This window comes from Protopterus annectens, chromosome 11.part0 (assembly GCF_019279795.1).
Source record: "Protopterus annectens isolate FY-2018-M chromosome 11.part0, PAN1.0, whole genome shotgun sequence".
NCBI lineage: Eukaryota > Metazoa > Chordata > Ceratodontiformes > Protopteridae > Protopterus > Protopterus annectens.
The window spans coordinates 1322628116-1322700204 of NC_056745.1; positions in this window are offsets into that span (position 1 = coordinate 1322628116).

Below are 72089 nucleotides of genomic sequence, written 5' to 3' on the forward strand. Positions count from 1 at the left end.
GGCAACATAACAGAAGTGAAACACACAGAAAATACCTACTATCTAGAGGGGGGCTGGAATTTATTGGAAATCATACTTCTGAATGATTTTCTGAGCTATCACCCTGAATGAAACCATCACAGCCCATGCCATCTCATCAAAAAAGATCCCTATCATGTCCCATAACTGTCTGTGGAGCACATCGGTCATGACCTCTCAGATCTCCTCCCAAAAATCATCTTTAAAATGGTCATGGTGACATCACCTCTGAGGTGAAGGCAGGATGTCTGAGGCAGGGATAGATCCAGGCACCTTGGCATTGTTGTTGTCGTCATCATCACTATCTTCTTCAGGTGAATGTGGCAGTGGCCTTGCATGTGCACACCAAAGTCTTCAGATTGGTGAACATCCTCATGTACCATGCTCTGTAAAGATTATTCACAAAAGAAAAAAAAAAAACAGAAAAGAAAAGAAAATGTCTAGCATGCAGAACAGCCCCATGAAAATCATAACAAAACATAATATTGTTATGATAACAATTTACGCAGGGAATGAGACTCATCAATTATGGACAGAGTCATCTACGACCCTATATGTCATACTCCTAAATAAGGACAAAATTATTCTTTCCTAAACAAGTATCTGTAATTAACGCACACAAACACACACACACACACACACACACACACACACACACACACACACACACACACAAATACACACACACAAACACACACACATACAGGTCATTAGCTTTGTAAAAATGTTTGAGTATTCAAAAAGCATATTTTAATTTCTGCATTCAATAATTTATATAAGCAGTTACAACATGCCATTGTAAAAATGAGGATAAAGGTATCAGACATTATTGTGGACAATAGGTAAACCATATGACACCCTGCTGAGACACACATCGTGATATTTGACTGAACACACATAAATGTAATGAGTACAACACTAAGAAAATGTGATATGTTCAGTCAAAACAGCTTAGATTTATCAGAATGTAATATATCTGTTAATAACAGTATTGCATGTGTACAACTGTATGCATTATTTTCAAAACCAGTCAGGAATCAGAAGACTTACAAAATGAAATGCTTGCTGATCATGAGCTGCTGCTATCAAATGGGAACCAGCTCAAGTGTCTGTCAACCTAGGCTATAACAGCATTTAAAAAAAAACAACCAAGGAGCTGAAGACAGAAAAGAATGACAATGCTGCCATGCAGAGTGTGCTGATTATGAACTGCTGCTATCAAATTGCTATCTGCTCAAGTGTCAGTCAACCTCGGCTATGACAGTGATTTTACAAACACACCCACAGAGTGTGAGGCAGACAGAAGACCAATGTAGAATTGAAGGCCATACCGCACAGTAAACCCCCATTTACTTTGTAGATAGGCAGGCTACATAAAACAGGGATGCTTCATACAACAGAAACAAAATTGACAGCACTTACACTTTTATGAAAAACCTTCACTGCAAAACCTGTGTGACAGATACACACAACAAATTGTCATTAGGTTGTGGATGTATTGTTATAAAATGTGTGTTGAAAAAAATGGATCAAAAATACATAACATATCAACACTATAAGTTTTATACCCAGTTGTACTGGGGTCTATATCATAACATCGAAGTTCTCTAACATCGAATGTTATTATATCGAACCTAAACACCGAAGTGTGAAAACATTGAACAGTCAGAATAGCAAATTTTTTCTCAGGGAAAAAATTTGCTATTCCGAGAAACATACACACAGCACAAACACACGCAAAAAACAGCCATCCACACACATACACTTAAAATCCTACACCTAAACTAAACTTTACATACAGTACTAGCTATCCACTTACCTTAACCCAACCCTAACCCTAAGGTCCATCACTATCGCACACTCACCTCACCTGCGCCCTAACCCTAACTCACCTAACCCACCCCTAACCCTAACCTACATACAATCGCACACTTACCTGACCCGAGCCCTAACCCTAACTCACCTAACCCACCCCCTAACCCTAACCTACACACAATCTCACACTTACCTGAACCCGCGCCCTAACACTAACGTCCACACAACCGCACACTTACCTGACCCGCTCCTTAACCCTAACTCACCTAACCTGCCCCCTAACCCTAACCTACACACAATCGCACACTTACATGAACCCGACCCATAATGCTCCAACATATCGAACGCTGAAAACAGCGAAGCCACAGCAATGGCCCACCAAATTCTTTCCCTGGGAAAGAATTCAATGTCCTGCACCTTCGCTGTTTTCAGCATTCGACATTACGATTCGATATTATAACATTCGATGTTAGAGAACTTCGATGTTATAATATAGACCCGTTGTACTGACGGTTACTGTTTGATGATTTCACTTACCTTGCTGATGCATGTTGAGTATTCCTGCATTCTAATTAATAAACATGATAATTTGAAAATTACGGGCCTGAAACAATGGAATATGCATTTCATTTCGTACATAAAATATTCAACATACATCTCTCCCTCTCCTGATCTTCAAGACTGTGTATCCACTTGATGTACATTGCTCTGTTCTAACTGTGGTCCTCTTCATCTGAAATAAAAAAAAAAATTAAAAAATGTATTCTGAAAATAATGATATAGATCTTTCAACACACTCTGCACAATATTTTTCTGAAGAACATTAGACAAGCACAATACACAGGTTGATATATTTATATTCGGGTATTAACATCCTTGGGCACAGATTGTAGGACATGAGATTCAAACCTGCAACTGCACTCTACATCCAAACTCTAACCTTGAGATCTATCTACCTAACACATCTTAACTGTAAAAGGATGTTTTCCAGGCAGAGAAAAAGAGTAAATGTTATGATATCATATTGATGAGGGATGGATGACTAAGAATGATCTTGGCTTAGGACTGCAAAGTATGAATATATGCTGCTCATGTAGCTAAACGTTTTTTAAATTACATTCACGTCAGAGCTGTGTGTGTAAAAATTAACAGTAATGGAGAGCATCCATTCCTCAGACAGTGTGACAGTGTCATGTAACATCCAGCTTGTGTGAACAGAACCATACCTGTTGCTGTACATTATGGACACAGAAAGGTATGTTTGAGGACTATTATTCCTTGTTAAATTGCACATCACTAGTCAAAAATAGCCATCTTCCCTAATCTTCATTCCAATTGTTAGTGTGGCCATTGCCGACCCTTACAATTTGAGTTTGATTTTGTTCTTCTATTGCCTTCAGTATTTCATGGAAAAACGGGCCTTCATAACATTTTTAAAAAGAATACAATTTTAACCTAAAACTTTCTCAGACATGTAACAGGATTCATCAAGATGTACTGGCTTCGTTGTTAAGTAGCAGCTTTTAACAGAAAGTTATGGATTACAAAGATATGAATAGGAATTTGACAAACAATGCTCAAAATATACATTAATATCAATAAGTCTACTATGCTCAGTTAACTGAATGATATGAGTATATGAAATCTGCACAACAGTGTAAGATACATGTGTTCTCTCTCAAGAACCGAACATACAGCACATTGCCCTATGGTCTCACAAGTTGAACTAACGCACAGCACATGCTTCTTGTACACAACCAGGCATTAGTCTTCAAACAATTGTTGTTCAACAACTGATGTCATTAGGCCATTATGGATTACTGCATTATTTGTAGACAGACTAGATCAGTGAGTCATTACCATGCACAACATATACCTCAATGTAAAGTATTGCAATATGTTTTATAAAACAATGATATGGGTGAAGTTAACCAAGGCAACAGGTGGTTTAGAATCCACAACATGCCAAGATTTAGATGTGCCATACAGTTGACTTACAGGCCAAGCTACCATTCAACTAGGCGTTCATTGTCAAAAACAGGTACTGCAGGTGTTTATTAGAAATCCTGCGATAAACAGCACAATACGGAAAAGGCATACAATCTGAAGCTCTCATAGTGAAGACATAACAGCTCTCAGCACATAACTAAAAACCTATGTTTAAGCAATGATACAGGTATTGATGTTTAAATTAAATAAACGTGTTTGTGTACTTATCTACGAAGAATGATGTAGGTAAGTTATGCATGTGTTTGCCTTCCAACTTGTAATGGTCTAATAGTTAATACAGTGGTACTATAATGGAAAACTATGAAATACACAGTCATCCATGGCCTAGGAGCTATAGGCATCTGTGATTCAAGAGAACAGAAGCTATCTGAAAGTATATACCTAGATGTTGGAAAACATATGTACATCTACAAAGGACATAGTTATGGATATTATTCAATTATTAAATAAAACAAAAACATGGGTATTGAACCCATAGTTCAGAGGGCAGTATGTACAAAATCCACTGAAGTATCCCCATGAGCAAATTCTCACAGCAGCAAAAACATGGTTATAAAAACATATATATGATATATATGGTTCAAAGAAATATCTGTAAAATCCATAGGAATGTTAAGGTATACATAGAATATTGTTACTTACTTTAGGGATTTATGGGCTGCCTCTGCAACTCATCGACCCTCCTTCAAAGCTCAGCTGTGTCCCTCCGATGCAGGTCATCATAGCGGTGATGAACCTGTACTCCTGTGTGGTAGATCCCTATCATCCATCAGTGCTCCCTCACAATCCACCTCAACACATTAATCATAGCGAAGTTCTTGGGTCTGTCTCTCAGCAGTTGCTCCAATCAGGCATAAACCATCTACATCTGGGTCACCTCCATGTCAACCCAGTTGGGTGTATGGATATATTTCAGCCTCCTCGAAGAAGCCACCATGATCCTGAAGTAGCAGAAATCTGAAAAATACCAAAACACAGAAATGCTCACTGAGGTGCCACTCAGCTAGCAGTTAGCAGTGGTCTGATCAGTAAATGTATCAATATCATTATTTGAAAGTGGCGCTGATGTTCTAAGATTATTGGAAGATAACAGGCATATGCCACACATGGTACCATTTATCAATACCTTTTGGGTGTCTACACATTACACCTGGATGTTTTGGTGCATAATGGCAATTTACACAGATGTGAGTAGATGGGATTCCAAAAACTTGAATTTTAATTCACTTTGTTAATTATGTATTACACAAATAGTACTTAAAGCTGGGTGCATACAAGGTGCACTTTGATTCTGTGAGTCTGAGTGCAAGGCAAATTGGAAAGTTCTGTAGTGGTAATTAGTAAATCTGCTAAAGATTGTCATTTCAAAAGGTACATGTTTAAAGTCATATTAACTCAAAATATTACATTTAACAGAAGTTGTTAAAAGTTCATGGAGTCATGTAGTCTGGAAATGTATTTATATAGTTGTTCTTCTAAATATTTTGGTTCAGTCCCATATGTAGCTGCATAGACAGACATCCAGTCATCCCTAATTCTTACTGGTAATTCCTTTTATTCTGTGGTCTAACTACAGAAACCTACAGATTACAACAGTATCAATATTTAGTATGTGATGTTGATGTTACGGCTATTTCTTAAATCATGTTTCCTAAAACAGTGTTAAAACATGTGCTGTTGTTGTTACAGATATTTCTTCAATGATGCTTCTTAACAAAGGTGCTATCACTACTGTCTCAATTGACTAAGTATCTGTACTGCCTATGGAACCTTAGGCATTCCAATGCATTCTGTCAGGCATTTAATTGTTAATTAATGTAATATTTTAATTTAAAATGTAAACAGACTCTTGTGGTATGATGCTGTTGCCTTTGGATGTCCCTTCAACATATATGTAGTGTCAGGGGTTCTACTCTCAGTCACAAAATGCATAAATATTAAAGTTATGCTGATTTTACAGATGTTGTATGAAGGTATTGTTGATACTTTTCACATGCCATGAAAGTATTTATCGCAGACAGTGTTATACAGAGCTGTGCATTGCACAGAAATGCATAGTATTTATTTTAACATATGCTCTTCACAGAATCAAAAGCATGAATGTACTTAACCATGACTATTATCATGTGTGTCAATGTTTTCCAGATGGCCAACCACCCAAGGGGTGACAACTTTACCACCCAGGAAAATGACATCATAACTGATGCTCTCCGCCAACATGGAAGGAGACTCCTAAGCTGTTCAGGAGATATTGTTTGGAGAAATGAAATCTAAATGGACTTCAACAACATGATCAAGGCAGTTGGAAGCCACAGTCAATCTTGTGAGGCCAATACATGACACTGCTCAGACATGATTCTTCATGCAGCCAGCAGTGACACATTATGAGATATCAAGGGATGCCACCAGTGGTGGACCACCACTGACCCCCCGATGATGTCACCATTTTTTTTTGGCCTCACTGCATAGAGCAAGAGGGAGCTACTAATCCCTGTTTGATGGATTGAAGCTGGAGTTCCAGGACGGACATGTATGTATTTATGTTCATCAGTTCAGGGATGAGTATTGGAACACTCAAAGCATATTGCTTCAACATGAATATTCATGTTTTGCTGTGTCTGATTTACAACAGCAGAGTTGAACTGTGAACACACTTGTACACAGGTTGACAATAATGAACATAAGTATGATTAGACATACTGGTACATCTGAGTTACAGACAGAGCAGTGCAAACAATATCTGTAATGTTTATAGCATTAATATTCAAAGGTCAATCTGTTTCAGGCCTACACCAGGAAGCAGCAGGTGAATGTCTGCATACTGTTGTTATACACACTATTTTGTTATTGCCCCCACCTCATTTAATGGTATACTGTTATATTGTTGTTTCATTAACATTGACCACTACAGTCATATCCAGTGGAAGGCAAACCATGCATTTTCAAGTACAGAAAGACCAGGTACATTACAGTAACATTGTCATAGCTTTCATCAATGTGTAGCACATGTAATGCCTGACAATTTTGTCAATATTTGTCAATACAGGCCTTTCTTGTGTGCATTTGTAGTGTCCATCATGTGAGTATTTCCTCACATAAACATTACAAATATTGTTTGTACTGCTCTGTCTGTAACTCGGATGTACCAATATGTCTAATCATGCTTATGTTCATTATTGTCAACCTGTGTACAATTGAGTTCACAGCTCAACTCTGCTGTTGTAAATCAGACACAGCAAAACAATATTTCCAGCCCATATATCTGTGTTGCATATGTGATGGTGTCAGTATTCATTTTGCTAAATGCATGACTATGCTGTCTTTCTCTTTACTTTCCCACTGCAGGACACACAGTACAACCCACAACCTCTACATAGCAGAAGTCCTCAAGTGCACATACGAGTGGTATATGTATGTTTTAACTGTGTTCACCTGGTTAATGGTGTGAATGATGTAATCCATAATGTTTTTTTCCCCTATACTTGTTGAAGTTCACCCCGGTAGAACAGATACATCATTCTATGAGTGCTTGCCAGATGTGCTTTTATTTTTTTATGTATCACATATGTCATGTATGTTGGCTATGTTAATAGATTATACAATTATGGTATGTGTATTGTGAAACATACATAGAGTAGACTGCAAGTGAAGTCATTAGTATTTGTAACATTGCAGTGAAATACATATGCCAAGTGTCTTTGATATTCATCATGTGCTGTAAGCACATTGTCCTGATCTGTGTCTTTGTACCCTGTAGCACATCAACTGTCTTTATCATCCAGCAACCTATCCAGTGATCATGATGTTGTTCATGATGTGCCTCAGCATGGTAGTATGGCCCCTGGCACAGAGGAAGTTGGCACTGATATTGCACTGGATGTGTCCACAGATAAGTAGGTCCACTTGTCAGTGCATTCAGAGGATGATGGCACAGTAGATGTTGAACAGGGTGAGGCCATTAAACCACAGTTGGGAGTGCTGTTGCTGGCAGATCCACACAACAACCAGATGCAGAGTACTGCTGTAGAAATAGGTGAGCAGATGTTGTGTACATGGCTAGCTGTCAGAGAGTGTCTGCCTTCTGCTGCAGGCAAATAAACAGTCACAGCAATGGTATTGTTCAGATGTCCATACACTTGCCTGTACTACAGATCATGTGGCACACAAGCTACATGTCATGCATGAAAGACAAGAGCATAAACACGGTGATGTTATGGCTGCACTGGCCACTCAGAATGTGAGTCTGCTATCTGTGGCATAGTCAGTGGAAACCCTGGCCTCCACAGTACTGCAGCAATGTCATATTACAAGCAGGATTTTGCATTCCATGACTATGCACAGCAGATTGCAACCTATGAGAAACAGACCACCTCTCGGCAGAACCACATTGAGCATAAAGAATCCATGTCTGTGGTCCAACCTGCACAGATGTCAACTGCTGGCCCATCTGCTGAGGTTTTGCCAGTCACAAGGCCTTCAACTCACAGTCATGCTCCATCATCTCAACATGGTGTTGTACCCCATCCATTTCCTCTGTGGATCAACCAGGGCAGGATGTGCCTGTATGTGGTCATGGCAGGTTGTACCATGGTGTGAGATATCAGTGAGGCTGATCAAGCCAGTGTTAGAGAGTCTCCAGTAGCGTAGTACACATAGTTCACTCAAATTATTTCAATACCACTGTACTGTGATATGTGTTTTCTGAAATAGAAATGTCTGCATTATGTCATGCATGCTTTCTCTTTTTTCATGTTATACTGTTGTACAGATATCTAAGTGTAGCACTGATGTGTGTCCCTTATTATTTACCATACAGTGATACAACAGAGTGTGTATGCACAACTGTGTCAGTTGTGCCATGAGTCAATTTTTGACACATTTGCATGTGTTCCTGTTGGAATATGTTATGCTTATATTATGTGTGATACTCAGTGGATACATCTAGTGGGCACTTGTCATTAGATGCAATCTGTGTTGCTATGGTGGGACAACACCTGGACTTCATTGTTCAATCTGTGTACTCATGTACATATGTCATGTCATGACTCAAATGTCTGGGTCAGACACTGCCGTGTAGCTTGGGCCTGCAATTGTGGTCACACCTTATGTTGCCTACATCTGTGACTTCTGTCTCCTATGTCTTCCTGCTCCTCCTCTGATAACTGTAGAATGCCCCCTTTAGACATTTGTGGTTCTTAGGGTAGTTAACCCACACCTGCAGCTAGAAGGCTGCAATGTGCTTGGGTTAGCATGTTGTGGACCATGGCAGACACCATCATCATCTTTACTGCCTTATCAGATTTGTATTGCAATGCACCCTCAGATGTGTCCAGACATCTGAACCTAGCTTTCCATACACCAAACACATGTTCTGTGGTGTTTATGTTGTTGTGTGTACTCTATTGTATGCCTCCTGTGCAGGGCTGGATGGTTCATGGTACAGCATCATTAGCCACAGCTCAAGTGGATAACCACAGACACCTGTTGCTAGGAATAAAGAAACTTTTGGTCAGAATAGATATTGTTGAAAGGGGGATCCTTAGATTGCATCCCAGCTGTGTTTCTATACTTAGCCAGTAGCAATCCCTCTGAAATTTCACTTTACTTTATCAGTCCACTTTCTCTCCAAATGGTAGCATCATGAAAATGTCTTGGTTGTGTTGCCATGATGTTTATTAAGCTGCCATCTGCTGCACACACAACTTGCCAGTTGATGTTCTGTTTATGTAGTGGTCTGCTTTTGGAAGCACTGGTGTCTTGAAAGGTATGTGTGTGTGTGCAATCTATTACACCAAGTACATGGGGAAAGTTTGCTGTGTTGTAGACCTGGTGCATTACATTTCTTCTTTTCATGGGGGCGGATGGGGAGTGTATGTCGCTATCCACCTTGCTGCACATTGCTGCTAGGAATTTTGCCAGGATACGACCAGTGGCTGTCTGGGATACTCCCACAGCATCTCCCATGTGTCTCTGGAATGTCCCAGATGCAAGTACATCCATGCTGTGACACACTTTGGTTTCAAGGGGATGGGATTTCCTTGCAGGATATGCACAGACATTTGTGGGGCACACGTTACAGACAGCCTGCAACATTTATCTGTCTAGATGATATATGTCAAGTATTTCCCGGTCTGATAATTGGTTTAATTGCAACATTGCTCTGACTCTAGCTGTCTGCTTTCTAGGATGCACAGCCACAGCTTCATTTATGGTTTGCATTATTGCTGTCTTTTGCAGTATATTACCAGCAGATTGCATTTTATATATTTTTTTCATTTTGCTATGGATTTCACTGTAATCCTTAGCATTCACTTGAATTTGTTGGGGTCCATAATATATGCACTGAGGATTTCAGAAAGGGAGTCAGCGTGGCTGTTTGTCACATTTGAATTGTGTTGTGTGTGCACTATGGGTTTTGGAATCACACTGGCATGCGCAGAATATCTAATTATCCTATGCTGAATACTTTAGTACTCAGTCTGCCTTCAGTGTGTCTTCTGGAATAGTGTCCATAGCAGGTGCACTGCAGTCTTCCTTCGGCATGCTAATCTGTCAGCAAATAGCTTCTGCAAACTTTATAGTATCCAGCCTCCAATGTATTATGTAAAAATAATGTGATCACTATTAGGTATAGTGGATAGTATGGCAAAGCAAAGTTAATGGTATAGGCAGCATTAACTAGGGGATTGTCTTTATTGTGGTATCATATATGCCACATTAATATATAATAAGTGGTAAGTGCTAAGATTGTCACATAAGTAACAGTACAGATATGTATGTAAGATGCATATGCAGATACTTATACAAACATAGAAATATGAACGATAATGTTGATGTATGTATATGTCTACATATGTAGATGTTTTTACATCTAATTATGCACATATGTATATATATATATATATATATATATATATATATATATATACACATATATATATATATACATATATATATATATATATATATATATATATATATACATATATATATATATATATATATATATATATATATATATATATATATATATATATATATATATATATATACTGCCAGCCTAGCCAAATAGAATTTTGTAGATAATTCTGCCATTTGTAAATATTAATATAAGCCACAGGCTTGTTCTCTTAAATGTAAGAAAATTGTGTTAAATGTTGAACGTCAAAAATGTAACAACAGTGCACTCTGCTGGAAGAAAGCTGATAAGTCAAGCATTGTATAACTGTGTGATCTCAAACTCAGAGCTGTAATGTCTGACCCAGCAGATTATTTCTATTGTTTTAAGACCTAAGTTAATTGCTAGATTTTACATATATAATGTCTTTAATTGCTGTGTTTTTTTGACCAGGTGCAAGATCAAAGATATGTTAAACTCTGAGTTTATGTTAGCCTGGGAATCGGAGAAGAATGATGTAATCTAAAATGAGTCAGCAGTGATGTATTATCAATTTAGAAGACTGTCTCAGAAAGAGAGAGAGAGAGAGAGAAAAAGCATTTTGGATTTTGTCTAAAGCTGACAACAATTCACCAGTACTCTGCTTTTGCTTTATATGTAAGTTTATTTAGAACTGTAATTGCTCTTAGGAAAGGATAGAATTTAGTAAATTTAGTCTAGCAGTTTTCTATATTTATGTCACAGCTATTCTACAGTATTATTTTAAGCATTTTCCTGTGATGTCTGAACTCTTGACTAGCACTGTGTAGTAAGAAGTAAAGTTATCCCCGGAGTGAATTTTCTATTTCCCATCTACTCATCAAGATTTCTTTTAAAGAGGGTCAGCAAGTTGCTCTGCTTGACATGTATGGAAAGTCTTTTCCATAGCATTGGCAGTCTTTGAGTTATGAACCAGTCCCTCCAGTACGTTCTGTTGATTGTGGTAATGAGATCGAGGTCTCTGGAGCATGTGGTGTGGAGGGATTGGGATTTCTTTAGATGTAGCATTTCTAACAGAGCTGGGTCAGACATGGCTTCGTAAGTCAAGAAGAGATCGCCTCTAAGTAGGTGATATGAGACAGAGAATAGTTGGAGTTTTTTAAGTCTGTCCATATAGGACAAGTGTTTAAGGCCTAGGATCCTCTTTGTCAGGTACTTTTGTGGCCTCTCCAGTTGTTGCAGGTGTCTAGTGAGGTACATGCCAAATGGGGCATTGTACTCAATGGCTGGGCTAATGAGGGAAGAGTAGTTGGAGATAATGACCTCTTTCTTCCTGGATGGAAAATCCATAGTAATGAGATGTGCCATGTAGAAGGACTTTCTGACCATAGTGGCAATGTGGTGATAAAAAGAGAGGTTGCTGTCAACTTGTGTTCCCAGATCTCTTATAACACATTCTGCATTCAGTGGACTACCATCAGTGTGGTTATTCATGGGAACCAGGTTTTTTTCCAAAGGGAATAATGACACATGTTTGGCGTTGAGCTTAAGGCCACAGTTCTGACACCAGTCATTGGTCTCAGTGAGGCCATTCTGTAGGATGTCAACATCACTTGGGGAGTTAATAATAGGTCCCAACTTGCAATCATCTGTGATTTCTGTCAGCCAGAGTCCCTTTGTGTTGGCCTGGACTTCAGAGAAGTAGATACCATACAGGAGAGGACCCAGGACCGAACCCTGTGGGACTCCACTTGTGACTAGTCAGCAGTCTGACTTGGAGTCAGCTACTTTCACACTGTGGGTTCTATCTGTGAGCCAGTTTACAACCAGTCTAGTGATATAGGGGTTGATGCCTAGCTTAGTGAGTTTTTCCTATGATTCCTGAGTGGGGAATGGTATCAAAGGCCTTGGCCAGATCAAGGTAGGCTGTATGAACCACCTTTCCTTCATCCACAGCTCTGGTGACTGACTCAAAGAAGTCAACCAAGTTTAGCAGGCATGATCTACCCTTCACAAAACTGTGTGGGATCCAGAGTTTGGAGATTCCCTATATCCTTGTTTATTAGGTCCATGATGATGTGTTCCATAGCTTTGCATATCAGACTCAACAGGCTAATGGGCCGATAGTTCCCAGGGTCTGTAAGTCACTACTCCTTTGTGGAGAGGAAGGACTGTAGCAGTGCACCATTCAGTAGGGACAAAGCCTGAGGTGAGGCTGTGATTGAACAGGGCACACAGGTAAGGTGCCAGTTCACTCTGTAGTTCATGTAGAACACAGCCAGGGATATTGTCAGGTCCCATAGAAGCTGTATTCTTGGCCTTGGACAGTGCTGTTTTAACCTGTGCATCAGTAATACTGGGTGCCTGGCAATCTACTGGTATTGTGATTGGTCCTTTGGGGGGAGGGGTAAAGTTAGCACTGAATCTGTCAGCCAGTATATTGGCAATATCTGTTGTCTCGGTATAGGAGGTACCATTGTGCAGTAGCTCAGTGCAAATCTGGGTATTGCCGTGGAACTTCTTTACATAACTATAGAAGGCCTTGTGGTTGTCTTTACTGTCTGCTGCAATTCTGTTTTCATAGCTAGCTTAAGAGGATTTGATGAGGAATCTCAACTTTTTGTTAAGGCTGATAAGGGAGTTTTTCCAGTCTTGGGACTTCACCTTATTCCGCATCAGTTTCCTCCTTCTGTTTTAGAGTTTGTTTATGGCAGAGGACCACCAGATTGGCTTCCTTTTATTGGAGGAGAGCATCTTGGTTCTATTGGGTATGGCGAGATCCATGCATTTGTGTACATGTCCGTACAGTGTATTGGTGTATGATTCTGCAATCATGCAAAATTCTCCATTTGCACGGGTACCGTGAAGTTAGCCACCTCTGATTTTAGGAGCCCAAAGTTAGCTTTGGAGAAGTTTTTCATTGTGGTTACCTTTGCGAGGGGTGGGTGGTAGGGATGTGGATTTCCAAGGTGATTAGTTTTTGGTTGTATCTAACCAGGGAGGAGTTGACTACTGGTGTAGAGCAACGGTCGCCCATGTTAGCAAAGACCAGGTCCAGGATGTTGCTACCTCTAGTGTGGGTAAGAATGAGCTGGTCCAGGGCATTGGAATTAATGAACTGCAGGAAACATTGGGCAAGTGTATTGGTACATGAATAGTTTTCCCAGTTAATGGAGGGGTAGTTGAAGTCACCTAGTATGAGAGTGTTAGGTTGGACCCTAATATTCTCCAGGGTGCTTAGGAACATGGGGTGGGAGTCTTGGGACATGGTTAGGGACCCATAGCAGGCTATGACCTAAATTGCTGTCTTACCCAGTGTTAGTTGTACCTGAAGTATCTCTGATGCATTATGTTGGGCTACCAGTCTGGAGGTGTCCGCATCTTTTATGAATAAGGAAATGCTGCTGCCTTTGGAGCTCCGGTCCAAGTTCTGGGGCCGAAAGATGTGGAAGGAGTTATAGCCTGGTAGTGTATGGGGTTCTTTCTGCTGCCTTGAACCAGGTCTTTGTTACAGCACAAATGTCGATGTTCTCCATTTTAAGGAGTGCTGTGAGTGAGTGCATTTTGATATTTAGACTTCTAGCATTCAGCAGCATGACCCTCAGAATACATTTGTTTGTAGCTGTTATGGTGGTAATTTGGTCTTTGGAACACCACCTAAAACAAGTACTATAGGGGGTGCCAAGAGCCTTGGCCAGTATCTGAAAGCCCAGGGGTTACAGATGCAGGCCATCTTTGGCAAAGCATCGAGGTCTGTCAATCATGTCATCCCAGGCAGACAGATATTGGATCCCGTTAGAGTGACACCAGAAACTTAGCCAGTTGTTGAAATCAACCACTTCCTGCTTGTACTGTGGTATTCTGGGTGATGGTAGGATGCTGCTCAGGGCTAGGGTCATACCCACCTGGGCTACGTAATCTGAGAGCTCCTCCATGTCTCTTTTTATGTAGTCCATGGAGGTACGTCTCAGGTCATTCACACCCACATGTACAATGACTCAGTCATATTTGTACCTGTTGCTGAGGGACCTGAGTGCATGTGTTATGCAGCAAATCCTGGCACCTGACAGGAAGCTGACTGTTACTTTCTCCTTATTCAACCTAGTGAGTGGGACATCAGTATGCCCCACTATCGAATCACCTATGAGTACTGTGTTGGGCATGCTGTTTTGCCTTAGGGGCTTTAGTTGAGTGGCACACTGTTTAGGAGAGTTATGTGTCTCATGATTATTGTTGTGTTGGGGTGATCGAGTGTGTTTCTGCCTTGGAGGTCTTTGCTGTTTGGGTAGATTTTTATTGAGAGCCTCCATGAAAGTGGGTGTGTGGTTTGTGCTTTTATGTGAAGGCAGTGCTGGTGTGTGTTCTGGAGGGAGATGTGTTCCATGTGATGTGGTGCAAGTGTTGACCTTCTCCTCTTGACCAGCTATTCCGGTCTTGGCTGTAGAGTGTGTGACTTCTAATTTGGATATATAAGTGCATCTCTCACAAGTCTGAGTGTTAGGAGGTAAAAGGAGAGGGTTGTCAGTGTACATGAGACAGTTGCTGCATTGCCTCAGGATGCCCAAGTTCAAGAGATTAATAGGAGAAAGCACAGGGAACTGACCTTTAGACATGCCTGGAGGGGTAGGCATTAATAATAAGTACTGGAACTGTTTCCCTGTAGAACATTTAGTGCTGATAGCACTTTTGTGTGCTACAATAATTGCTACAAGAAGTCTGGTAAAGTGCTAGACTAATAAGCTAGTAAAAGTGCAGGAGAGGAGAGAACTAGCAGATCTAAGGGACAAATTGAAGAGCAGACTTTGGCACCACTCAGAAGCTTCCAAAAATTCCTGGACAGCAAATCTGTATCTAGACTAAACTAGTTACAGGAAAGGTGAGAAACAAGCGCAAATGCAGGCTTTTAAACCAGAAAGTTGAAAGAGATGGAAAGACTGCCCAAACGGCCAATATACTACAATTGCTGGGCCAGAATCCACTCCTCTTGTGGTAGATAGGCTACCTAATGCTTACATATATATGTATATATATATATATATATATATATATATATATATACACACACACACACACACACACACACACACACACACACACACATATATATATATAGAGAGAGAGAGAGGGAGAGAAAGAAAGAGAGAGTTGTGAGAATATGTGCATATACGACAATCCAAAATAAAGGTAAATAGCATATGATGACCTGTGCTCCAGAATTTGAGAACTTATGTGATATTGATGGATGCAATTCCAAAACATTCTATGCTAATAAAGCTCATTAATTATGTATGGTGCAAATAGTACTTAATAGGTATTTGTGCTGAGATACTCTCACTGTTAGGTATACCCGCCTCACACATACTCCCCATAAGGTAAGGTTTCATGGAGTCAGCTGTTTGTGCTGCTGTTGTGAACTATTGCACTCTGTATTGGTCTATGATGGTCAGAATGTCCTGTATGTACCTTGTAAATCATACTGGACAGTTTGCACTGTGAAATCATCTAAACATTAACATAACAGTTACATAAAGGGTGACCTTCCCCCATATGTATGCTTATGGGTATATGTACGTCATTGCCAATGAGGTTTCTTCCATGTGCAGGTGGGTTGCCTTCAGATCATCGAATGGCCATAATGTCAAACTGCATATGGCAAACACGAAAGCATTGTTTCTTCACAACATCAAATTGTTTGCATGGAGATCACAGTAGGGAAAATTCCCATTCACTTAAATGTAAGTGCGATCTCGGAATTGGTATATTTAAGTAGTAGGGGGTGTGGGGTGCAGGAGGCATATTCCCCTTGCTGTAGCAAAAAAAAAAAAAAAGATTTTTTTTTTTATTTCGAGTTCGATGTTGTGAAGAAACAATGTTTTTGTCTCAGCCATATGCATGTCAGTGTTATGGCTGTTTGACTATCTGAAGTAGACCCGTGCAGTTATATGGGTACATTTTCATCAGCCCCAGTGAATTGCGGATACTGATGGATTCTCACCATATCCACTGGGAATGCTTTGCAACCTGTTAGTCCATAGCAGTGTTTGAGGATAATGCTAGGTTACAACAGTTTCCACGAAATGGACATATTAAGTATGATGTTTGATATCTACTGATGCTGAATCTTACACTGTAAGCTCCATTACTATTCAATTGGTAAAGTAGCATGTCTGAATGGTTAAACTTGTTACTTTCTTTCTGTGTTCACATTGAGCCATCACAGCTCAGATATATATGTTCATACATTTTTAATGTTCTGAGGTGCTGTTTGACACAGATAGCTACATATGTTAGTCACTTTTGAGTACATTGCACAATTTTGCAGCTCTGTGTCAACTAATGTAGTGACATCTGTTCAATATTCCCAATATCTGTAGGTGATATGGGAGGGATATTTGGTTTGGCATATGGGTAGAGGTGAGAATAACATATAGATGCTTCTGCTGAAGTGGTGGTGTAGTGGTTATGTGAATAGTTCATGATTACCAACCTTCCCATGAAATAGTGTTCTAAGCCTGTCTCTGGCTGTATGCATGTCATATCCTGAAGTGAACTCGGGGATGTGTGTTACACTTTACATTTAATGACATAATTAGCAATTGCTACATGCCATGCATTTTTACTATGCTTATCTGTAAGTGATGGCAATACACATATTATTGGCATCTATACTTTCTCACAGCAGTAGAATGTATATGAGGGACAGTAAACTGCCCTATACCTTTACTGATGATCTAACAATAGGTGTATTACATGTACACCTCCTGATATGTGCACCTTTCATTTTTCCAGATGTCTTTATGAAACAGAAGTGATCATTTTTCCCATTGGAAAAATGAAATTATATGAGACCCTGTGACAACATGGCAGGAATTTACTAGGATGGATGAGCAATACATTCTGGAAGAAACAGGTTTGGAAGGACATCACCAACCCAGTTAATGCTATGGGTGGGTACAATCACTCACAGGATGACTATCATTGCTGCTGTTCTGACATGAGCTTCCATGTGGTAAACAGACTCCAATGATGTGAGACAGAGAGGCATGTCACCAGTAGGGGACTATCTCTACCTCCCCTGGATGAAAAAACACTATTCTTGGTCTCCCACCTTACCATCTGCCAGGAGTCTGGGGGATGGGGTAGAGGCTGATGTCCCTTGATGTACTGGTATGTCCACTGTTCACATAGGGAACAGCATTTTACACTTGAATTTCATGTATATTCATTCACACATTTCTTATCTGTTACGATGCATTTGACAGGGACACAACTGCATCATGTGGTATGACACAACAAAACTGACGGAAGACCTGGTAAGACTGATGCATGTTCTGTCAAATAAACTCTGCTTAGGAGACACTGTGATCACTGTGTGTAATGATGCTATATTCAACAGCACAAGGCCAACATATTCAGCACGTCATTGTTGGACATCATGTATGGGTCTCTGTACTCAGATAGGGTTGTTTGTATCCTTTGCATGCCATTACCTGATATTAAGAGTAATACATACTTATTTGTTGCTCGAGTTCTACTTTAACCTATAGGTTCAACACTCCAATGACAGAGGTTGGCCTCCTCTGAGGATGACAGACCTGTTAAGACAGTCTATTTAAGTGCTATTATAAGATATCCTTAAGTGTCAATTTGACCATACATGTAATGATATTCTGTTCACCAGCAAAGGTCCATCACATTCAGCACAGTGTTGCCAGACACCAGGTACATGTCTCTGTACTCAGATAGGGTCATGTGTATCTTTTACCTGTTACTGTTTGATGTTAAGAGTGATAAGGACTCATTTTGTTGCTCATATTCCATTTTAGCCTGCAGGTTTAACACACCATTGACAGACTCTAGCCTCACCCAAGGATGACAGTCCTGGTAAGACAGTCTGTGCAGGTGTTATACTGAGATATCCTTATGTGTCTATATGAACATGTGTAATGATGTTCCATCCACTTGCATAAGGTCCTTGCCATCCAGACTCTAACATCAGCCTTCAGGTATGTGGATTTCTGCTATGAGTGTGTTGCATACATTAGCGTACATCCACCATGATGATGTGTATGTGCTTCCTATTACATTGTGTAGGTGTCTGTTTGTACACTACAGTGGAATTTCAAATCTCATCACTGGAAGCAGAGTCAGAGGAGGACATTTTGGGAATGTCAGCATGTATGTGACATTTTACATTGACCTTCACATGTATTTGCTGATTGACTAATATGGCTTTTCATTTCTTTCTAGTGGCATGGCACCACCCATTGCCATGCTGACTGGGTAAGTCAATATCAGCATAATTAGTCAATGATAAAGGATAATTGCCAAAATCTTTTTTATTTCAAGTATGCGTCAAACTGTTTGACTCATATCCTGCCACATTTTCTCCCTGTTAATGTATGTGTGTATCATCTCTACATTATAGCACATCTGCCTCCTACCTCCTACACAATCACTTCCACTTTTCCTGAGATGGGATGTGATTTGCCTCATTCTGATAGGATGTCCAGTGGCACACAGGACACTGCATTGTGTTCAACACTGTTAAGCCTTGGAAGGAACAGTCCTGTGGTTCATGTTATAGCCTCTAATCAAGAGTATAGTGTGGCTAGCCAGTCTGATGATGTAGAGGCATTAGATAATGGTCATGATGATGACTGTAATCCACTGTCCCCTGTTGAGTCTGATACTGTTGGTGACTCTGCCCCACAATGGAGTAATACTGTCCCTAGAACTGCACATGGGAATGTAGCTAATATGCATGGACATGCGTCAGATGGTGTACATCAAGACTTACAAGTACATGAACATTCACAGCAAAAACATGGCAATGACTTGCGCACACTTGCACATGTTACTGATTATGTAGCACACCAGCTGCCTATGTTACATGAGGGTCAGGAGCACAGGCATGGGGATTTCAAGACAGTGTTAGCTGCAAAGCATGACAGTGTGGCATCTCTTACACTACACTCTCTGTTGAAAGCTTTATTACACTGGTACAGGCGGTACTGGGGCATTGTTGTAGTACAAAATGGGGTTACATGCTCTGACTCTCATGAGCAGATTACCTCTTGAGGGGAGAGGCAGACCTCTTCTCCGTAAATCCTCACATGGCCTTTGTGTGTCACTATCTGTGCTGCAGCATGCATGCACATCTGCTGTTAGTTGCCTTGTTCAGAACCCTGTAGTCATGTCCAGATATAAACATTGCAGTATTGTTCATACCCACACTGTGTGCCAACCTTCTAATCCCACCATATCCAGCTGCTGAGTACAACACCATGGACATAGTGTTTTCAGATGTGGTAGGGGCAGCCAACACCATGGTGTGAGTCATTAGCATGAGTGTCCTAGACTGCATTAGTGTAACACTGGCAGTTAATCCAATTTGTGTCCCGTTGTGTCATCCTAGCCCCGTGGGAATGTTGACCACTGTGGTGGCAAATGCCTATTCTTCCCTGTTAGTGGTTTATCATTTATCTGAGCTACAGGCTTTTTGTACTCATGTAGGTTACATAACAGACTGCTATCAGTTTGTGTAATTTTGTACAAATATTTCTTTGTGATACCTTTTGTAATATATTACCTACCTTAATGCTAGACATGTTATTCAGCTTGCTGCCATTTGACCTGTTGTTGCTACCTGGCATACATCAGCCATATCCCCAGAGCATCAGCACAGCAACCAAATGGCTATTGACTTAATTCTTACATTTAACATGCCATCATTGTCTGCCATTACTGTATGCTCAGTTATATTTAATTTTGCATACCGGTGATACTTGTGGCAATTTATTCTAGTACTGCCCATGCCTTCTCCTCAACAGAATGTGCACCTTTGATTTCATTTCTCACATTTGATGTTTGCTTGATGAAGTGTACTTTCCATGTGTGCATTTGCATTCATATCTGCTTGCACATACATGTCTATAATCATAGTGACTCATCCACAATATTACTGCATGTTCCATGGCTGCTATTTCATACCTGCCCTTGAGACACTGTTGTTTAACATGCATTTATACATCTGGATGATTCTTGCCATTGAACCCACCTTTCAATTATATCATTGCCTTATGTGTGATAGGACAGGATAGGTATGTAACATATGTGCATGTACATTGCCATGTGTGTGGCTTTCTTGCTATACCTTACCATGTTGTTAGTATTGCAGCTGCTGTCTTCTGTTTAGGCCCTTGTCCTATGGTGTTGCACATTATTATGATGTGTGTGTGTGTGTGTGTGTGTGTGTGTACTGCAACTCAGTTTTACTGTACAATCCCCACATGTAGATTTTGTTGTTTATGGTATCTTCTCTGATGCACATTTCTAGAGGTTTTAACATGCTGAGAGCAATGCTGCTATGTACAGACATTAATGATACATATGATTACAGCCTACCTTGCCATCAACATCTTCTGTTATGTGCACTTTAGGCATGCCACACACACCCACAGACACACACACACACACACACACACACACACACACACACACACACACACACACACACACACACACGGCACTATGGTCGCCTTTGGCAATGTACATTGCCTATAGTGGTCCAGTGCTTACCGTTAGTCTATAGCCATCTATATGTGTTTATTTCTGTAGCACATATATGTATATAATGTTTCGCTGATAGTACTGTGGTTATGGTATGCATGATGTTCCATCTGGACAACTACTGGCCTTTCTCCTGTAGTTCTGTGCTGTGCTGCTGTAATTGAGCAACACTGTTTGAACATCACTGCTTAATGTGTGTACTTCTATACATGTGGCTTGTTATGACTCCTAGTTGTGTGCCAGATGCTGCAGTGTCACCTTAGCTAGAATATATAGCTGATAGGCTGCAGTTTCTGCTAACTACACCAGGTTGTTCTTGTCCTCGTGTCCCCCTGATCATCCTGTGGCAGCCTGGACAGCCCAATGTCAGACATCTATAGTTCTTTTGAGCCAGGTTACCTACTCCTAGAGCTAGCAGGCTGCTATATATTGTTGTTAGCATGTAGTGCAGCATGGCACACATGGTGACTATCTGTGATGGCTTTTCTGGTGTGTATTGCAGTACACCCATGGATGTGTCCAGACATCTGAATTTTGCTTTCAGCATGCCAAACACATGCTCAGTGGTGTTCTGTGTCATGGTGTGCATTCTGTTGTATGCATCCTCAGCAGACATTGATGGGGCTCTGTATGGTGTAATAATCCAAAGCTCCAGTGGATCATTGCAGTTATCTGTTTGTAGAAGTGAAAACACAAATTTTGTCTCCTTGCTCACCCTTGAAAGGTCTAAATTCTGATTACATCATTGCAGTGATCCTGCATTTACCAAGTAGTAGCCCCTCTAGAAAGTGGCCCTCATACTGCTTTCCCTCCAAAATGCCACATCATGCACACTACCAGGTTGTGTCACTATGATATTGATAATGAGGCCATCTGCAAAGCACACAACCTGACAATTAAGCAATGGCCATCCCTTTCTATTGATGAAACATTCATCATTATCTGATGCTGGGTATTGATTGGTACATGGGTGCAGTCAATTGCATGGAAGACACAGGGAAAGTTGGCAGTGGCATCGAACTGTTCCATGACAGTCCTGCACTCCATGGCTGTTACTGGCAAGTGGATGAATTCATCCACTTCCCTGCATATTACTGCCAGGAATCATCGCAGGATGCAACTAACAGCTGTCTGGGACAGTCCTATAGAATGATCCCTATGCCACCGGAATGTCCCAGAGACCACTATATCTAGATTCAGACACACTTTTGTTTCTACTGGGACTGGCTTACCTCAAAGACTGCATGCAGACATGTGGTGTGCACACATCCTGTACCGGTTCTCTGTCTAACCTGTACTTATCTATGATTTCCTGGTCAGGGAGCTGGATTAACTATAGCTTGGCTCAACACCATTTTGGCTGCCTTCTGGGATGCATTTGTAGATTGCTCTCTAGTATGGATTGTAGTACCCAGCCTGCTGTAATGCATTAAATGCAGCTTGCATTTATTTGTTTTTTATAATATTATGCAGAATCCACAGGATTGCTCAGAATTTCATAAGGAAGTGTATGACAAAATAAGCACATACGGCCACAGTTAAGTGCCTTCATAAAATTTTTCGTACACTACTCAGTCACATTTCATTGTAGCTGGGTGCACCCATTGTGTTTTGGAATCTGGACAGCATGTATGGAGTCCACAGTTATTCTACACTACAAAATTTATTACTTGCGTGCATCATGCAGAGTCCACTCCTACTTCGTAAATGTCTTCCTTCGGTGCACTGCACTCAAGTCGCAACTTTGGTTTGGAATCTGGCCACTCGTGTAATATGCATGCAAATTGTAACACTGACAATACAGATGTGAGGATAATGCACCTTTGCAGTGCATGTTGGCTTTGTTTACATTATTGTTATATAGAGAAACATACACACACACACACACACACACACACACACACACACACACACACACACACACACACACACACACATCTCTCTCTCTCTCTATATATATATATATATATAGAGAGAGAGAGAGAGAGAGAGAAAGAGGTGTATGTTTATACACACAGAGATAATTACAATATGTACATTGAAAAAAACAGTGTTCTAAATGAAATTACAGTGATTCCTTTTTATACAGCCACCAGAAGTAGGGAGGGAGAAAGGGAGACTGGGATTTAGGGATAGTTGCTGTCTCCACCAAGTGATTTCTCTTCTGATAAACCACAATACTGGGATTTGAAAAGTTAAAAGAGACTTCAGTACCATTGTATCTTTCTTGTGTGGAGTCTTGCTAGGAGAATCATGAAAATCATAGATGCCATGAGACCCACAATCCTGAGTTATTCCCTCATAAGTAACCAAAAGTCTAAGTGGAAAACCTTACATATGGATCTGAATAAAGATCTATTTTTTCCCGTGGAAGAAAATCTCTTTGAGGTGTCTAACAGATACCCCAGGAATACAATCCTGTGTGAACAAGTCAAAAAAGACTTTTGAATGTTCTCTTGGGATCCCAGCTTGTGTTAAAGGTTTCTCACCTAAGTGAGAGATTCCTGACACGTAGACTCTGCAAAGATAAGCAAGTCATCTAAATATGGAAAAATCTGGATACCCTGTTGCCTGCAAGGAGCTACAGCTGGAAATCTGAGAACACTCTTGGTGCAGTGGATAGTCCAAAGGGTAAGGCAGACAACTGGTAATGTGATCCAGATACACAGAACCTTAAGAAACTCCTGAAGTCAGGATGAATAGTGATGTGATGATAAGTATCTTTTAAATCTAGTGTTACCAGGAAATTTAACTGGTTGTAAAGTGACAGCATTTTGAACTTGGACCCTATCACAAACTGATTTAGAAAAGGAAGATCCTGAACTGGTCTCCAAGCATTTTCTTTCTTTGGCACCAAAAACTTCCTTGAATAAAAACCTTTCCCAACCTTTGAAGGAAGAACAGGCTTAATCACTCCCTAAGACAACATTCATTGAAAGCCAGGAGGAAATACAGGACTCTGGTCTAGTGGATGAGGAATTACCCCATTCAAGGGAGGAATTTCCTTCCACTGCTATCTTTAACCTTGATGAATGATCTTCAGAACCCATTTGTTTGAAACTATCTGTTGCTAAAATGAAAAGTCAAGATTTGGACTTTCTGGAAGGGAAAAGGGACTGGCAGGGTGGGAGAGGGGAGACAATGTCCCTTAAATAGTCCTTCTGACTTGCTGGACTACCTGTGATTTTTTTTTTGGGGGGGGGGGCTGCATTCTTTTTGGAACCCCCTTGCCATTTCTTCTTAAACATCTGTATACCAGCATTTTGATGTGACTGTTTATTTTGATTCATGCCAAAATTAGATCAGGGTGGGTTAAAGAATCCCTAGAAAATTTGGAAAAGGAGGGCTGAAATATCTTAGAGATTCCCTGGATCATCTTACTCCTCTCATCACACTTTTTGATAATCTCTGCAGCAGAAGGACCAAAAACAAACTATTAAGAGGAGAATTTAAAATCATACTTTTCACATCATCTGGGAGGTTCTAAGACTACTGTGAGGCAAACCTCCTCAAAACAATACCAGTGGAAGAAACTGAACAATTTAAAGCAGATTTTCCTCACAATAAGAAACTATAGGCAAACATTCCTTATGCTTTCACAATTAGTCAGAATAAACTTTAACATGTGATCCTGACAATTCAAAATCCTGAAAATCAAAATCTCAGAAGTGTACATCTTTCTACATACTTATCAATTATTTTCCCATCCTTGTCAGAAAATGTAGGATTGGAATTAACTTAATGTTTAGTAGCAGTAGAATTAACTAAATCTGTAGCTGATGGATCAGGTTTGGGAAGAGTGTATAAAAACTTAAAAACTGAGGAACTTTATTGAATTTATCTGTCTTTTCTGTGGTAGCAGACTGACTGTGAGGTAAAATGCAAGCAATGATATACACATCCTCCAATACTCATAACAATGGAGGAATGGGTGAAGGTTCTGGAAATTCCAGTTGTAACAGCTCATGGTATTTTCTAAGGGACTAACAAACCTCAGTGTTCTCCCGCTGAAAACACTGGCACATTATGGAAATAGTCTCAAAGAAAGAAAAACCCTGACAGGAAAAATCAGATACTATTCTCTTCTCTGAGTCTGAATCAGACATTTGAGGAGAAAACCCTGCATCTGCCCCTTGTTTTTTCCTATTTGGATTCAAATTCTTGAATCTCTTCAGGAAAACAGACATTCCTCTCTTTTTTACCAGAAACTTCCTTATAAGAAAGATCAATAGTCAGAACTAAACCCTGAGCCAAATGTAGTAAACTAATCCTGTCTAGGGAAATTTGAAGAGTTAGATACATACTTAGTTTTGTTTCTTTTTATCAGGAAGAATCAGGCCATCAGTGTTGTTAAGGCACATTGCTGGTGTTGCGGAGAGCATTTTTGGCTAACATCAAACATTGAAACAGTACTAATGTCATGAACTTTAATCATACTTTGACTTAGGAATGGTGAGGTTCATTCCCATCATGGTATTAGAAACTCAAAGGTTTTGTAGAAATTAAAAAGTGAGCATCTCAGAATACTACAAACTTACACAACATATTGGCTGCTTTGTTTTGCTCTTCAGCACTATATATAATTAATGGACCTCATTAGCATGCAATGTTTCAAAATTTTAGGCAATAATAGCACATAGATACAATGTCTGCCAACCCTTGTGGAGTCCAGAATTATATGCCAAAATACAAACGTATTGCAGAGAAAATCAGGTCTGTTGGTGTAGACGGATTATTATGTCTTTACTGTGACCCAGACAGACCAGTTTCAATTATTGTCAAAAGCACCTGTAAGACCTGATGGAGAAGGGAGGATTGATGAGGCTATACTTCCTCACCTTTCTTCAGATGAGAAATGGGGATGTGAAGCAGGCCATTCTTGAAGCCTCAGTGAAACCCAGAGCCATGAACAGTGGTTAGAGTAGGTGAATGTGCAGTCACAACTTTAGGAGGTGTGTTGGCTCACTTATAGAGATACTCATGATGCCTAACAGCTGACAATACTCTTCTGAATGATGCCAGGCATAGACGTGGTTGGGCCTCCTAGCAGTGTCTCAAATCATACTCCATGAGCAGCAATGTTGGCTCCAATGTCAGATTCCCCTACATTGAGCCACTGGGGGGGGGGGGGGGTAAATATTTGAGTGATGTTGAATAACTGTTATATTAATGCAAACAGGGCTCAGGAAAGCCACACTTCCTTAATAAGTATCACATCCAGGAGAACCACCACATGTTGACATAAAAAAAAAAGTTATGTGTCTAACATTTGTATGATGCAAGGATAACCAGAGTGAAAGATGAGCAGAGTTACATAAATGTCTGAGATTTTCAGGTATGTGATGAATACTGCAGTATGGTTATACATGGTTATACAAATAGCTGATATCTGTTGATATGTGGTAATCTTATCAGTATGATTCTATGTGCGTACAATACTGACGCGTAAAGCAATATGTTACACAGGGTTGATACTGGCTCACACAAATTAGTAATGAAATTATTGTGCACATAAGACAGAGATTATGTTTAAAGGTTTTCTTAGCATTTCCTTTTTGCTCTAATTATGCTTTCATCGTGTAAAACAGAATTTGATAATACATAGTTTCTGCTTTAATTAGATCAGTTGAGCTACAGATTTAATACTCATGTTTGTTTCTACTGTATGTTGAGCAGCTGCCCAATTACTTCTTGATTCTGTGCTATCTGGTGACACCTTTGAATGATGTCATAAAGGGGGCAGACATATTGTAATTCAATACCTTGAAGTACAGAATTGAAGGGAGTCCCATTATGCCAGGATGACGCAAAGAAATCCCATAACATTCTATGTTAAAGAAGCTAATTACATGTTCTGAGTACAGCCTGATTTTACCTGACAACTCGGTGCAGCCACTCAATCTAAATAACATCTGACACAGCAGCTGTACCTGTTTATCAGATCTAGTATTGCCATCAGTGAACAGGGTCTGGCATATAGTTGTAGTTGCATGGCTAGATGCTGTCTGGTGAAACAGCTCTGTCTGCAGGACATCATAGCCATCATACCTAAATTCTCCCCATCCAAGACGAAGATGGGTTTGTGGGGCCCCTAACCGACCAGGGAATTAAATCTACTTTTGAAAACATAAAATTGTGAGCTGCCCTACATGAATTTGGGGAAAGGTTTTGTACTACACCAAACTGCATATGTGAATGATTCAAGGTTCTCTGCCTCAGACTGTTGAAGCCTGCAGTACAGCTCCACCTGTATGTGAAACTCAGTACTGTAGGTAGTTTGGCTTCCCATCAGATACAACCTGCAGTACCTAGGCCCACATACAAGAGTGTACGAGAGTGGACTGTTCTTCTTGGTTGCTGTTTTTTCATGAATTCACTTGGACCTTCCACCTTGCCAAGAAGACCATTAAGTTCAATGCATAGTTTCCATTCCAGAACTAATCCGGTTAATTTATGATATATGCAGATGTACTTCTGCATAGGTTATCAGAGAGGTGTGTCACATACATCTAGTTTTCTTCCTGAAGGTTATCATCCATGGTAGAGAGCTATGTATTACAGTGCTACAGCTATATTATTAACTGTATGTCAAGCACTACACATTCTACTAGGTTTCTTAGGTTCCATTTTGCTTTTGTTACTTTTATTTGAAAATAAATGCATTTGTTATTGATTGATTTGTTGTCTGCTTGCCTTATTGAGTGACTGATTGTGCTGTAGTCTGTCACTTTTTTTGAAATCAGCTGCATACCACAGAATATGTATGCCTACCCACTACAAGCTGTTTACCCTCTGCATTACATCATGAGAATTCAAGACTATATCAGGTGGAATCAGAAAGTATATGCACAGCTGCTGAGCATATTGGAAATGCAAACACAAGTGTATTAAACTTAACAAATATAGTATTTTTGAAGAAACAGTTTAATTTCTGCAAAAATTAAATTATACAAAAACATCTTTAAATGTTATTACAGTATAGTAATATATTACTCCTAATCAGTACTAGTAGCTGTACTAACCAGTATCTCACTCTGTTATAAAAGGCTGTGTCATTATGGTAAAATGTAAAGAACTCAGCAGTTATAATTAGCATGTTATTCAATCACCCATGAGTGCTAGTTGCATATCCTGCAGGATTACATAAAAGGAGATACGATACTCAGTGTATCCCTGTAGTGGCATAAAATGAAATATATTCAACATAAATTATTAACCGCAAAAAGTCACCAACTAGTTACTAATCCAAGAAAAAAAGGTGACTGGTGTGAAGAAGTTGCACTAAACCAAAAACTGGAGTGAAGTGCTAAATCAACATAAATTATGTTTACACAAAAACTTTAGCAACCATATATAAACGAGTATAATGGAGAAGTAAAAATAATATATAGCCTCCCTTTTAGTATTGATAAATAAAAATGGTAGGTAGGCTCCCATCCCCAAGTTTTTTGAGTGATTTGTTTTTTATTGTTTTGATGCTGGAGAATGTGTATAGCTATATTTATAATGATGTATATTGCATGTTTTGGTGTGTTTTATGGAAAGGAGCATTATAATAAGATGTATTAATGAAATGTGACCACAATTGGATAAGGACAATGAGGATACAACCTAACAATGAGACTCTGAGCTAATAACTGTTTTTGTATTGGTATACAACTTAAGGATATCCCTAACAGCAATGTGTATGTTACCCAGAAGTCTTTCTCACTTAGGTATACAAATGTGCTTATAATAACAGTTATATATATTAGCACTATGCATTCCCAACTTAGGGATTTGCAACAGAAAGTATAGTATGCAATTATACTGTGTAGGCATTACTTGTATAATGCACATTAAAATACCTGTATAAGCATTGTGAGTGTTACAATACATAAATTGTCAACTTGGTTGTAAGGTTATTATTGTTGTTTATGTCATAGTTATCTTTGTCCATCTTACTTATAATTTTTTCTGCATTATTTGACTTAATTTTAACCTAAGCTATGTGCACATCTTGTTAGAGCAATGTTTAATTATTACATTCATAAACAAAAAAAAAAACAAGCAAAGTTCTTTGAATACTCACCAACATACATGAGATACATACATAAATAACAAAATGTAATTTTCATTCTACTAAGGTAAGCTTAAAGTTATATTTCGACTATATGTAATGTTCATTTCAATTGTGGTGGTGATGTTGCATGTTTAGACCCGGATTCATGAAGCTCGGCACAAGGCCAGTGTAAGGCGTGCGCCGGCAGTGCAGTGTATAATCGGTGTAGCAGCACCACATGCATAGTAATGAGTGCGCGCCGCAACCACAACCACGTGGAGAGGGCACGTGCGCGAGCCCAAGTAGGATGCGCCCGTAGGCGTGGCCAAGCCGGCAGGCGAGGAGCAACCTAAAGTGCTGACTGTCACAGGCCGCCTGCAATAGTAACCGCACCAGCCAGTGTCCGTGGATAATGAAACGTACGTACCCATTTACACAAAACGGAGAACCAAATATTAACCCACGAAGTCCAAATTGTACCCGTCCAAGGAACAAAGGATACGCGTAATACCGTGTCCGTCACGCAATGCACTGTCAGTGGGCATACTCAGTGAAGGTGTACTGCAGCATGTCAGCGCGCCGCACCTACACACAAGTAGCCCCATGGGCATGGTCACCAGCAGTAGTGAGAGTACACAGCCGGGCAGCCGTGTCTATATAACAACCAGAAGGAAACCAGATACCCTAAACACAGACAAACATGTGCATAGCAACATGTACTACACCCAGCTACGTGCCCGTTGCATACACATAGGATGGCGTATGCTGAAGCGTAATATCCAGAAGCAGAACCCATGCATGCAAATGTAATACACAACAGCCCCGTCATAGCACGTAACCCGCACCCATGTACGACCGTCCACCCAACCCAGCTAGCAGCCTTGTGCAGCTGCACACCTACACACAGTGGGTATACCTCAAATGTAGTATGAAGTATTGTCCTAGGCAGTGCCACGCGTGCAAATATGTACCCCACATGTCAACATCCCACCTCAGGTACTGATATCCAAATGGCTGCATGTGAATGTGTCGGCAGAATGTGTACATCCCGTATGTGGTATGGACCTGTCGAAACCCCATAGGCGTTCACACGCCACGGTGTCTATAACTGTACACATCTGGACAAAGCAGTATGTGCAGCCACTGTACCGATGATTAGCTATGCAGACATGTCAAACACAACACATAGGGCAGAACATCTACCCACCAAGCAGGACACCCCAACAGGGTGCCACATGCACAGAAGGTGAAGGTGGGACATCACACGTAGATAATAGTGGTGCCGGATGGCCAAACACCCACGGCCAATGCAAAGGATTGAATAACACGTATATGCCTGGATGAATGGGTATGTCATATCATGGGAATAGGCTAAGCTATCCAACATAATAGCCATGCGTACCAGATACAAACTGCCAGTAACACGCAGTAGTAATGCAGGAAGGCATACACGACTGTGGGAATATCACAGGACATATGGCATGTGCCAAGTGTCGACGCATGACACAAATGTCCAGGATGGGGCCCCCTGCAAAGAGGAACATGTGCCAACCCCACCCCCCACTGACGTATCGGCAGTGGAAACACAACCCAAACACACACCAACACCACCGTCCATCCCACGATAGCAACGGAGGCCGGTCAAACACCACCATGATGCATGCACAAACAGGGACACGTGTAACTGTTGCCCTGACAACCCCCCACAGGCCAACAAATAATAGTATGGACATATGCATGTAATGCTGTGAAGGATGTGTGGTAGTCCTCAGTATCACAGAGGTAGGTACACAGATACACTGTAATCAACAGTGACATATGTGCACTGTACACAGCATACCTGCAGGTAATACATAGTTCAATCATGTGCCACAGAAATATCCACATACAAATGAGGACAGGGGATAGACAAGTGTGAATGGGACAAACTATGAACATAGGTTCATAGGTTTATAGGTTCATAGTAGGCTATCCACCCAAGGGCATCTATAAGCCTAGCCCATAGTTATGCTGCCTTCGCCACTCCTTCAGTTTGAAGAAAACTATGCCTATTATATTGCTGTACCTCTGTCAAGCAGTGACACTGAAGTAATCCCTGGGGTATATCTGCAATCTCCCATCCATTGGTCAAGATTCCTCTTGAACAAGGCCAGCGAGGTGCTCTGCCTCACATGTACTGGGATGTTGTTCCACAGCATAGTGAGTGTCTGGGTGATGAATCTGTCCCTCCAGCACGTTCTATTAATGACCGTGTCAAGGTTTAAGTCACCTGCCCTTGTGGTTCTGAGAGATCTAGATTCTTTAGGTGAAGCATAGTCATCAAATCTGGGTTCGACATGGCCTTGTATGTCAGGCACAGGTCACCTCTGAGCAAGTGGTATGCGACTGAATAGAGCTGGAGTCCTTTCAGTCGGGCAGCAAAACACATATTCCTGAGACCCTGCATCCATTTGGCGATGAACTGTTGGGGCCTTTCCAGCTGCTGCAGGTGTCGGGTCAGATACATTCCGAATGGGGCATTGTACTCAATCATAGGTCTAATGAGTGTTGAGTACAGGGGGACGATGACCTCCCCTGATCTAGATGTGAATCCCTTCATGATCAGGTGGGCAATGTAGAAGGTCTACCTAACTACTTAACAACGTGTGTGTCGAACGAACGGTTACTGACAACCTGGGTCCCCAGATCCCTGGTAACTTCCTCTGTGCTCAGTGGATTGCCACCTATATGGTAGCTAGGGGTAACCTTGTTCTTCCCGAAGGGTATGACTATGCATTTCCTGGCATTTAGCTGTAGGCCATGTCTCTGGCACCAGTTATCCATATCTGTGAGGCCCTTCTGAAGGATATCTGTGTCAGATGTGTTTCTGACTATGGCACCCAGTTCGCAGTCATCTGCAAACATTGTCAGCCATAACCCCCCTGTGTTTGCTTGTACTTTGGAAATGTAGATGCCAAAAAAGAGTGGACCCAGGACTGAGCCCTGTGGGACACCACCTGTGACCGGCTGTGAGTCTGACATGGCGCCAGCAACTCTGACAGTGTGTGTTCTGTCACTTAGCCAGTTTGCAACCCATCTTGCAATGTATGGGTTTACATTAAAGCTGATGAGTTTATCAATGATACCTGAGGGGGGTATTGTGTCGAAGGCCTTTGCCAGGTTGAGGTAGGCTGTATGGACTGCTTTACCCTCATCAATGGCCTTGGTGACTGTTCCTAAAAAGTCAACCAAGTTTAAAAGGCATGATCTGCCTTTGACCAAGCCAAACTGGGTTGGATCCAAAGTATGCAAGTCCCCTATGTCTTTATTTATGAGTTCCATTATGATCCTTCTCCATGGCTTTGCAGATAAGGCTTGTCAAGCCAATGGGACGGTAATTACCAGGGTCAGTGGAGGCACCGCCCTTGTGAAGTGGGACTACAGTCGCCTTGCGCCACTACTTGGGTACGTATCCTGAGGTGAGGCTAAGATTAAACAGCTGTCCTAACTGTGGGTTTAATTCCTCATTGAGTTCATGGAGTACACAGCTGGGACACCATCTGGTCCCATGGATGCTGTGTTTACTGCCTTGGAGAGAGCATTTCCCACCTGTGCGTTACAGATGTTCTGCGGGCTACAATCCTCTGGTATAGATATCTCTCCATGTGGGGAGTTTGCACCGAACCTGTCAGCCAGTATGTTGGCAATGTGTGTAGGTTCAGTAATCTTCACATCATTCTGAACTCAGTCTGAGCATATCTGGGAGTGTCCTCCCAGGTGTCTAACATAGCTAAAGAAGGCCTTATGATTGTCTTTCGAGTCCTTGGTGATTTATCTCTCGAATTTGCCCTGGATGATTTCATGAGAGCTTGTAGTTCTTCACATATAATGAGCAAGGGTGTCTTACCTTACAAGGATTCTGCTCTATCTTGTAGTAGCTTCCTCCTTTCGTTGTAGAGCTTGTTTATGGCTGGGATCCACCAGACCGGGCGCTTGGCTTTGGTACAAAGAGTCTCAGTTTTGTATGGGATTGCCTGATCCATGCAGTCCTGTAGGTGCTGGTAGAAGGCATATGTAAGTGATTCAGCGGTTTGAGTAATGTTTACCACTGGCTCAGGGGCCTTAAAGGAGACCACACTAGTGTTTAGAAGTGTGAAGTCGGCTTTTGAGAAAGGCATATGTATGGTAACCGGCACCACCCACAGCATTGTATGCCAATAGCAGAAGCTATTGTAGGTTGTCCAAACACACGTGTCCGTACACATGGAACATCATAGCAATAAACCATGCCCGGATGCGGGTAATGCTAGATATACCCACGGCAGACATGGTGAATTCCCGAGGCCGATGCCCGAGGGACCACACACATAGCCGGCCTTAGGCATAGGCCAACTAGGCAGCCGCATAGGGTGCCGCTCTACTAGGGGCACTTTTCCAGTATTTATTTGGTGTAGGTAGACCAGGATGGGGGTAGCGGGTGATGTGGTGGGGGCACCATGGAGTCCTTTTGCCTAGGGCACCACTTGACCTAAGGCCGCATGGGTAAATACAGCAGTATCCACACCCAGACGCGGGTCATTGCTAGTATGCCATATCATCTAGGGAAAGAAACCATATATTCCCAGACATAATGGCACAGCATAATGCCTGTCCGCCGCCCAAACGCAGACATACGGCACCCGCGGTGGTGCGGACGTACTGCATGAGATGTCCGTTACCAATGTCGACACTGTCTCGCTATGTGAAACAAAGTCAACATAGCGATTCAATACTAAACAGCGACGGAGAGCCCGATGGCACCGTTGCTGAGCTGTTCAACCTGTTCCGCCATGTTAAATGTGTGTAGCAGAGCGGGACTGCCCCAAACTAAGCAACGGACATGTCCGTGGCTCAGTGAAAGCCGTCACGCAATGTTAAACCCATGCAATATAGCGAGACAGGTTATAAATACCGAGGTTTAGTAATGGAAATAGGTCCGGTCGACCAGACCGTGTGCAATTACTATAACAAGATCTACAACGGGCACGCCGGCCAATCAGTGCACACGGTTAGGAATAATGGGGGGGGGATATGGTATCATAGACACGGACAAACCGTGCCCATGTGACTCATCTGACATTCGTACACGGTCAGGGCAGTGCCGTACACTAGGCGGACAAGACCAAACCCAAAGCACCACAGGAACACCCTGACAATCGAAGGCCTGTATGCGTAGGGGATATAAGCCCCTGTGATCTGAATATCCCTGCGGTCACAACATATGCATCCTGGTCCATGAGCGGAAGGGAATAAGGAATGTTTAACATGTAGTACCGCACCTTTCCCAGCAGGAGAATGGATGCCTGTGACGTACGTGAGTGCGGGGGGGGATATGTAAATTTAGCTAAGTACCATGGGTATGCATATAAATGACACAGAACAGCTAACGTGTAGTGGTCACAGTAACCGGCAAACGTGAATGCAGTCCCGTTTGAATTATGACTATAGAACATATAAATGTGAACGTGTACGTAATGCGTCCATGCCGCAAAGACTGTTACATGTGTAAAGGTGAAAGTGCGTTCCGCACACGTCCGTCAACCGGATCAGAGATATGTTACTGGAACAGTCACAACTAACACAGACCACGTAACCACACAGACCCAGTAAACATATGTAAGCAAAATACGGATATGCATGTGCGCCTGCGCGTAACCCACAATTAGGAAATGCAAGTGCGCGTGTGCGTGTGTGATCCGCTCACAGCAGGGAAAGTTAAGGCTGTGTCCTCCACATCAATTATACATGTCTCAAAACTGTCAGCCTCTGAAAGTATGGAATCGGGCAATGCCATGTAAAGTACCATTAGAAATAGTGAGAAACACATGCTATGTGATAAGACAAACATAGAATGTGGATAGAATAACGTGTATGTTAGTAGTATGGATTGACGATGGTTATGCATCTGTAACCCGACCCACTTGTCAGAAGGTGCCCCCATACAAATTGTGTTCAGTTGGCTCACACTTGTTGACCGGGCTAGACTAGCTGGATATATGTCCAGTGTCAGCAGAGGCCCGTGGAGAAATGCTCCACACACAATAATAGCACAACATACCAAAGTACTCATATATGTAACCAAAAAAGAAACACAATAGAAAGTGTCCTGAAAGGACTGGTTACACACAGATCCCAGACGACAGAGAAATATATGGCCAGTGGAAGCACGTCACAATTACGGGATCAGGTCCCTATAGAAGCAAGAAGGTCTCACATGACACGCCAGCGAATTGCCAGATAGACACAGGTCAATGTAACACACAGCAAGATTAAGGGCCAACCAGCCGTACACCATGCCAGAACCTGTACAGTGGAAAGGTATGGCATGGTAATAGATGTGTACACAGGTAATCCACAGACAGTAACAAAGCAAGGTATGAAACGAGGGGTTCACATGTATATATCTACACACAGCAGTCCGACGGCCCGTATATATGACGCATGGACATAGATTTGTCACTTGAAAACAAGATGTAAACAACTACAGTTTATTCCATATCATATTGATATAGTTATAATACAGTCATATTTATATTTAACATTGTGACTCTTATTTACATTCATATTTATACAAAATATGCATTTAATTGTACTTATTTATTCCATGATTTGGAATCTTAATGCAACAATTATACACATTAATATACAATATCATTATCAACACACTGCATTCTAAGGTTTACTCACAACAATTATCAACTATGTTTCAATATACTGATTGTATTGACCAATATTGTATTTATATTAACACATTGTTGTTGTATTAATGTTTCCATTAAGTAATGTATGCAACACTGATTTGTATATGTCACTTTATCTTTAAGACTTGGAGCACTGTCCACTTAACTATGAGCAAGTTTATTGATTAATTGTCTTTAAACTGACTCTGAAGGAAGTATATAAGGGATGACTATCTTATGTATTTCATACTCTGACGATGCCCCATGTTAGTGGGTGAAAGCGCTCAGTATCTTTGGACTGTAGAGTGTATCGTTTTTGTCATCGTCTGTTTTGGTCTGGTTTATATTCAATAATGTCTTTTATGAAGATGACCAGGACTCAAGGTTTGCTGTTTTTCCGCTTACTGGCACATGGATATAGATAGGCCAAGTAATACATAATATGGGTAGTCAAACAGACATCCGCGATTGGGGAACATACAGCATCAGTCAAAACCACTGGCCAGACGGTGACAGTCCAACAAGTTCTACACTTTACATATGCACACTGGTGTCCATTGTAGGACTCCAAAAATTGATCCGTTCGCAATATCAACCAGCTGTGATCGACCCAGAAGAAATGACAGCCGTGACTACGGCACAGCTAGACATATGCACCACCAGCGTGTTTAAGGTTGATGACAAGTGTCCATGAAATGCAGGACATATGAACAGAAATCCCCAGATTGTCGAGTCCATAGAAGTGCGTCCACATCCCAGTCCCGCACACATGAAGGATGTGTAATGTGTACCGTCGAGGGTTGCAGCCATAGGATCCTGGGTATGCAGAAATGGGGCTAGGTGTTGTTTGGCAGATAATCCATTGGCCCGCCCCGTGGGAGAGATGTGGGTATAGCACATGCCTTACTCCCCACTAATGATGCAAAGCATCCACCGGATAATGCTGAAAGCAGGTGTGAAATGTGTACAGCCCTATATCAGTGTCCAGTAGGCAATTCCCATGGATGGACAAGCGTACGACCAAGATGGCACCCATAACTGGAAACCTGGTGGAATTACACAGCTGCAGTAAGGCATAGCACAGGAAATACAGATACGGACTACATTAGACATTCCCCATACAAAGTCAGACCGTCATGCGAATACCGGCATACACAGCTCTCAATCTGCCATCACCAAAATGGGGATCACTCGCTTCCATAATGCGGAATAAATGGGCGACCTGTGGAACACATACTAATGGCTCACTAACAATTTCAACTAGGAAGGTCATAGGATGGTTAAACTATGGTGTTCCCACTTATAAAGAAGATCCTTTAATGAAGTAATATGATTAATGTCAATTGACCATGGAATACACCTAATCAACATAAAATAACCGCTGGCACCTTATGGCACACAATCCAAAAAACACATAGGTAGATGAAACAGTCAACGTAGAAATTGTCCAGGACAGTGCCCAAATGGTATAAAAAGGTTCCTTTATATACAAGTAAGCGCTTTCACCCGTAGGCTCCGTCAGACTTACACATAACATAAAAGCATCCAGGCTTTAAATATCCCTCCTTACACTTTCATTGGTCAATTTCTCACCAAACAATGAACAATTAACCCCAGCATATAAAGCGCAGATGCAATGTTAAATACACACACATATATTAACATCTTTAAAAACATCCTATTAAAACATGTATTATATTATATTGTACTATGCCTAATTCTCATCAATTATAAATCTAACAATATATATAGAAAATATGTATATTATATCAATGTAAAACAGTGGTAAACAACTGAAAGAGTGGACTAATAGGTGTTAAATGTATAGCTGTACCTAAACTACATTCCTGTTATTTGGGTTTAAGCCACCTGCTTCTCAAAAGAGGCTTAATCTGTGCTTCATCATTCAGCCCTGGTGTGTGGTCAACTCTCCACCTAATAATCCATCTCAATCCGCATTCTAAAGTATAGTTGATAAGGTCCCCCCCTCTGGGATTAAAATCTAGCCTTTGTAAAACACTGAATGTAAAAGTATGCCTTGGGATGTGCTCATAGCCGGCCATAGGCATAGGCCAATCCGGCAGCTGCCTAGGGCACCGCACTAGCAGGGCCACCTTTCTAGTAGTTATGTCATGTAGGTACACCAGGATGGGGACACCATGTGTTGTGTTGGTGGGCGCCATGGAGCCCTATCGCCTAGGGCAGCGGTTGATCTAAGGCCGCTGCCGTAGGAGGGGTAGTACGGTCTGCAGGTATGTGCTGAAGTGCACATGAAACAGCGGTCTACAAGGATTACCCATAGTGGCGACACCTGCACAGACGGCTATAGCGGGACATACACACGACCATGCACACAGCTCAGATAGACATACACACACCATAAACAGGCAATTATACACAAGGTTTATGGCGTGTATGGGTACAGTGTCAGTACAGCAAGGATAGCTGTCTGCCACGATATCCAGCAGATGTCTCTAGGGCGTGCCGGAATACGGACGTTGCATGGACAATGAGTGGATATGCATCATACCACAGTTCTATGTGTCAGCCGTGCAAATATGCGATACATGGGACAGACAGCTGTCCATGCAAGAGCAGCGCTATGGGCATAACATAAGTATGTATATATACATCGAGAGAGATACAGACGGACACATGTGGCAAGGCCGGGAGTGTAACGTACACAGCACCACCCCACTACACCACAGCAGGGCACACGTGGAGAACACGCTACGGAGGTCGCCAACCACAGCAGGCACACAGGCAGTCCACGACCTGCGTCTCACCATTTACAAACACAGAGATGTCGGCAGGATATAAGTGTTCTGCGGAAACTCTAAAGCCATAACCTATGAACCCATGCGGCTGGGAGCATAGACACACACACACAGCTGGCAGGCATGGGGATTGACCTTACCCCCACCTACCCAACCGCACAACAGTATGACACAGGTATGGAACGCGCTACGTGGACCACTGAACACAGCACCGTCAGAGGCACACGTCTAGGTGGGTGGCAACATCCGTAAAGGAATAGATGCCGATAGCCAAGGTATGTGTTGCGAAGCGTCTAAAATAACTACTCTCTACAGGGGCAGCTGTAAACACACACACACACACACACACACGGGGAAGGGCCGGGAGTTGAACTTACACCTACCTACATGAACAAACGACAGCATGATGCATTTACAGAACGCGCTACCGAGATTACTGAGCACCGCGCTGTCAGAGGCATACTTCTAGGCGGGTGACATCATCCGTAAAGGAATAGATGCCAATAGCCAAGGTATGTGTTGTGAAGTGACTAAAGGAACTATTCTCACCAAGGGCAGCTGGAAACACACACACGGGGAAGGGCCGGGAGTTGAACCTATGCCTACCTACATGAACACACTACAGCATGATGCATTTACAGAACGCGCTACCGAGATTACTGAACACAGCGCTGTCAGAGGCATACTTCTAGGCGGGTGACATCATCTGTAAAGGAATAGATGCCAATAACCAAGGTATGTGTTGCGAAGCGACTAAAGGAACTACTCTCACCAAGGGCAGCCGGAAACACACACACACACACACGGGGAAGGGCTGGGAGTTGAACCTACGCCTACCTACATGAACACACTATAGCATGATGCATTTACAGAACGCGCTACCGAGATTACTGAGCACAGCGCTGTCAGAGGCATACTTCTAGGCGGGTGACATCATCCGTAAAGGAATAGATGCCAATAGCCAAGGTATGTGTTGCAAAGCAACTAAAGGAACTACTCTTACCAAGGGCAGCTGGAAACACACACACACCTCAAAGGGCCAGGAGTTGAACCTACGCCTACCTACATGAACACACTACAGCATGATGCATTTACAGAACGTGCTGCCGAGATTACTGAGCCCAGTGCTGTCAGAGGCATACTTCTAGGCGGGTGACATCATCCGTAAAGGAATAGATGCCAATAGCCAAGGTATGTGTTGCGAAGCGACTAAAGGAACTACTCTCACCAAGGGCAGCTGGAAACACACACACTCGCACACCTCACACACACACAGGGAAGGGCCGGGAGTTGAACCTACGCCTATCTACATGAACACACTACAGCATGATGCATTTACAGAATGTGCTACCGAGATTACTGAGCACAGTGCTGTCAGAGGCATACTTCTAGGCGGGTGACATCATCCGTAAAGGAATAGATGCCAATTGCCAAGGTATGTGTTGCGAAGCGACTAAAGGAACTACTCTCACCAAGGGCAGCTGAAAAAACACACACACACACACACACACACACACACACACACACACACACACACACACACACACACACACACACACACACACACACACACACACACACACCTCACGGGGAAAGGCCGGGAGTTGAACCTACGCCTACCTACATGAACACACTACAGCATGATGCATTTACAGAATGCGCTAACGAGATTACTGAGCACAGTGCTGTCAGAGGCATACTTCTAGGTGGGTGACATCATCCGTAAAGGAATAGATGCCAATAGCCAAGGTATGTGTTGCGAAGTGACTAAAGGAACTACTCTCACCAAGGGCAGCTGGAAACACACACACACACGGGGAAGGGCCGGGAGTTGAACCTATGCCTACCTACATGAACACACTATAGCATGATGCATTTATAGAGATTACTGAGCACAGTGCTGTCAGAGGCATAATTCTAGGTGGGTGACATCATCCGTAAAGAAATAGTTGCCAATAGCCAAGGTATGTGTTGCAAAGTGACTAAAGGAACTACTCTCACCAAGGGCAGCTGGAAACACACACACACACACACCTCGGGAAGGGCCGGGAGTTGAACCTACGCCTACCTACATGAACACACTACAGCATGATGCATTTACAGAACACGCTACCGAGATTACTGAGCACAGCGCTGTCAGAGGCATACTTCTAGGCGGGTGACATCATCCGTAAAGGAATAGATGCCAATAGCCAAGGTATGTGTTGCGAAGCGACTAAAGGAACTACTCTCACCAAGGGCAGCTGGAAACACACACACACACACACACATCTCACACGGGGAAGGGCCGGGAGATGAACCTATGCCTACCTACATGAACACACTGCAGCATGATGCATTTACAGAACGCGCTACCGGGATTACTGAGCACAGCACTGTCAGGAGGCATACCCCTAGGTGGGTGATATCATCTGCAGAGGCAAGGCAGCCGATAGGGAATGAAGACAGAGTGCTCAGTCACACAGCATGTTACCATCCCAAGGTGGGCATACAGTAACACGGTAGTGCTGCACTCGGGAATACCAACTAACTACGGAGCACAACATCACGACATGGATACGGGATGCACCACAGACAGTTTACCCTATGAGAGGGCAACCGGCATGCATGATGTAGGCAGCCATTGTGGCATACCAACCACATATGACTCACCTGGACGGTCACCATGGCTATGCAGGATGTCATTGGCCATGGCTACATGCCTAGTAGCAGACATCGGTGCTGACTGTACTGTGTACCCCCGAATGGCATACTGGGCATGCCCTCACACCTAGCGGTCACGAAGGGGAAACAAACATGCACACGGGGTATCATCACAGACGGGCGCAGTGTGCACTGTACTGTGTGTCCATCTACACAGCTGCTTACTGGGCATGCTCACACACTTAGACTCTGCAGAGTGCAGACATGCATACACATGGGGTGGAATCATGGAAGGGCAGATTGTGGACCGTCGTGTGTGTCCACCCACACAACACCAACCTGGGCATGCTCACAGACGTGGCGGTTGCAAAGGGGAAACATACATGCACACGGGGTATCAACGCAGACAGGCGCGGTGTGCACTGTACTGTGTGTCCATCTACACAGCTGCTTACTGGGCATGCTCACACACTTAGAATCTGCAGAGTGCAGACATGCATACACATGGGGTAGAATCATGGAAGGGCAGAGAGTGGACCGTTGTGTGTGTCCACCCACACAACAGCAACCCGGGCATGCTCACATACTTAGTATGTGCTACGCGCCGTCCGGCATGCAGACGGAGTGCACACACCGCAAGTCACGGCCAGGTAAACCCGTACACACGCACTGGGTGGACACACATGCAGTTACACGTACACACACAGATGACATCACAGGCATCACGAGTGCAGGCTGAACATGTACACACTGCAGTGAACACTGTAGCTGCCATGCCAGCACCATGTCATCGGTGCAGCAGTATGCCTCACGGTCCAGCAACAGCATGTGACATATGTCCACAGGTCTATATGGCAGTGTACGCCCGTCATGCAGAATACACATGTACTATCAATGATCCCACAGGTGTGATGTAGTCCACCCATATCGGTATACATGGACAGGCGTGCTCTACACATACCACGGGCCTGACACAGATATGACACATGACTGCAGCTGTACCACAGTGAAACAAAGTACGGATATGTCATATATGTGATTGCCTGGCTGTGTGCATGGACTGCACACAGGACACATACGAAGCCTGTGATGTACCACATGCATAACACTGGTGTACGCGGTAATACACACACGAATGGAAGGTGGACACATGTCTGTGGTATGCACCCCCTACAGGGTGTAGCGGTGTTGACTGGGACACATACCCTTGTACAGTTTGCCTGTGACAGCTGTGATACCATACCACAGTCCATGTTCCATGTATGTCGACACACATGTCACAACGTAGCAATGCATACACACATGGCAACAGGGGATACATGTGACACGTGTACTGTGCAAGGTGCAGCCATGCATGAGCGGTGTACGATGTCCATAACACAGTTGCAACCCCCTACCACATGCATACCCATCATGGGGGCCGTCATATGGTGGCATAGTAACAGCACGCATGGCGGTATGTGTGTACACCATGTGTTTAAACACCTGTCCACATGCATGTGTGCAGGTGGTGGTCACAGGTGTATCACACACCATCCTACCCTGCCATGTGCATACAGTCTGCTATGTCGCCGTTACATGACAGCGCTGCCATAATGCATACCCATCGGTCAGGTGTCATCGACCATATGTCACATGGCCACTGTAACCCCTACCACCTCCCAAGTGCATATATCGGCACAGCTGCCAGATACAGTGGTGGTACGCATGATGCACTACATACCGCTGCATGCCTGCACATATCCCATATAGCGGGTGTGGCATTCCTAGCACCGACATGTGTGCAGGAATGTGTGCCCATGTATGCCACAGATCGGGGGGACTATGTGCCACGTGCCACACATCACTGTACACCATGGTAGAGATCTGTACATACCTCAGTGTGGGGTGCATGGATGTGGATGGTGCAGTACATGCAACATGTCATCCCTCCGTGTAGACATGTGTGGTCACCACCATGTCAGTGTGTCAACATGTGTGTATGTCTGCTGCCTGTTGTGAGGGTGTATGCAGATATAGTGTTGTGACTGGACACTAACCACACAGGGTGACCATCCCGTACTGGTGCTGCATTGTACAACCCTGTCAATGCCATACTTGTGAGCCATACTGGCCACCTGTGCAAGACCACCCCCTGTGACATGGCGTGCGGGTGCATTGTATTGTGAGGGTGCTGACCACACAGGCAGGTGTCCCCATCTGCACACAATGGGGTGTGTGCCATAGTGGTGTACACCCCACGATTGCGGACATATTCCTGTACCAGTACAGCATCCAACTGCTGCACAGCATGCACCACAGCTGACAGGTGACACCTGCGGTCAGTTGCCAGCACGCTGTGTACGACACCTGCAGAATGTCACCATACCTGTACTGTGTCATGCCATGTATGTGATGTCTCTGTCCACCGTAGCCTGTGGCACTGACCACAGGCGTCAGGTGCAGTATATGTGTGGACATGTGCGTCATGTACCGTGTAAACAACGTTGCACTATATCTGGCTCTGTGCTCCGCAGGTTTGCATGTAGAACTTCTCTACTTGCAATCTCAACTGTCTGTTCTCTATCACAAAAGCTCAGCACCTGCTCCCATAGTATTCCTACATAGGTAAAGTACATGTATACTAGATGGAGTACTACACTAGCCTAGAATCCCCTTGAGTACCCACTTCCCTATAGGTGCCTTCTGACCCAGTTACACAGCAAATGCATTCACGTTCTCTGGCATGTCGAAGGGTCAATTGCTAGCGACCTCTCCTGTTCAGATGGTGAATCTGGGCGTCCTGAGGCAATGTTACAGGTGCCTCATGGACACGGACAAGCCGCACCTCCCCCACTAAACATAATACATGTGAGAGATGCAACTATATAGCAAGACAGGGGGCTGAGCTCTGTCAAACCATGACCGGCAAGACCAAACGGGAGGGGAAGGACACCATGCACACCACAAACCCAGTGTCACATGGAACTATCACAAATGCTAAACAAACACATGAACACACAAAGACATACTCGGAGGCACTGTTGAAACATGTAACGAACCTAACGAGGCCTCCGAAGCAGACACCCAAGCAACTGCCTCCACAAGACATAGGACATGCAACACATAGTTCTCAACGTCAGTGTGCTAAACAGTCACAGCCCTAAAGGCCACACACAATGCCAGACACACTTGTAATAGGTGACGCCATAGTCAGACACACCGACGTCCCACCCACCAGACTGAACAAGGGAATGATCACAGTAGGCTGCCTGTCGGGCGCTGGAATCCACCACATAACACACACACTCAGGTCACTCCGCAGCATGTACAAGTATGACGCGGTCATTGTCCATGCTGGTGTCAACGACCGGAGACATACCACCCTGGGATACATGAAAGGAGACATAGAGGGGCTCTCAGATTGTGTAGCCCAGGCCAGCATGTCCCTGACCCTGGGCAGTATCCCACCCTCATCAAGTATGATGCCACAATACTGGCTCCGAATGATCACCCTTGATAATTTGCCAGGTTACCGGTGTCAGTCTGAGGGGATCCAATTTCCTCTTGCCTGGGATGACATGCTTGACACGCCACGCCCCTTCGCAAGGGATGGCTCGCACCTGTCGCCCCTGGTCTTCAAGAGTTTGGCAAAGGCTCCTGCCACCCCCACAGTGCCCACTGCAGGCAAGGCTGAAATGATAAACCTACCACCCTAGACTACAAACCTGGAAAAAAGAAAGGGTAATACTGCTCAGTGCCAGTAGTCTACGCCCAAGCTGCATGCCCTCAAATGCCCTCCTCAGTATGGAGGACATCGATGTCAGTGCTATGACTGAAACATTGTTCAGGGCTCCTGAGAGCACCCCAGCACTATCAGGTCATACCTCATATCACGCGTTCAGGACCACAACCCGGACCGAACACAGAAGGAGGGGGAGTCTCCATTTCCATAAAGGATACCCACACCTCCAGGTTGGCAGAAATGCACGTAGCAGCGGGGACCATCCAGGTGCAATTAACCATGGGTAGGACTGCCCTACAGTTTGTTGCATGCTACAGACCACCCTCTCAAACCCAGGATACCCGCACAGCCTTCCTGAAGACACTGGGGAGTATGAATGCTCTCACAACACCATCATATTGGGTGACATCAACCACCCATACATAGACCGGGAACATTACCCAGGACACAACACCCTACACCAAAGGTTCCAGGTGTTCATACACCCGAATGCTGTGGAACAACCATGCACCATACCCACAAGGGGAGGAACTATACTAGTCCTGATCATCACACATGGGGACGACATGCTCCACACAGGATGTACATCCCTCAACGGTGAGGTCAGACCATATAGTGATCTCACTGGAGATCCGCATCTTGCACCCAACACTGGCAAGGGAGACCACAGTGAAGATCTCTCCACAGAGAACCCCACACGTCATACGACTGGTGTGGTACCCTACAAGGCCTCCATGCCAGTGGTAAACACAGGCCACGCTGCTGAAACCCTTACAAATGCCTTCTATGAGCACCCCCAGGAATGTCTGGATCAAGCGATCCATGATAACATCAGGACCTTGTCCACCAAAGGCAGGCACATGGTCTGGTGGACCCCTGCCATTAACAAACCGTACAACAAGAGGTGAAAGCTACTACATGACAGAGCAATATCACTACCAGGGAAGGCATCACTGATTAATACCGGCAGTAACATACGATCACTCATACAATCATCCAAGGCCACCTGTGGGACTAGACTTGCAAAGGACACATAAGACAACCATAAGGCCTTCCTTGGCTATGGTAGGAACATGGGTGGAAGCCCACAGTTATGCTCGGAATTAGTCCAGAATGGTACAATGATCACTGAACCCACAGACATTGCCAACAAACTGGCAGACAGGTTCCGTGCATACATCTACCCTCCCTCCCCCCCCCAAGAGGGGACGTATCTATTCCACCAGAGTCTAGCCTCCCAAACATCTCGAATGCCCAGGTGAGAGCTGATATCTGTAAAGCAGTGAACACAGCATCAATGGGACCAGATGGTGTCCCCGGCTGTGTGCTACCCAACCTCAATGAGGGCCTCAACCCGCACATAAGGCTGCTGTTTAATCTTAGCCTTACTACAGGCTACGTACCCGATGGATGGCATATGGCAACTGTGGTCCCACTCCACCAAGGCGGTGCTCCTAAGGACTCTGTACATCCCTGCCCTATAAGCTTGACAAGCCTTGTCTGCAAAGCTATGGAGGGGTCCATAATGGAGCCCATAAATGAAGACATTGGGGAACGACAAATACAGAAACATACCCACATCGGCTTAGTCAAGGGCAGATCCTGCCTCCTGAACCTGGTCGACCTGTTTGGATGAGTCACTAAGGCCATTGATGGGGGTACGTCGGTTTGCACAGACTACCATGACCTGGCGACAGCGTTCGAACCACACTCCATGCGGGCATCATAGAAAGGCTCACCAGCGTAGATGTAGAGCCATATGTCACACGATGGGTTGCCAACCGGATGAAGGTCAGAACCCACAGGGTTAGTGTTCCTGGTGCCATGTCAGACTCCAAGCCAGTCCTGAGTGGTGGCCCACAGGGCTCAGTCCTGGGCCCCCTCCAGTTCGGCATTCAACTTTCTGACGTGCATGCAAACATAGGGGGATTGTGGCAGACAAGGTATGCAGATGACTGCAAACCGGCCACCATACTCAACACCCCATCAGACACGGACATCCACCTGAGGTCTCATAGAAATGGATAACTGGTGCCAGAGCCATGGCCTGAAGCTACATGCCAGGGAAGGTATAGCCCTACCCTTTGGGAAAGACATGTTCACCCCGAATTACCACATAGGTGGTAATCCATTAAACATGGTGGACGTGATCAGGGACCTGGGTACCAAACCTGTCGGTAACCTCTCTTGACACTCACATTGCCAATGTGGTTGGGAAGACATTCCACTGTGCCCACCTGGTCATGAAGGGATTCACATCCACATCAGGGGAGGTCATTGTACCCCTGTACTCTTCACGCATCAGACCAATGATTGGGTACAACGCCACATTTGGAATGTACCTAACCCGACACCTGCAGCACTTGGAAGGACCCCAAACGTTCCACAACACAGGGATAAAGTTGCTAAAATATATGTCACATGCTGCCTGACTGAGGGGACTCCGGCTCTATACCTTCTCATACCGTCTGCTCCGAGGTGATCTGTGCCTGACATACATGGCCATGTCCGACCTGGGTGTCATGAACATGTTCCACCTCCTAGGATCCAAACAACCACGGGCACGAGAGCAACAGACAGAAACCTCAACATGGACATAAATAGGACGTGCTGGAGGGACAGGTTCATCGCCCAGAGACTCCCTACACCATGGAACAGATTCCCAGCCCTTGTGAAGCAGAGCCCCTCACTGACTCTGTCCAAGAGTAATCCTGACATGTGGATGGGAGATCGTAGTTATGCCCCAGGCATCATCTCTGTGTCACTGCTGGACAGAGGGACAGCAGACCAATGGATATAGTATCCTCATCCTAAGGGGTGGTGAAAGCCACACACACTCTGGCTAGGCTTACACATGCCATAGGGCACATAGCCTGGTATGTACCTATGCACCTATGTACCTATGTAGGTGTCCAGGCAGGTTGCAGGTACCTGTGGTATGCTGATATTGCCAGATGTGCCTGTGGGTAACCCACAGCTACACATGGGGGACTGATAACAGTGCTCCCAGTAGTCACATGCGAGTACACCATATGAGGCATACAGGTTAACAGAACCAACATGGTGCTACACATGTAACCGTCACACATACCGTGTACACAGCTCAATGCATGCTGCACCTGCACTACATGGTATGTCTGTTGCATGATGACAGTACACAACCCACGTCACATACGCACCTGTCACTTGTCATACACAACCACTGCAACATACACATCACACACTATGCATACACAGGTATCACATACACCTCTCACTATCTTGTCCACCCTGTGCATCAGAATATATTTGCATAACTGTGCACCGATGGTGTGGATGACAGTGATGTGGCAGAGGCTTCATCATATGCACAGGGTGATATGTGTGCCAGGGGCATAGGCTGTACCAATGGATGACATCATGTGTGTGTGTAAGGGCGGGTGCATTTACTGGGCATGACTGTGCAGAATGCATGTGGATGTGGTGGAGCCCTACAGTTGTGTCTGCCATGTGTGGGTATGTGTGTACACAGTTCAGCCATCTGTGATGCCTACACGGGGTATACTTGGCAGCCCCAGACTGTACAGTGCAGGTTGTATGGCTCACTGTGTCCGTCTGTGGCCACGTGACCCGTGCCTGCCTGGGGTCGCACGGGCACTACCGGGTGGAGGTATGGAGTGGCCACTCTCCGATGACACATGTCCGCTGGAACCGTGTCCACGCTGGGACCGGCCAGGGCCACGTCCACGTGGCCTGCTGTGTCCTGGTGTGGTTGGTGTAGCACCAGCTGCACTGCTGCTGCTACCGGCACTGTGTGAGTGGGCATGAGAGGTGGCACGCACACGTCGACCTACACTAGGTGGTGTTGCTGGCCTACGGCCATGTGTCCTATGCCTCACCCCTACCAGGTGTTCCAGCACAGACAGCTCACGCTCGTGGATTGACATGCCTCGGTCGAGGATTCCAACCATCTCACCTAATCGCCTATCCAGTACATTAGCAATCTGCTGTTGAGCATTCGCCAATGACTGGATGTTCTCATTTAGGGAATGGATTGCGGCCCTCTGCAGCCTCTGCCCTTCTTGGTTCTGCCGTTCAGCATGTGCCTGTGCCGCCATTACAGTCTGGAACATGCGTCTGGTGATACCAGCTGCTGCACCCTGTACAGCAGGTGCATGCCTGCCAGAGGTCCTCCTACGAGCAGCACCAGCCACATGCCTGTGTGGCACATCACCAGTCATTACACTGGCAACATGGTGTGTACGCGCACCTTCTGTAGCCACCACACATTCCTGCTCAATGCCAACAGACACTGACTGTCCTTCCTCTGTGGGCAACGGTGATGTGGTATGTGTCGGCATCAGAACCGTGTGCGGAGATGAAGGGGACATAGGTGGGATGGTAACCAATGGCACAGCTTCTGCCCCTGACAACCCTGCCTGTGCCTCATGCATATGGTCATCACCGCTAGTATCTGTGGGGACACTAGCATCAGATGGACCGCAGGAGGGGAACGCACCTACACCACCTGTGAATAGAAAGACATACTGTAAGATACATTACACACACGCAGACACACATGCAGACACACACACACACACACACACACACACACACACACACACACGCAGACACACACACAGACACACACACACACAGAGACACACACACAGACACACACACACGCAGACACACACACACGCTGACACACACACGCAGACACACACACACACACACACACACGCAGACACATCATGCATGTGATATTCCAGATGGCATGCAGCATTCCCACACCACAGCTCAGTGAATGCAGGCCAGACATTAATAGTGGTAGTATGCATACTGCCCTGGGGTGCACACTACATCAAGCAGGTGTCATTTCAGTAGGCATGCAGTACACACATTCATGGTAGTTTGCATGCATCACCGTGATACACCATGTGGCCACAGGCAGGTTAACAGTACACATGGCTGGCATCACTTTGACATGTACTCCGCCAACATGTGTGATAACATGTGGAAATGTGACAATGGTGTCCCACCACATGCACCGCATCATACTGGATGTCACAGTGCAGTGTTATGTGTACAGGCTACAGATAGAATGCATGTGTAACAAAGATGTCTGTGCAGGTGTGGTTGGTGTGAGCCGTGTACATAGCTATACAGTGGGGAGTACAGGCATGGCAGCAGGACACAGGTATGTTTCTGTGCGATGCATAACATGGACGCATTGCATTGCCATGTCTGCAACACAGTCATGCTGTTCCACAGCACGTATATGGTAGACATTGGTGGCACCTCCGGTGGCTGCAGACAGGCATTCTGGTTGTCTGGTGTACCACATCAAATGTACAGGTGGTCCACTACAGCTATGATCGCACTATGTGTGGACAATGTGCAACGGTGTCTATCCACTCCAGACATACTGTGTGGCAACATGCCTGTAGCTATCACCCATGGCCATGTTTGACTGGGTCATGGACAATTGTGTGTGATGGGCATCGTGTACCCATCCCTGTGGTGGCCCATGTGACATACACCCATACAAGTCGGAGGTGTCACAATCCAGAGGGCTATGCAGACAACAGTGTGGATGTTTGCTATGTCAGGCGTAGGTCATGTCATGATGTGACAATATTGCAGACAGAACACCACGTGCGTGGGACATGTCATGTGCCGTGTCACAACGTGTGCACACAATGCAGGGGCATATGTCACATTGGTAACACCTGTGTGCTGGCCAGATCACAGCTCACTATGTGGTACTGTGTGTGTGTACCACAAATGGCATTCCAATGCATACTACATATGCATCCATTGTAGAACACCTCCACCATTGTATGCATAGCTGACTGCACATATCACACTGACAGGTACTGTGGTTTCATGCCGGTGTATACTAACGGTTGTATCTACTGTACATGGGTGGCGTGTGTGTCTGGTGGTGCAACCTGTATACCGTGACTGGAGCAGAACCCAGGTGTGCATGTCATACCTGGCCACATGGCGAATATCTATACACTGTAACATGCCTGTTACTAACAACAGTCTCACCTGCGACGGACCCATGGCTGTGCGACATGCCAGAGGTACCTGTATAGGGGCGACACAACAGTATAAACATTATCCATGACTGTAGCCACAGTAAGCACTGTGCATGTAACATCATGTACCTGTGTGATAGCATGTGTTATGCACACGTCTGCAAACACAACGTAGCATACTGTAGTATGCGGCTTGTGTGGCCATATACCTGGCATGTGTTGGTACATTACGTGGTGTACTGTGACACCCACACCTACGGCAGTTATCATGCACATATGCAAGACTGACTTACCAGGCAGCTCCAGGCTTGTTGGTTGGGAGACACCCACCTCCACGATGGCAGTGAGTGTTTCTGCATGATGTTCCCTGGGTGTCCCCAGACTGGCCAGGAGCTCCTCCGTGTGTGTGAGTGGGGGCTGGGTTGGTGGCCCACCACCTGTTCCACCTTGTTCTCTGGCGGTTGTGGCGGCACGCTGTTTCGCGTACCGTATTAGGTCCATGCAGTGTCGGCGTATCTGCTGGTAGGTGCAGTTGTTGCCACCCACGTCGTTCACCCTCCTGCGCATATCCTGCCACAGGTCATCCCGCTGCTGTGCTTGCTGTGGAACATGGCTGAATAGCAGGTCATAGTTGTCATGGAGCAACGGTATGATTACGTCATCCTCCTGGCAGCTGAAGGCTGGCAGCCGTGAACGAGGCATTATCTGTAAGACATGATGATGGTGACAGGTCACATTTACACTGATGTACTGGCATACCGCTGGACATACATTGTTATGACATGTACGACATCTGCACAGTAATCTCTGCGATGCATCATGGCACTGACACAGCTGACGTGTTGCTGTCATACCGTTAAGCAGCGGGTATCATATCATATCTGTGTGTCAACTCATCACACTGTACACACACCATGTTGATGGTAACCTGCTGTGGACATGTGTACCTGCCTGCACCTGTGTTCATATCAGTTGGCACGTGTCCCAATGTGCACACAGTTCTACTGTTCACCTGGATGCTGTGTATATGTCGCTAGGCATCACAGACACAGCCATTATGAATGTCAGCGGTGGCACTGCACACATACACGTGGACACCTGTACATGCATGTGTTGTGCCATGTACATCTACACAGCACTGTACAGGTGTTGGACAGCCTGCCACGGCTCACCTGTATTGCACATGTGATACCCATGGGACATTGTGTAATCATATGACATTAGCAGAGATGGTCATACATAGCATGTGCGTGCGCATGTTGTACATGCCAACACACAGCACCTGTGACACCACAAGGTGCATCAGTGCCACAATACTGCTCTGGACGGTTGATAGTGCAAGTGCCATTTGGCCATCGCACCATGTATGACTGTGATGGCACGTGCAGCCTTGCTGGACAGGGCTACATGGTATGGCAGGGTATGTCACATACATGGCACAGGGATGTGTCCCACCTGGGGGGTACTGATATTGGGAGGGTGGCTGTCCATTCCATATGTCATTGCTATGTGTATATGGACATTACACATGTCTATCATCATGGTGTGGACAATGGCCTTCTGCAAGGTAGGCAGCATGCTGCTTGGTGGGGGTGTGTATGGTGCATGCTGGTATCGCACATCCATGCATACACATTACCCCTGACAGGTACTATGTGCTGTGATATTGTTCAACACAGTGCTGTATGTGCCCACACAATGATATCCTGTGCACATGGATGGTACCCTGGCCTGACATGGGTACCACATATGTCTACATCCAGTGCCTGCTGCCACCGCCATGTCAGCAGGTGCACCACACAGCACCATCCCTCCCACAGGGACCATGGTGTTGGGCACAGCATAGGTATCCATTTATGGGGACAGGGATGTTCACATAGCGGGGGCACTGATGGTATCATCCATCGGACCATACACGTATGACGCACACCTCACACACCCAGCCCATTCAGTATGTTGTTCGCAACACTGACACAGCTATACTGCTAGGCCAGGGACATTCCCAGCCATACATACACAGATGCATGAACATCTGTCTGTGGCATGGGCTACAATGATGGTGGGGTTCAACACATACCGTGTTTGACTGTGGCTGGCGCAGATGTTCTGTGCACATGTTTACACAGTAAACCTGTTCTACTGTAGCCAGCGGTGATGTGCTGTGCACATGTCAATGCTGCACATTGTGTTGGTGTCTGTCTGTCAACAGGCCAGTGGTGGAACACGCAGGGGTATTAGTGATCAAATATGCATGCCAACCTGTACAGCTGTACTGCTAACATCTCAGGTGCTAATGTGTCATGGACATGCACACCTTACCCGGACAGGTGGTAGTGGGTTGCCATCTCCTCTTGTGGGTTGCTATGATCCAACACCCTCTTTGTATTGTATGTTCAGGCTATGCACCTGTGTGGGACATGTGGGCATGCAATGCACTACTGCGTACCTTTGCACCCATTGCACAACATGTCACACAGGTACACTGGCAGCCATACACTTCACAGCTTGATGACGGTACAACAGGTGTTGTACACATGTAACACATATCCTGTGGGACATGGTCATATGTACAGGCATGTCCAACAGTCACGTACCACTGCTACCCCTATATGACGGATATGCAGTACATGTGGCGGTACAGCAACTGTCACATGTACTCGTGCAATGCCCCCCTACCTACATGGAGTGGTACTGCCTCTGGGGGATGTGCGTCTGCATCCATGCTGTGCCCATAGCTGACAGTTGTACATTGATACGTGCAACATACCTCATTTGGTGTTCTCATGGGTGCATGTTCAACATGGCTCCGCATTGTTTGTGTCTGTCACACAGTCATTGTTGTACATGGTTTACATGCCAGCCATGGCTTACTATATGTGATTCCATGTACTTCATTGGGATGCCATCATTATACATTAGAACAGCGTATTCCAGCCATCACATAGCCTTCCTAGATGACACTGTTAGCCAGCCAGTAGTAGGTGTTCCGCCATCTGCACATAAGTCACACAGTACGAGGGCGGCTGACACCCATTCTGGGGACAGGGTGATGACAGCTGTGGATGGGTGTGATGCTGTCGACAACCATGACTGCACCTGATGGTCACATCTGGATGGGTAACATTCACAACACACACACACCTACCTTCACATAGTAACACATCATCTACAACAATGGACATTCCTGCCAGAACAATGTGTGCAGTATGTCTGTATGACCACTGTAGGCACCACTGGTGGCCCCCAGCATGGCAGCCAACAGCACCGGTGTATATCCCGCGGAACCATGGGTTACACCATTCACAACACACCTGTCTCGGATGACCCTGTTGTGGATCACAGTGCAGTTCCACACATCATGTTACACTAGGCATCATGCACTGATATGTTGCGGACGTGTGAACAGCTGTGCAACTCAACATATGCACACATGACACATCACCTGCTACAACATATCTCTCATACAATGTGTTATTGTGACCGCCCTGTGATGGCATTACACAGGCTACATGTACTGGGACATGTGATGGCTCACCGGTGTATTCACCCTCTGGGTGTGTGTCTAGCCAAGTGTACAGTAGGCAGTGGTCTGAACACAGGGACACTGTACATTGACCTACTGTGTCACTGCAACTGTTGCCTATGCTCATACTGTACTTATACAGGCATGTGGTATCTGACCGCTATGACAGTCCTGGTCAACCACACTGCTGTGGCACACATGACCTGTGGCCATCTGCCTGGGGTGTGGAGCACACATGTACATCTTCACGTGCTATACTGCCTCTGTGGCTGTGTCACATAACTGTCTCCAGCAGGGCTGTAACAGGCAGGCACGGCATGGGGTCATGTGGGACAATGCTTGCATCTTCCACTGTGCTGCACACAAGCAAGGCACACACACTAGTGCACCACTCACATTTATCTGCAGTGACTGGGACCTGCCTCCATGCTCTGCGCAGCACGCCTGCGAGTACAGATTGTACACGGATCGTACCTCCCAGGCACATACCTGGACTGCAACACACACAGGTGAGGGGATCCCACATCACACAGTGTTTTGCACACATCCTGGATAGTTGCCGAACACAATGCATCATAGGTGCTCAATCTGCAGATACCCATGTTTGTGACCGCTAGACACATTGTAACACGCAACAGAGTTGACATTGTACACCACAGGTTACATGCTGTCTGTGTTGTTATACTGTACATTGGGCCTCAGACAGCTGATACTGCCATGTGCTGACAGCAACCCACACTTCCCTAGAATGGACACCCATGTACCTACACATGCTTGAGGCATGCACTCCACCCAGCTAGCTGACACATTACACAACACATACCATACCTACACTACCCTCAGCATGCACAATACCTCCATGTGTCTGGTGTGTTGCACCTGGGGTTATCCCCCCTTTGGTGGATGAACACATATGCTTCACGGCCCTGCTAGCCACACCCTGGACACACACCCATCGCAGCATACACGGAACATGTGTACTACAGCCAGTACTACTGACGTCTGCTGACAGCAGTTGTTAATGGCATGACACCCCGGCAGATGGACAGTGTACATACATATGCTGACACATACCACAGTGCACTTCCGTAGCATGTACACAATGGTAGGGACCATGCTATTCCACACAGAGACATGGCAGTACTGACCTTTTCACAGACGCCATGGTGGTGGTCATGTTCCATGCACATCTGATGTATGGGCACATGTGCAGGCTGTTGCACGGTGGTGTATATTCACATGTGTGGGGTGCATCACTTGTCAGCCATGGTAGGTCCTCGAGGTCCATCACATGCTCCAAGGCTAGCTACCTACACATGACTGCCGCACATTGCAGTGTGGGGCCTCAGGCAGTGTGGTGGTATGTCTGTGTTGTTTGGCTACATCCACATTCAATGTCACATACAATAGTCACCCAGGCATTGCAGACCGAGATAATTTTGGCAACGTGCCAGGCGATGGTGTACTTACCAACAATACACACTCTCACTCACTACAGGGTCGCAATCCATACATGGACATCATAGTGTCCCTGTGGACACATACATGGTACTGACATGCACACGTTATGTCCTGGGACACTGACCCGATGTCACCTTCCGATGTCCCTAGCTGTTATGTCCCACCAACCTGTTTGGTATGTGTCTCCGCACCAGCCCACTATATTCACTGCTAGCCTGTTGTCGGACATTGAGTACCTTGACCACCGCACAGCCGCATCTCTCGCACTACCCATGGGTGGCACTGCATTGCACGTGTGGGACTGCATTCATACACCCATGACTGGACCGTTCTGAATGGCACTGGGGAACATCCTCACGAACGTGCTTCACGCACACATTGATGGCCTCCATGCCTTTCCTGGCACCCTTGTTGGGCTTGTGTGTGCCACAGCACGCCACATACACATGCTGGCCACCTGTCGTACCATTGCATGGGTGGTTGGGGTGGTACAGAGGCCAACACATCAGACGTTGTCCTCACATTGCCCTTCAGCACCATTCCACATTCTGGTATTGGCAACGTACACATCCACCTGCACATCATACCCTGTGTCTCAGGATGTTAGGCTATATGACTCCTGGACAGGACACACAGTGGTGCGAGCATATCATAGTACCTACTACATGTCAGGTACATATGGCATTACACAGTCCTCAGTCATGGGGCCCCTCATGTTCACTATTTGCTTACATACACAACATGCTCTCACAGAGTACTGTCCATGCCTAGATATCCCACAACTACATACCTGGCGCCATTATAGCTCCACCAGCTCATACCGATAATGACCATATGGGTGTCAGTGCGGCAGATACATCATGTGGGTGTCATAGCATCAGGATGCATGACACATGGTGCATGCACATCACCTTTGCATAGCAACATTCGCCCACTGACTATCACATGGATACTGGCCCCATACATACATATCACACTGTACATGGTTGCTGTACACACATATGCCCCACACGGTCCTGTGGTTACCATATTCCACTGTGGCATGGATACACTTCTGCAGGGCCACACCTATCTGTACTGTGTGTGATGCTGGTACATAGGTAGCCATTGTACCTGTGGCATACACACATCTACACACGGTCAAGGGTACAATACCACATTTATGGTGTACCTTCCACAATGGCTATGACTTTACATGGCACAGCATTGTCATGCCACGATGTGTACCAGGCTCGGACGGTTTACATATGCGGCTGACAGACGGAAAACACATCTGTACACATCTGCATACCACATACACAGGGGTGTCTTCTGCTCTGACACAGACCATGTCCTTCGCATTACTGTTGCATATACTCCTCATACATGACAATTGCGGTGGGCAGTGTGAACGGACTGCTCATGGATATGTGCACACATGCCACACTGCATGGGCTGGGCTTCTGTGTTACTTCCGCAGACACAACACACACCATGGTGTGGAACATAGGTCCTGTGCACATCCCACAGGGACACACAGTGGCACTGTTCATGTGATAGCTCCCTTGCTGTTTGAGTGACACGTAGTCATGGTACCACCACAGCAGCAGTACTGTGTAGACATGCAGTTGACACCCGTCTCTGCTGTTCACAGGACACTACCATGGGGAGGTGACACTACTGTGTACACTGCACATGTGTTTACACATGGACCTGCCAGACTTCATTGTTGCCCATGATGCACCTGCTACAGATTGCTTGGGCATGCTTACTTGGTGTTCCTTCCATTTTGGATGGCTATGATGCTACTACTCTGTCCCATACCTACAGGCCATATGTATCCTGTTATTGTACATACCAATAGGCAATACCTCCATTATTCATGATATGCCTGTGATACTGTGTATAATGTCTGTCATATCCACCATGACAGCTTTACATTACACATAGTTGACATAGTATCCCCTACTGCAAGGCATACGTGCACGTCAGGTGCACATTACATATGACATCGACGGTATATGCCCATACACATGTGTGCTGTGACAGTATACATACATGTCCTATCCCCTGCTATGGCACTTCCTTGTTGAACATCCACTGCCAGCATCAGCGTGTGGTCTGGCATTGTTCTCTCTAATGCCCCCCTGTGGCAGCCCTTGTGGTGTCTCGGCTGTGTACATGATGTCCCACTGCTGTGCACACGGTGTCCACAGTCGTTGGTATGCTCAGCAGGATAGCACTACATAACCACCTTTCACCACTCTCTGCATTATGGACAAGTGTCATTACTTACAAACACCATTCCCATACAGTACAGCTTCGTCATACACATCATGCGTTACACACCCGTACATATCGTGTGTTCTACATACCTTGTCGGTGTTTCGTTCCGTGTTTCGTTCCATGTATTGGTATTCCTATTTATTACTCTTTCGGTTGTACACTGCTGGTTCGGTATGAGCATACAGTTTGAATATCCTGGGAGTCATACTTATATCCGTCGATACCTGCAACATGTGGGTTCATCCCACCAATTGCTGTTCCTCAGTGTGTAATTGTGTGCATATCACCTGTGCATCTACTCCATTCGGACATTACGCATCGTAACTGGGGTATGGTTGGATTCCTCACCTGGGTGTTGGCTATTTGCCCTACCTTCGTGGAGATGGTCTGTATTGTGTTATGTTATGTGTAACTGCAGCCGCTATGTGTGGCGACAGGTACATTTCGCAGTGGTGTTAGCCGTGGATTGTGTGTGTTGGGTATAGTATTTGGTTCGACATGTGGGTGTCCCTGTCCTGACGACGTCTGTTGATGGCGTTTTGCATTCGGATGTGTAACATGGCTGTTGTATTCCTTTAAACAACGCATGCAAGTATGCATCCGCTTTTGATTGTGTTTCCCACGCGAGATGTTGCGGTTATGCAGATGTCATTGACTGCCTGTATGTTTGTGCTGCTATTACAGCTTGTATCCCTTTAATATGTACGATGGGGGATATCGGAGGTTGTAGGTGACGGATACGGGTTGTGGGCCTTGCATCTCTACATACACGGTATGGTTGTCTGTGTGCTCCATCCCTGCCTGGGGAGTTGACAGTTAATTGTCTGTTGGTCTGGGAGTGTAGGTTGTGTTGTTATCATGTGGTGTTGGTATCGCCTGCGTGTGTGCTTCATGCATGTATTCCTCCATCACATCTGTGGTATATCAGCGGTTGTTTGTACGTGACGACTATCCCTTGTCATTCTGTCCCAGATATTTACAGTCATTGTGGTCCTGTTCTTGGGATGGCCTGTTTGCCAGTGGTTGCCACCTATTCAGGTGGGGATTGCTTGTTTGACACTTGTAGAACACACAGCGGTGTTTACGGCCACGGTCAGTACTGAGGTAGCACATACGTATTTCCGCTGTACATACCTATTGCTGTGTGACTTTGCCGACATATCGTTTTGCAATTAGCATATCGGTGTCATACATACGGTCATGATTAGTACATACGTCCTTTCCATTTCCTGTGGGGTATATTCCTGTGCTACAATCTGGGACATTGTCACTTTGTATTGTTGTACGTCGCCACATGCCTAGCCAGGGTGGGGCTCTCACTACTACTTTGGGACTACTGGTGTACATATGCCTGTGGCTAATGTACCGTATGCCTACACATATTATTCCACTCTGCCTCTAACATGGCACCAACATACACATATTACGGAGACACACACATTACACTCGCACAGCGACACACACGGCACCCTCACCGCACACATACTACGGCACTCACGGGGACAGTTGCACACAGTACCTGCGTGGGCCACGTCACCGGCGGCGGTGTCTACCTCCCCCCTCATATCATCATAGTATTACCCGCGCATGTACTGTTACTGTACTGTGGCCTGGCGATCATTCCGACTTGCGGTTATGCATTTCGGTATGTTGCCCTTTCCATGGTTGGCGGTATCCTGTTCTGTTAAACCTCCCCGATGCTCAGGTTGTCGTTTCACTATGTATACTATGTACAGATATCGCGTGTTACATCTCTGTCACCTTACATCCCTCTGATTCCCTGTCTTACCTGTAGTACTTATATGTATATGTGTACATATATTTCTATATATGTAATTATATCTATCTACATATATGTATATGCACATATATACATGTTTATATGTATACACCTTGCGGCGAACATGGCAGCATACAGCAACGCCGTCTGCTGTAGGACCCGCATATGGTTCAGGTGTTGGCGTTCCATGCTCCACTGGCTGTTGGGTGTACAGTGTTTGGGGGCTGCCTATGTTGGAGTCACACATGGGGCCACCCATACGGTACACTTTATGGGTGGTCATGTTTGTGTGCCATCCATTTCACTGTGTGTGCAGGTAGGGAGGTGTCAGTCCATGGGGCCTACGCTGTCAGAGTATGTGCTATACGTTCCCTCTTTGCCAGGGCATAGGCATATTGGGTACGCCTCCGTCTGCCTACTGGAGCTGGCACAGTGTGTTCATGGTCCTGAACCCTCTGTGCCTGGACTGGCCTTGGCAGTTGTGGTGGGCTTTGTGGCCCTTCACCATTATGTCCCTGCAGCAGCTGCTTCCGCAGGATCATATTATGTAGCATGGCACATACTATGAATATGTGGGCACATGTGCCTGGAGAGTACTGCAGGGCTCCACCGGATGTATCCAAGCACCGGAACCGTGATTTCAGCATCCCAAACACACACTCTATGATTATTCTGGTTTGTGCGTGTGCCTCATTATGGCATTCTTGCATGTGTGTGTGTGCATTTCTGATGGGAGTCATCATCCACAGCTCCAGTGCATAGCCAGCATCCCCCACAAGGTGGCCTTGTGGGATGTCCCCCCTGGCGAATACCTGGTACAGCTGTGAGGCATGCCAGATATGGGAGTCGTGGTAGCTTCCAGGGCTGCCAGCACACACATCCATGATAATGCCCTGCGCATTGCACACGACCTGGCAATTGATGGAGGGAATCCCTTGCGGTTTATGTAGCGTCTACCCTGCTCCCCAGGTGGTGACTTGATTTGTATGTGCATACAGTCTATCACACCCAGTACCTCCGGGTATTGTGCCACACGGTGGAAGTGGCGCATATTGCTAGCCAACTCCTCCTGAGATCTGGGGAAGTATATATGCTCATTGGCATGTGGTAACATGGCATCCAGAAACTGGTGTAGTACCCTGGATGCTGATGCCTGTGAGATGCCCATTATATCCCTAGTTGGCCTTTGAAAGGTACCTGTGGCCAGTATTCGCAAGCTTACACATACCTTTGTGTCCACTGGGATGGGCTCCCCTCTGTTGTTTCTTGTTCTCAGGCACAGCTCCACTATTTGCTGTAATGTGTCCCTATCCACCCTGTAACGCTCTACTATCTCCAGGTCTTGTAGCCCCTGGTAGGTTACCCTTGGTCTGAACACTCTCCTTCTCCTCTGAGGCCTACGGTAGTTGTCGGCACCCTCCTCCACAACACCATCTGTCTCTAACACATGCTGATGGATCACGGCCACGGCAGCACCCAACATGTACATTTTAAAAGTTCCTGTGTGTTTACACCTATGGTGCGGCGTTTGGGAATACACGGCTGTGTGTTGTGTGCATTCACACTTTATACTGTTGTGCTGTACACCCGGTGATGTCATAGGGTGTGTTTGTGCGGCCGTATCTGGGGATTATCTTCCGTGTTTTACCGTTGGCACTGCAACGCTGTTGCCTTTGGTGTTGCATTACTCTTGCCTGCAATGGATTACCTTTCGACCTTCCCTTACTATTTCTGCACGTTGCACCTACTATTTCCTGGCATGCATCCTGCAGAGCCCTGTCATGTGTAGTTTCTGGGACATGGCATATCGTGCGTTTTGTGTGCTGCCACCGTTGTGCTGCCTGTCTGCTTGGCTCTGCTGTGTCAGGTCTTTACTCTTTGCAATCTGCTACCTCCCCTACTTTCTTTGCATTCATATGCCTCCCCTATCCCGTTTTGCAGGTTTCTGCATGCAGAGTTGTCAGCTGCCGCCGATTGGCCTTCGTGGGTTGATTAGTGTTGATTGCTCATTACTACTCCAATTACACTGCTTCCGCATTTCCTCATATTCTCAACATCACCTTCCTGTTTCCGATGTCATTTGCGGGGTGAGCGTCACATGACTGGGTTAAGGGAACGTAGTCATCCTCTTGCACATGCACCTCTGCGCGCATTGTGTGCTCTCAGCTCAACTATTTCCCCACACGCCGGTCCTGCAGCTGTGATGTGCAATGTACAGCCCAGGTTTGCTGAGCTCCAATGTGCTTCCTCCTACAGTGGCACACCCCTCTGCAGGTGACATGTATTCCCTCTGAGCCACTCCTCGGTGTATTACCACTGCGCCATTTGGTACAGCCTTACGCCGGCGGGGGTTTTGCGATTCAGTATTATCTGCCTCATTTGCATGGCATTGACTACTAATTCATAGTTACCACGGCGAACACTGCCACGAGTCCTTGGCAACCCTTGCACTTTGGTTGTGGCTTTCCATGCATACCATGGTGTATTGTGGCTGTGAAGCTGATGTGTATTACGCTGCTGTTTTATAACATTGTCATATTATTTCATTGTTTTGCACCTTCCGCAAACATGTCCTGGGGTTCTGCTGTGAGTTTCTGTGGACATACCATTTATGTTATTATTTACATGTTGTGCATGTTTTCTTTTGGCATTCTCTGTGTATTTCGCCATTGGCATATGGCAACAGTGTGATACCTGACGCTGACAGCCTTCCGTTACTCCTATGTTATGTTTGGGAAAATGTAAACCGTTTTTTTTTGGTTTACATTGCCGTGGCCTTATGCTACACCTGCGCCACTTCGTGGATCGCTATATGCCTTCATTTGCATGGTGCAACACCGCACATGGGGTGTTTAGCATACCTATGCCGGGGGCGGTGCAGATACGGCGCACGCCGGTAGTGCACGTGGGATTGGATCGTACCTGAATCGCTCGGCGGCCATATTTTGGCGTTGTAACGCCTACGCTATGCGTGCGCCTGGCGCAAGGTTCATGAATCCCGGGGAGTGCAGTGACATCAAAGTACAATCTAAATACATGAGGATACAATTATTGTAATAGATCATTCTTACAACATGTATCTGGCAAGACATCAAGGGTAATATGCAAACTACAGTTGAGTGCATTTCTACTGCACCTCTGTATCATAATAAAGGATGTCCAAATGGATGTGTGAATGGCACCATATTTACATTGAACTGTCTGAAAATAACATAAGTTAAAATGGCAGAACAGGACTAAACTTAGCAAATGAGAAATTCAATCTTTCTACAATACTTAGCAACTCTGAATAACACAGAATAAAGTTCCTCAGACAAATATACACCTCAGTTAATTACCCAACCATTTGCTCCAGCCAACATAGCGCTGCCTAAAACATATTAAATGCTATAATATTCATTGCACTTCTGTTTGTTACACTGTCTGGTAAACCTCAAACTTGTTTTATATTGCATGTGTTTGCCACTGCATTGATTAATACAGGTTTACAGTTATGTAGTCATATACACCTTTCTGCAAGTATACAAACAAGTGCTCATATATATTTGTGTAATATATTACTCGCAAATGTGAATTCTGTTTTACAAGTTTCATACTCATATAACCAGATTTTACACGCATGACAAAGCCTATCATAAAAGTATGGGATAAGGGTTAATACAGCTTCTGGTACTCTTCAGAAACGATATGTGACTACATTGTTACAGTTTCACAATATATCAGAGTACCAGCATGTATAACTCACTCTGACTTTTGCCGTATATGGTACACAGTTTAATACTGTGCACACATGCTCATACTCCTCAGACTATTGCATGTTAACAAATAAAAATGTTATGTCTATCCAGGCATGACCACACTCCATTGTAGGTTGTGTGTGATATTTTAGACATACCTGCAAAGTTTAGGTTTCTACAATTACATTCTCTTTGGTGATATGTCCTGCATCATACACATATTCTTTGGCAAGACATTTTTTTTTTTGCAAATCCACAAGGTTACATAAGCTGGGCTGACTTTTGTGGGTATGTCTCTCCTTTAAGCCCTCCTTTCCTTGATAGCAAGCTATTTAGTGTAACTCAGGTGATTATCCATCTGTGCATGGGTCACCAGCTTGGTACAAGAGGAGTGAGCCAAAGAGTTATTACTGATGTTCATATAGAGGATCACTTGAAACAGTGCTAAGAGGCCTATCCCTATGATGTGGCATTATTCAGATGGTGAGTTTGAGCTAGTCCATATAGCCTCACTTTCAGTATGACACCATTCCACTCTGAAAGTGAAAACACACCCTCATGCCTTGCCATTGACCTAGTTTGGATATCATCCATGGTTCTAGTTTTGTTCAAGGCTCAGGGCCACAATGGCTACCTGTCTCAGTCAACCTTATTGTCATTATCAAATTGAGGTAAGCAGTTCCTTTACCCTGTCAGGTGTTATAGGTGCTTGGACTGCATAAATGAACTCAAGTCTATGTCGCTATCAGAACTTCATCCCCCTACATCAGTGTAGCTGGCTTTCCTTACAAGACTCGCAGATTTTGTCACATACTATTGCTTTGGCAAGTATTTGTGAGTATTTGCACTATGTGCCATCAGTCCCTGGCAAGATACATATTTTTCAAAGAATAAGATATTGAAACATTGTATGCTAATAAGGCCTATTAGTGATGTATGGCATAGAAGGGCTAACTCTGGTGCCAATATGTCATTCAAGTCTTGTAGTATTCTGAGACACACACATATATGGGATTATCATTTCTACAGAGGGAGGGAGTGTAGGTGCGTGATACCAAGGTATATCCACTTATCTGTTATATCACATTTGCTAGACTGTGTTGCATATGTACATGATCATATAGTTTCTGTTATGTGTTGACGTTCAAGAACACTTTTGCATGGAAGATACATTTACATTATGATACCACCTACATCTGTGAGCTTAAAAACTTCAATTGTAATATTTGGGCATGATATATATATATATATATATATATATATATGTATGGGTCCATTTTGTAATTTCAAAATACTGAAATCTCGAATTTCAGTATTCTGAAATCAGAAAGCCGAAAACCCAACCACAACTCACAAACTTGAAAACAGACAACCACAAAATTCCAAATCCCATACCCATACTACACATACAGTACACAGATAAACATACACAAACCCCCTCCACAATCAAACCCCCCATACTTATATATTCTAACTCCAAGATCGCACAAACAGTAATACAAACAAAACTCACATACATACACACACATCTTACAGTCTCTCAAACACACACATAGCAGTCACAACACACACTTACACACGGTAAACTCCTACCCGACCTACTTACACACACATACGTACCAAAATTAAGCCCAAACATCCACATTCCATACCACCGGAAGCAGAAATTCAAAATATCAGTGCTTCGGTAGTTTGAATTACGTGCTTCTGCCAGTTTCGGAAATGCAAGTATTCCGCTTTGTGATTTCGGAATACTGAAATTTGAGATTTCAGTATTTCAAAATTACAAAGTGGACTCATATATATATATATATATATATATATATATATATATATATATATATATATATATATATATATATATATATATATATATATATATATATATATATATATATATATATATATATATATATATATATATATATATATATATATTTATATATATATATATATATATATATATATATATATATATATATATATATATACACACACACACATATATCTATATATATATATATATATATATATATATATATATATATATATATATAGATGTGTATGTGTGAATGCATGTGTGTGTTGTCCATAGTTATGCTATATTTTAGCATAGAAGGCTGTTTACCATATGCAACTGTCCATGACAGAATGGCACATACAAGTTCTATACATAAGTAACTAAATATATATGTGGCTGAGTAGAAAAGTGTATCACTTTAATACTAGATGTGTGTGTGTGTGTGTGTGTGTGTGTGTGTGTGTGTGTGTGTGTGTGTGTGTGTGAGTGTTTATGCATGCACACGTATTAGCAAAAAGAATCCAAAGCCAACATACACCGCATCAATGCAAAAGATAAAAAGAAAATCCCCAAGATTCATGAAGCCCGGCGCAAGGATGGCATTAGCATTGTGCCGTCTGTGCAGCGTAGAGATGGCGCAGCAGCACCACATGCATATTAATGAAGGCGCACTGCCGTAATGGCCACGTGCATAGGAAACGTGTACGAGTGCAGGGGACGTTTCCAAGCACTGCACGGAGGCGTGAACATGTTGGCTGCATAGGCACAACCTAAAATGCTGACTAGTACAGCCTGCCTCTAATAGTAATCACTCTTGTCAGTGTCCGTGGATACTGAAATGTATGCAAAGCATACAAGACATCATTGCGAACACCACAATAAGAAGTAAACACAAAGGCAGGTAGCTAAATATTGAGTCCCCGTCCCTCGAACAAAGATATTTAAAACCCCGTGCCCGTATCCCATTGTAGTGTCACTAGTTATACCAAGTGGAAGCGAAATGCATCGTGTTAGCACGCCGCCAATTGCCAAGCCTAGCACAATGGTTTGGGTTACCACCTGTCTTACATTGTGAGGGACAGTCCCCCTCTAAGCAGGTGCATCCAAACCAAAATCATAATAAATGTGAAATGTCCTGCGATAGTAGGACATAATTATGTCCCATATGTTATGTAATAGTCCCATACAGTACGTATGTCCGTATATAAAATACCTATATGTTACAAGAAATAGAATAAGCAAGTAAATGAAACAGAATAAGCAAATACACCGCTACAACAATAAAAGCTTATATATAGGCATAAAACTAAAGTACTATCCTTTACAATGACCATGGGTATGTGTTGGCCTGTAAACTCAGATGTGTGCCACGAAAATGTCCCATTCAGGTCATATGAAAAGGTGGCAACCCTACCAATGGTCAGAGCATTCGCCCAATATCTGCCCATTCATGGTCCAAGTTGTCCTTGTCAGGACGGGCCATAGATGAACGGGTATTACCCAGGTCTACCTACCATGTCATGAAAGATAAGTATTTGCGAGTATGTATGTGCATGAAGTACAGCATGTGGATGATCTGAAATGTTAGTGTATACCTCACAACCATATTTGTCGCAGAGATATGCAGTGTACACAATGTGTTCTGTTGACTGTGCCATTGGCCATCAACTAGAGAAGGGATGAATGTTGTTTGTGGAATATGGGGGTGGGGGGTGACGGGTAATGTAATAATTTGCCAAGGGGAGACTGGGTTGGATGCACAACAGGTGAAATGGAGGTCTACGAGGGAGTGGTGGGTGAATCAGGAAGATAACCAAAGAACAAATATACACCTCCGCAATATAATCCCACAAACATGTGAACATTAAAATGTGCAATACACATGTACAAAAACATTACTGGCACATACCCACATAATGGTCTGGCCTGACCTGAGCCATCCAACCCCAACACACCTGGATACATAATTGAATACCCATCATCCCCTTCACAGCACCCCCCCCCCTTCCTGAACGTCCACCAAAACCAGCCATACTCGGGCTGCTAGATAGGTGCGGCCATACCTGCACATTGCGACCCCTACCCATATCTAGTAGGCAGTCTCACCCTAGGCAGTCTCAGGATTGCAAACTATGTATCCCTTGCATGTATAACCCTACCTTACAGCCGTAAAGCAAAGATGGTCATCGGTGCCCACAATTTTTGGATATCCCTCATGGGATATGTATCTGTTCTAAACATTAGACTTGGTGTCACGACACAATGTCCAGTCCTGTATACATCTGGACACAAGTTGTGTGAGCAGTAGTTGTCCACAAGACTGCTCAGCCTCCAGCTGGCCCTGCAGAACCTACGACCCGGAATTAAACACCTGACAGTGATGCACGTCTCCCCACATGCATTATTGGGAATATATACTTACACATTCGCATAGTGGCAGTTGGATATAGGGTGCTTAAGGTGCTGTAAAGATGTTATTAGGGTTACCACCTGCCCCACCTTGTAACGGACAGTCCCTTTTTGGCCAGTTGTGTCCAGACCAAATATAATACAATGGCAAATGTCCTGTGATTGTAGGAAATATGTCCCATATTTCATGTAACAGTTACATAAAACAGTTATTTATGTAAAATACTCAAAGTTACAAGAAACAGATTAAGCAAACAAACCACTACAAGAATAAGCGTTCATTTAGGAAAAAAAGTAAAGTTCTAAGCTTTGTACTGACCGTGGGTATGTGTCGGCCTGTAAAATCTGATGTGTGTCTCAAAAATGCCCCGCTTTGTTGGCCATATGAAAAGGTGGCAACCCGAAACATAAGCGGGTATGCAAGCGTGTATGCGCGACGGTAGGTGGCGGTGATTCAACGGTATGGAAAATGTAAATGAGCATGTAGGTGTATATGCATGTGTATGTACAGACCAATACACACACACACACACACACACACACACACACACACACACACACACACACACACACACACACACACACATATATATATTTATTTATTTATTTTATTTTATTTTACATTTGTTAACCGGGCTAGTCTAGCTGGATATATGTCCATTTTCAGTAGAGGCCCGGGGAGAAAAGCTCCACAGATACTAAATTACAAGGAGACAAATTATAAAATAAATTCAGTACAAAAAGAATATACGTTTAGTAACACAAAAAAAAAAAACTAAATTTCTAAGGAACATACTCAAAATATTATTATTCAGTAAAACATTGCAAAACAATTATGATTAGCAACATATATTTGATAATCCGTTGGAGAGAAAAAAGTAGAATGGGAGACTCAGAAAGGAATTACAGAAGAAATACAAAGGCAGAAGAGAGAAAGAGGCAAAAGTATAGAGTGGAAAAGAGTATTGTGATGGAAAAGAGGAGGGGGAGAGAAAAAGGAGGAGAAGGTAGGAGGATAGGAGGAGAGTAGCAGGGCAATAGGAAGAAGGACGAAGTAAAGTAAATAAGTATAGTGTAAAGATATTAGTAGTATAGGGGGAAGGAAGAAGATCAGTCAGGAGTCCTGCAGGAGCAGAGCCAGTGATTTTGGAAGTACAGTTTGATTTTTTGTTTGAAGAGTGGTAAGGAGGGGATTAGATTGATATCAGTGGGTAGCTGATTCCATATCCTTCCTACAGTATTAGAGAACAGAGAGTCACCAGCTAAGTTATGGGACTTTACAGATTTGGTCATGAGTTTAGAAGAAGATCGAAGGGAGGTAAGATTATTGTAAGGGATTAAAAGTTGAGAAAGTATAGGGTATTATAAGGTTGGTACAGTATCTTGTGAGCAATGGTAAGTTGGGATATCAAAAGACAGTTTTGTAGCTCCAGCCAGCCTAGGAGTTTTAGGTTTTGACAGTGATGTGTTCTGAAAGGGTTACTGGTGGCAAAGCGGGCAATGCTATTGTAACAAGTTGCTAGTTTATTTAGGTTGGCCTTCTTAAGGTTAGTGAAGATAGGTGAGGCATAAAAGAGGGTAGAAATCAGATGGGAATGGGCAATGGTAGCTCTGGTAGAAGGTGTGAGAAAAGGTTTGATACGGTATAATGATCCAATTTTTATTAACAGTTTTGATGATGTTATTGATGTGTTGATCGAAAGTGAGATTGTTATCGATGGTTATTCCTAGCAGTTTAGTTGATGTGTCAGGAGAGATAACAGTGGTGTCATTAGATAAAATGTTGAAATTTAATGGGGACCCTCGAGTGGTAGGATTGAAAAGGAGAAGTTTTGTTTTTTTAGCATTGAGAAGGAGGTGCCGCCTAGTGAACCAAGTTTCTACAGTGTTGAAGGTGGTTTGAGTTAGAGTGAGTAGCTCTGAGGAGGTAGATGCTGAGCAAATAATCGTGGAGTCGTCAGCATATTGGATGCAGGTAGCTTGTGGGATGATAGTGTTGAGATCGTTTATGTAAAGGGAGAAGAGAAGTGGACCAAGAATAGAGCCTGTGGGACTCCAATAGAAACAGGCAGTAGTGAAGAGATATGATTGTCCCAAAGAACGGCTTGATGCCTGTTGCTTAGATAAGATGTAAACCATTTAATAGCCAGGTTATCAAATGAGAGGATTTAAGGATGTTAATAAGGGAAGAGTGGTTCACCATGTCAAAAGCTTTAGAGAGGTCAATGAATAGAGCAGAGGAGAGAAGATTTGAGTTGAAAGTTGTTGATAGTATCAACGAAGGAAAGGAGGGCAGTGGAGGTGCTATGGTGGGGTCTAAAGCCATGTTGACAGTTGGCTATTATGTTGTGTGCAGAGAGATATTGTATGAGTTGCTGGTGGATGCATTTCTCCATGATCTTAGCTAGTGGAGAGAGAAGGGCAATAGGTCTAAAGTTAGTATATTCAATAGAGTTACCACCTTTGTGTAGTGGGATGATATGAGATATTTTCCATAAATCTGGTATGGTTCCCTCTTGGATAGTCCTATTAATGAGTATCGATATAGGGTATGCTATCTGCTTAGCAGCCTTTTGAAGAAAGAGAGAGGGGAGTTTGTCAGCAGAGGGAGTACAGGGTTTCAGTTTAAGAATAAGCTTGTAGATGAAGGAGGTAGAGATAGGGTGAAGAGTGAAGTTATAGGGGGAATCAACATGATTATCTGGCGGGTGAAAGTTAATGGTGTTCATTTGTTTAGCAAGTGATTGGATAGTATCAATAAAAAAGGTGTTAAAGGTGTTTGCAGTATGGCTAGGAGTTCCTGGGTCTGCGTTTATTGGGGAGGGAGTTTTTGCTGTACCAGGTGAAAGGAGTTTGTTGATCGAAGACCAGAATTGTTTGGGTTTATATAAATGGGTTTCCTGAAGTTCACAATAGTAGTTCTTTTTGTCTGAGATTATAGCTTTCTTTGTAAGATTTCTAAGTTGGCAAAAGTGAAGAAAATCAGAGGTGGTTCTATGTTGTCTCCATTTGGCCCAAATCTTATTTTTGCTATGAATTAATTTCTTTGTTTCCTTTGTGAGCCAAGGGGCTATATTAGATTTCATTCTAATAGAGCGTGTAGGGGCATGTTTATCTAAAATTGAAAGGAAGGTTGAGTTAAAGAATGATACTGCTTCATTTAGAGGAAGTGATTTCAAGAGGTTCCAGTTGCATGTTTTGAGATCATTTTGAAATAAGTCACTATTAAAGTTTTTGGTTTTTTGCGTATTATTCTAATGTTAGGGAGGTTTTGATAGTCAATCTTTTCTCTAGAGATATAGGTTAGGGAGTGGTCACTGAGGTCATCAGGCATAGTTCCTACTTTGTATGAGACATTAACTTTGTTTATAAGTATCCAGTCTAAGATACTCTGTTTCTTATTTGGTTTATTTAGCCTTGTTGTAGTGGTAATGGATTGAGTAAAACCATGTAGGTTTATATGACTGGAGGGATTTTCACTATTAATAATATTCCAATCTATGTTAAAGTCACCCAGAATAATAGTTTCTTGGGGGTAGTTAGTGGAAATCCAGCTAAGGACGTCTTCTAAGATTGGTATGTTTGTGCCAGGTGGTATGTACATACAGATGATGTAAAGAGCTTTTTGAGCATTTAACTGAAGTTTAACTATGATGGCTTCAGCACTGGAATCCAGGGTTGGGCAGGTTGGGAGGGTGGAGATGTTAAGATGGTTCTTAAATAAAATTGCCACGCCACCACCTTTACGTTTAGTACGATCAAGCCTATATAAATTATAGCCTTGGGGTAAAATTTCAGTGTCTTAGGTGGTTGGCTTTAGCCAGGTCTCTGAGAGGCACAGAATATCAAAGTGGTGAATGTCTAACAGGGCATGTAAGTAGGGTACTTTGTTATTTACACTTCGTATTAAGA